General features: G+C 44.0%; 2 long non-coding RNA genes and 1 pseudogene across 2 annotated transcripts; 1 reads left to right on the top strand and 2 right to left on the bottom strand.

Moving 5' to 3' along the window:
• Positions 1-15,053: 15,053 nt before the first annotated feature.
• Positions 15,054-18,716, bottom strand: LOC114602447 (uncharacterized). The gene is made up of 3 exons (XR_003707913.2): positions 17,979-18,716; positions 17,547-17,695; positions 15,054-15,875 (listed from the first exon to the last, which is right to left on the bottom strand). It is a non-coding gene; the product is annotated as an uncharacterized LOC114602447 (long non-coding RNA).
• Positions 18,717-23,515: 4,799 nt separating this feature from the next.
• LOC114603211 (uncharacterized) lies at positions 23,516-27,199 on the top strand. Its single transcript, XR_003708072.2, has 3 exons — positions 23,516-24,252; positions 24,536-24,684; positions 26,362-27,199. It is a non-coding gene; the product is annotated as an uncharacterized LOC114603211 (long non-coding RNA).
• An 18,174-nt stretch (positions 27,200-45,373) lies between these two features.
• LOC144328301 (uncharacterized) lies at positions 45,374-52,607 on the bottom strand (annotated as a pseudogene).
• Positions 52,608-72,089: the final 19,482 nt, after the last annotated feature.

Raw genomic sequence — 72,089 nt, 5'->3', positions numbered from 1 at the left:
AAGGAAACAAACCAGGTATGATCTTCATGGAGGTAGCACATGGTCTGCTTGGCTGCTTAGTACAAAGGGAATTTTTCCACTGTATGTTTGCTTGCGTGTCTCCCTCCCCAGTGCAAGTGCTGGCTTAAGAATGACCACAACCTCTATGTCTCTTTCACCTCAAATTTAACACGGCTTTTGTTCTGTTTGCTCAGTAAAACTCTCCATTGGCAGAGTTTTAATTAATGGTGTGCCAAAACCCACCATCTGATTTCTAGAACCTGTTTCTTCCCCTGAGAAAGAGGCATCAATTCTCCTGCACACGAGAAATTCTTTAGAATTAATTCATAAGGACTTCATTTTTATGAACAACAGCATACCAGCAGATAAGCAATTTTTTATTACATAGTAGGCAGGTACTAGGGACGGGTGGCGCTGTGGCTTAAAGCCTCAGCACCTAGGACTTGCCGATCGAAAGGTCGGCGGTTCGAATCCCCGCGGCGGGGTGCGCTCCCGTCGCTCGGTCCCAGCGCCTGCCAACCTAGCAGTTCGAAAGCACCCCCGGGTGCAAGTAGATAAATAGGGACCGCTTGCGGGCAGGAAGGTAAACAGCGTTTCTGTGTGCTGCGCTGGCTCGCCACATGCAGCTTTGTCACGCTGGCCACGTGACCCGGTAGTGTCTCCGGACAGCGCTGGCCCCCGGCCTCTTGAGTGAGATGGGCGCACAACCCTAGAGTCAGTCAAGACTGGCCCGTACGGGCAGGGGTACCTTTACCTTTACCTAGGCAGGTACTGCCTTTCCCTGTACTGACAAGGGAAAAACAAGAGGATGTGTTGAGGGGTTTTGAGGATGAGCAGGAAGTTGGAGAGGCATTAGTTGGCAACACCTCTCTCTCCAGGCGAAAGGATTCCTCTCAGATGACCAGTGAACACCTTTTGCCATGTTAACAGATTTGCGCTTTGCTAGGCCATCCAGGCTGGTTTGCGTAAGGTAGCCCTGGGATTCCTTGTCTGACACAGTTCTGCAGTTTGTACTTTCATCCATATCCCAGTTCATCAAAATCCTACCATTTATCAGTTTCTAGGGTTTAGGGGGTTCCCCCCAAATCTATAGAAATATGTTCCTGAATATGCAGCATCCCCTGAATTGACGTGATGCTTTGCAAGGGTCACCAACCAACCTGAAAATACCTGGCCCAGAAGTATCCTGAGCAGTAAAGTCTAGCTGCTCATTCACCAAGGAATTGGTCCATTCTAGGGAGTCATAGAATCATAGAATCATAGACTTGGAATAGACCACAAGGGCCATTGAGTCCAACCCCCTGCCAAGCAGGAAACACCATCAGAGCACTCCTGACATATGGTTGTCAAGCCTCTGCTTAAAGACCTCCAAGAAGGAGACTCCACCACACTCCTTGGCAGCAAATCCCACTGTCAAACAGCTCTTACTGTCAGGAAGTTCTTCCTAATGTTTAGGTGGAATCTTCTTTCTTGTAGTTTGGATCCATTGCTCCGTGTCCGCTTCTCTGGAGCAGCAGAAAACAACCTTTCTCCCTCCTCTATATGACATCCTTTTATATATTTGAACATGGCTATCATATCACCCCTTAACCTCCTCTTCTCCAGGCTAAACATGCCCAGCTCCCTTAGCCGTTTCTCATGAGTCATCGTTTCCAGGCCTTTGACCATTTTGGTTGCCCTCCTCTGGACACGTTCCAGTTTGTCAGTGTCCTTCTTGAACTGTGGTGCCCAGAACTGGACACAGTACTCCAGGTGAGGTCTGACCAGAGCAGAATACAGTGGCACTATTACTTCCCTTGATCTAGATGCTATACTCCTATTGATGCAGCCCAGAATTGCATTGGCTCCACCCTGAAGCCCCCTTTCTCCCTGACAGCAAGGGAGCTATCCTTGTGGGAGTGGGACAAAGCTAGAACACTCCCGGAGGCCTCATCCACCAACCTCTCTGCCTCCCATTAATTACCTTGGCCTCAAGGGAAATAATGCAGAATAATAGCTAAAGGAGCTGAAAGCCAAGACCAAAAAGCCCAATGAAGAGATATATGAACCTTTTCCTCAATTTTGCCTTTTAGTCTGCTCTCATTTTAACTTGCTCCTCCCGTTATTTCCCTCCTTTGAATCCTTTCTTTCCCTTTGTCAAATAAAGCATTTTTCTTTCTTCCCTGCACTGCCCCTTACTCTATTTCCTGAATTGTCTGCATAGGTGCCAACTATGCAAGGTCCTGGATGCCTGGGCACCCACAAATTTTAAATGAAGGGGACACCCCCAATATTCTATTGCATGGTGTGTACATGGTCCACAGGGTGTGCAATTGATGTCAGCACGCTGCGGGACATGCCAACATCACGCACGCATGGACGCATGCCACAGTAACGTCACCTTGCCCCAGGCACCCACTGTTGTGGGGGAAGGCAACACACCTGATTGTCTCCATTTGTGCCTTCAATACTTCACCTTTAAGAAACTCCCTTCTCTTTTTCTGACTATCTGATCTCATTTCTGACTATCTGATCTCATCCAGAGCACATTTGAGACAAGCCTAGTTAGCTCAGTTGGCTAGAGCGTGGTGCTGGTAATGCCAAGGTTGCAGGTTCGATCCCCGTATATGAGACAGCTGCATATTCCTGCTTTGCAGTGGGTTGGACAAGATGATCCTCAGGGTTCCTTCCAACTCAACAATTCTGTGATTCTACTAAAAAATACATGGATAGAAATGCACCCTGTGTGTGCTCAGAAGGGCTCTTTTAAAGCCTGCAAAAGACATGGTGCCTCCAAGAGGTAGGTGCAGGGGGACTGATGTCTGGGGACCACAACCAGCAGGGAACCCACACTTGGAGCTTTCATGTTCTTTCTTTCAGAAGCCCATCTGTGTTCCCACTGGAAATGAAGTTATGAAGCAGAACCCCCACCACTCTAGTGCATTGTTCTCGTCCTCAAGTTGTAACCCTTTGAATAACCACAATCTGCCTTTTGTTTTTTACTAGCAAGAAGTACTGATCTTTCCTGGGGTGGGTTTGTCTGCAGTCAGGGGCTCCCTAGAAATGATCTTCTGCAATAAGTGTGGGTGGGTCTAAGAGGATTCCCTGACCCCAAATAACAAATGCAAAATGTAAGAACTGTTCAGTGAGGCTTAGGCAAGAAGAAGAAGAGTTTGAACTTTATGTCCCGCCTTTCACTCCCCTTAAGGAGTCTCAAAGCGGCTAACAATGTCCTTTCCCTTCCTCTCCCACAACAAACTCTCTGTGAGGTGAGTGAGGCTGAGAGACTTCATAGAAGTGTGACTAGCCCAAGGTCACCCAGCGGCTGCATGTGGAGGAGCGGGGAAGCGAACCCGGTTCACCAGATCACGAGGATCATTACAGCTAGCAGGATAGACCATTTCATGATGGCTCAGAATCAGGGTGTCTCCCTTTGGTCAGCAGAGAGGAATAGAAGTGAGGAAGAGTTGCCTCTTGTCTTGGCTCTGCCCGAGATGGTGCTCTCTGCTTTCTTTATATAACCCTTTTTAGGCTCTGTTGGGTGATAAGATCTATCTCTGGACCAAAACAAAGTGAAGCTTGGAAGAGCAACTAGCTTTTTATGATGGCATGGAGAACACTAAGCTCCTTGCCAGGGTTGTGTGGACTTCCTTCATTCTCCTTCCTGCTGGTTCATTCCGCTCTGGGTCTCACCCTTCCCAAATTTGACCATTCCTGATCCCACTGCTGAAATGGAATCACACGCCATTAAGAACATAAGAAGAACTCTGCAGCACCTGGCCAGAATCCCACCTAGTCCAACATCCTGTTCTCAAGACCAATGAGCAGGATCTGAGCACAAGAGCCCCCTCCCCTCCTGAGCTTTCCAGTAACCAGTATTGCTGCCTCCAACTGTGGTGGCAGAGCATAGCCACTTTTTCTAGTAGCCATCAATAGCCCTCTCTTCCTCCATGAATTTGTCTAAACCTCTTTTATATCAATCTACATTGGTGGTCGTCATTGTCTCTTACTGGAGCAAGTCCCATAGTTTCACTATGTGCCTCTTGGTGAAATACTTTCTTTTCTTGGTCCCAAATCTTTCAACTTGCCCGAGTTTGTGTTCCTTACTGCTCTCTACCTTTGGACCCTGGTTTGCTGTATAAACACAAGCTGAGGATCTAATATTGTATCTTTAAACAACTCCCAAGCATTTTGGAGTTATTTGACCCTCTTGAATTTGCCTTTCTGCCCTTTTCCCCAACCTCCTCATTTTAAGGAACTTAAGGTCAGAAAAATATCTGACCTTCTTTCCCCACCCATTTCATGAGGGAAACAGACCCCTTTAATCCACATTGATTGCCGAAAACCTAAATTTCCTGGGGTGTGCTTGAATCCATCTCACAAAACACTCTTCCACTCAGTCTGGAGAAGTCCTGCCTCTGAATGGAGGGATGGAATTGGATGGGGATGTGGGAGACTCTGTCCCGGCCCATGTTTGCAAGTGTGGGAGAGCAGGTTGAAGGGGGTATAGAGGTGTTTTTAGTGGGTGAGTATTTCAGTGACTATTCAGTGAGAAGAATCTTGTTCTACAGTTGTTGATGTTTCATGTCTTCTATATGCTGTAGTATTTGATTTATTTATTTGCCAGTCTTTGTAAACCGCATCAGAATCCCTTCTGATACAAAAAGAGGTATAAAAGTTCAGGGGGGGGGGGAGAGAATCATACCCACAAATCCTCACTAATCTGGCAGTTCAGATTGCAGGGTCAGGGGGCACTCTTGCTGCATTTCAAATATAACTAGTCAGGGGGGAAATGAATTAGCAACCCCCACCCTGCACTTAAGGATGGAGTTGCATGACCAACGTCTCATGCTGTTGGAGAACCAATGAGGTGGTGAGAAATGTTAGGTACCATGGGGAAATAATCCCCTGTGCCCAGAAGAGTCTTGGGAATGAAGTTGAATTGCTTGTACCTACAAATGAGGCATGGAATCTGCTGAGGTGGTCCTGTTCCCAACAGCAATGCAATTTATCAGATGAACCATAATGCAGGTAAAATTAGTGGTCAGGGTGAGCTTGGCCCGTTAGGGACAATCTGGGGCATTTATTACTAAAGTCATTGCAGCCTCATTAGGCCAAGAATGGTGCATGTTCCTTGGTATGTGGTGCAAAACGAACTGAACTTGTCCACGGCAAAGCAGGAATATGCAGCTGTCTCATATATGGGGATCGAACCTGCAACCTTGGCATTACCAGCACCATGCTCTAGCCAACTGAGCTAACTAGGCTTGTCTCATTTTTTTAAAAAAAGTTCTTTTTATTGAGTTTCATATACATAGCCAAAAAAGGAAAAAGTAAATAAAAAAACAAAACCAACATCTAAATTAATCATTACCTAAACAGAATTCCAAGAATAAAAAGAAAAAAGAAAAATAATAATAATAACAATGATAAACAATTTTCATTTCAATTATTAATCCTCTCCTTTGTTTCTTTATACCTTTCATGATCTAAGTCTCTCTTCACCCCCCTACCGACCTCCATCCCTCCTGCTTTCAGGCTTCTTAATATTCATGGTTTGGTTCTCCTGCAGTTTACACTTATGACTAGCTTATACATCGTGAGATTTACATCAAACCCGCTATAATCTTTAGGTTTCTATAGTTTCCTTCTATGTAGGTCATAAATTTGTTCCAGTCATTAATAAACTTTGCATTCTTTTGGTTCCTAATTTTTTGTGTCAATTTTGCTAGGTTAACGAATTCAAATAATTTTGTTTGCCACTCTCCAATTGACGGGGTGTTTTGACTCTTCCAATTTTGGGCAATTAACAATCTGGCCGCGGTCATAGCGTATTGAAATAAAACTTTATCCTCTTTCTTGATGTCATCTCCTACAATTCCTAGTAGGAATGCTTCCGGACGTTTAGGAAATGTATATTTAAATATTTTTTTTAACTCATTATATATGAGTTCCCAATATTTCTTCATTTCCTCACATGTCCACCACATGTGAAAGAAATTGCCCTCCTTTGTCTTACATTTCCAACAGTTCTTATTTCCTGTTTTGTACATTTTCCCCAGCTTTGCTGGGGTGATGTACCACCTATACATCATTTTTTCTAAGTTCTCTCTAAGCGTTACACATGCTGTAAATTTCATTCCGCTAGTCCATAATTTTGACCATTTATCATACTCAATATTATAGCCCAGATCCATTGCCCATCTTGTCATTACCCCTTTTATTTCTTCATATTTCGTATCCCACTCTAGTAGTATGTCGTACATTTTAGATAATAATTTATGTTTGCCTTCGATTATCTCTATCTGGAACTTCGATTTTTTCTCATTCATACCTGTTTTTTTATCCATTGTCCATATAGCGTTTATTTGGTGGTATTGTAGCCAGCCAGATAACTTGTCTTTTAAGTCTTCGTACGTTTTCATCTTCCATCCACTTTCTGATCTTATCAATACATCTTCGTATGTCAGCCTTTCTCCCTCCATATTAATCTTTTTTATTATTATCATATCCATTGGGGATAGCCACCATGGTGTTTTCCATTCTAAAAGTTTTTTATTTCTCTCCCACACTTCCAAGAGGGGCCCCCTAATAATGTGATTTGAAAAGCCCTTATGTATCCTTTCTTTATTTTGCCATAAGTAGGAATGCCAGCCAAACCTATTGTCCGTCCCTTCTAGGTCTAACAAATCAGTATTTTCTAGTGTGATCCAATCCTTAATCCAGCAGAGACTGGCAGCTTCATAATAAAGTTTCAAGTTAGGTACTGAGAAACCCCCTCTTTCCTTCCTATCCGTAAGAATCTTAAAACTAATTCTAGGTCTTTTACTCTGCCATATGAATTTGGAAAGGGTTCTTTGCCACTCCTTAAATAGTTTAGTACCTCTAATTACAGGAATATTTTGAAATAGGAATAACATTCTCGGAAGTAAATTCATTTTTATCGCTGCCATTCTTCCTCTCCACGATAGCTTCACTCTATTCCACACCTCTAAGTCTTAATTTCTTTCCATGTTGTAGTGTAGTTATCCTCAATCAGGTTTATATTTTTAGTGGACAGCCAGATTCCCAAGTATCTTATCTTTTTTGTCACTTTAATTCCATACGACCTCTCTAATTTATCATTTTCTTCCTTTCTCACATTCTTAGTCAACATTTTTGTCTTTAGTTTATTCAATTTGAAACCGGAAACCTTACCAAATTCCTCCAACATTTCCAAGGCAGCACCTACATTTATTTGCGGGTTTTCCAGAGAAAGCATTAGGTCGTCCGCGTACGCTTTTAATTTAAATTCTTTTGTTCCTATTCTGATCCCCCGTATTTCTGGTGTTGCTCTTATTTTATTTAGGATTATCTCTAATGCCATAATGAACAAGAGTGGTGACAGGGGGCATCCCTGTCTCGTTCCTTTTTCAATCCTGAAAGAATTTGTTAAATTGTTGTTTATAATCAATTTTGCAGACTGATTTGAGTATATTGCTTTTATTCCGTCCATGAACTCTCCCTCTACCCCCACTTTCTCCATGCTCTTCAATAGGAACTCCCAAGAGACATTATCGAACGCCTTCTCGGCATCTATAAAAATTAGGGCCGCGGGTATATCACTCTTGCTTTCTAGATATTCGATGATGTTAACCGTGTGTCTTATGTTATCTTTCAGGAACCTATTTGGAAGAAATCCTGCCTGGTCTTTATGTATTATGTTTGTTAAGCATTTTTTAAGCCTATTTGCCATCACCTCTGCAAAGATTTTATAATCATTATTTAATAATGATATAGGTCTATAATTTTTGATGTCCAATTTATCTGTGTCTGGCTTAGGGATCATTGTAATGTGGGCTTCTTTCCAGGTTTCTGGGACCTTTCCTCCTCTTAAGATATTGTTCATTATGTCTACTAAGACTGGCGTAAGTTGGCCTTCTAGTGTTTTATAGTATTTGGCCGGTAATCCATCCGGCCCTGGGGCCTTTCCTATTTTCAATTTCCTTATTGCACTTTGAATCTCCTCTGTTCTTATGGGGTTATTTAGTTGTATTCTCTCCTCGTCTGTTATGTTCTTTCCATTGTAGTTTTCTAAATATTTTTCTATTTGGGTTATGTTTCCCTTTTCTTTTTTATACAGCTTCTCATAAAACTTAAGAAAGTTTTCCTTTATTTCTTTTGGGTCCTCTATCAGTTGCTCCTTTATCTTTATTTTATTTATCACATTTTGTTTTTGTCTTTTACGTAGTTGCCAGGCTAATAATTTACCCGTCTTGTTGGCTGACTCAAAATATTTTTGTTTCATTAGTCTAATTTGCCATTCTATTTCTTGATTTGTCAGCGCTGAGTATTGAGACTGTAGCATTTTTATTGTTTGTGCAATTTGTTCATCTTTTGGGTTTCTTAATAATTTTTCTTCGGACTCCCCTATCTGTGTTAGAATTTCTTCCTTCTTTTGTTCTCTCACCTTCCTCCTATAGCTATTTTGTTGAATAAAAAACCCTCTTAACACCGCCTTACTGGCATCCCACACCATGTCTATTCCTGTCTCAGTGTTGAGGTTCAAATCAAAATAGTTTTTTAATGTGGCTTTGGATTTTTCTACCACTTCATCGTTTTCCAATAGGTATTCGTTCAATCTCCACCTAAACCCGCCTTGTGATTTAACTTTTATTACCAAAATTATCGAATTGTGGTCTGAAAATGTTCTGGGTTGAATTTCACATTTTATAGTTCTCACTGAGAGTTCTCTTGATACCCAGATTTGATCAATTCTGCCCCAGCTCTTATGTGGCTCGGGGAAAAAAGTAAATTGTTTCTCTAGGGCGTGTTTGTGTCTCCAGATGTCTATTAAATCCAGGCATTCCTCCAATTTATTAAATGATTTTGGTAGTTTTCCTTGGTTTTTTTTCTTCCCTTCTGATTGTCTGTCTAGTTCTGGTTTCCTTACTCCATTAAAGTCTCCTAGTAGTATCGTCTTGTTACATTCTAACTCTAATAATGTTTGTTCTAATTTTTTAAAAAATTCCAATTTATTTGAGTTCGGAGCATACACATTTATCACATTAAATTTTTCTCCCTGGAAGTTAATTTGTACTCCCAGGATTCTTCCTTCTTCGTCTTTACAAATCAATTTGGGTTCCCATTTTTCTTTCACGTATGTCACTACCCCTTTTTTCTTTTCATTTATACAGTTCGTGAACTCAACCCCTAACTTGTTTTGTGTTAGAATATGTTTATGTTTTTTGGTTACATGTGTCTCCTGTAAGCAGATTAAGTCTATATCTTTTCTCTTCAACACGTTTATTATTTTATTCCTTTTGGTTTTTTCATTCAGACCATTCACATTCCACGATAAAACTTTTAGGTTCATTATGTTAGTTCAACAACAGTTATTAATTTAAATTTGAGTAGTTTTGTTTTCTTCGTACCCTTCCCCTTCTTCTTCCTCCTCTTCCTCTACTATCTCCTCCTCTTCTTCTTCATCTACCTCTCCTTCTCTGGCCTTATCCTCTTGTTTTTTCCTTAAATCATTTTTCTTTCTAGTCTCCTCCACGCCTTCGTATCTCTCTTCTACTTTTCCTAGCTCTCTTTCATATCTGCGCAAGAATTTCCTCATTTCCTGAATCTCAACAATTCTGAATCTTTTGTCCTTATAATAAAAGGAGATCCCTTCTGGGAACTCCCATCTATATTGTATATTGTTCTTTTTTAAGGCACTTGCCAGCTGTCTATAGCTTTCCCTCTTGCGTAGAAATCTAGTTGGGATTTCTTTAAAAATGATAATTGGTTTACCATCAATCATTAATCTTTTCTGATAGCTTGTTTTTAGTATCAGATTCTTCATTTCTACCGAGTTAAAGATAACTAAACAATCTCCTGTCACTTTCTTTATTCTTAATTGTTTGGTCTTTGCTTTTATTCTAAAAGCATTTTCAACCGAATATGCTACTTCTTCTTCTTTCAAGTCCAACCATCTCGCAATTCCCGTTATCATTTTCTTTTTAATATTTTCATTTATTTCTTCCCCTACTCCCCTGAACTTCAGGTTTAGCTGTTTTTGTTTCATTTCGATCATCGCTAGATTATCCAAGACTTGGTCTTGGTTTCTGTTCAGTTCTCCTATATCATCTTTTATCCTTTCTGTCTCTTTTCTATGTTCTTTCATTTCTTTCTGCATTCTTTTATTTGTTTCTTCCAGGGTTTTCGACCTCACTGAGAGGTCTTTAATTTTATTTGACAGTTCTCCTACGACTCCCTCTATTTTTTTATCTATTGATTCATTTATCTCTTCCAGTTTTTTTCCCATATGTATCTCCCTTTGGTTAAATTCTTCTTTTATTTTCAACCATAAAATATCTAGATCTTTAATCTCCTCTTGCCGGGATGTTTTCCTTTCTGATGGTGTCCCTCCTATCTTTTTCCCGTTTCCCCCCGACATTTTGTTTTTTTAATAATATTAAGTTAAAGCTGTGATTATATTTTCCTCTCCCCTAGGGGGCGCACAATCTGAGCCTTATCCTGTTTGTTTTCAATCAATTACCCAGACTGTTTTTGGCCCAGTTCTTTAACCTCTACTGCAAGCCGTATTCTATAGTATAAGTTCTAGTCTACCTCACAGGTCAACCAATGTTATAATAAAACATGAAACATATAACATAAGCCTTAACCAATGATAAGGTCAATAAACAGCAGAATAGTTAAGTTAGTTAGTTTAGTCCAATTTTAAAGTCTTTCCTGGAGAGTAAATCAGGATTTAAACGTTGGTAGCCGTAGGGAAATTCTCATTAAACATAGGTGTGTGTGGTTATTCTGATATATTATGTGAGTGGGGCAGAGGATAAGCCCCCGCTCTAATATACAGTCTGTTACAATCCACCAGTAGAAGAGAGAGTAGGTCCTAACTCCAATATACCTTTTAATAGATTCCACTATATCCACGCCCCTCACTTAGAGAATGCAGTGTTTGCAGCTCTCACTGTGTGTTTTACCTTCCCAATTCTTTGTTCTTCAGCCACTTGCTGGCTCAATCCAGTCTTATAATGCAGTTAGATCTTTTAGTAAAGGGGGAGAGAGGATCCCAGAATCCCAACCTCCTCCAGCAGTCTGATTCAAACCATCTAAATTTGTCTTTTAAGCTCGTGGTATATTCTAATTTTCAACCAAAAAGTCAGAGAAGGAAAGCAGCTGGGTAGATCCACAAACGCAGTCCCAAATTGTCCTTTTAACTTTAATCCATATCTCCGTCCGTTTCTCTGTCTTTATCAATTCAGAGGGGAAGAAGGGGGAGTGGTTAAAACTCCAGAAGTTTCCACTGAAATGGAGGTGTATCTTAGTTCTAATTTAATGATTGTACAAACCACTCTTGATACACTCATTTTTAAAACTCCTCTCGCCATTCCATCATAAAGAAAAAGAAACCACAGAACTATTACCCCTTTATAAGCTTCTTTTTTGTATATCTTTGTCCTTATTCCCCTCCTTCCTTTACGCTCCGCTGTTGTTACTTTTCGCTTTTAAGCTGCTACTTTCTTACTTCCTCTCTATCCCGTTTTTCCCTTTGTTCTCCTTCTCAAATTTCAAATTTCAGAGTCTTTTCCTCCCAAAAGAGGTACAAAGTATGTAACAGTCAATAAATTGTCCTCTGGTTTTTTTGGTTTTCTTTGCCTCGTCTAAAAACTTGCCGAGGGCTTTCACTTTGCTCCTCTCTACAGCAGGTAATTATTCAGTTCCTCTCCTTGCTCTCGCGACTATATGTCCTGCGCCATTATACTCTGAAAGGCAGGTCGGGTTCCTTATTTAACTTCTGTTACTTTTCGAAGCCCCATTAGCGTTGTTTAAATTAAGTTTTTTATGTGCTTACGTTTTTTTCATAAGTTGGGGTTCCGCTCTGGAGTTTATGGAGATTTGTCGCTTTGCCAGTAGGAGCTAGAGGCATCGCTGCACGGGGTCCGCAGAGCTTACCATTCGCGTCTCTCAGTCCCGTCGTCTTCGAGTCTCTTTAAAAAAAACCCGAAAAAACTTTGGGACTCCACCTACGCCGCTTGGTAGCTTGTCCCCCAAGGTCGCCCGCCTTGAGGTTTTGGGGGGTCGCAGTGCCTTTGCGTCGCCCCCAAGCCCCCGTGAAGCTCAGAAAAGCTTGCTGCGGCTTTTCCGCGCTCCTTGCCGCTCGCGATCTCAAACCGGAAGTCGTCTAACTAGGCTTGTCTCAAATGTGCTCTGGATGAGATCAGATAGTCAGAAATACTAAAAGAGAAGGGAGTTTCTTAAAGGTGAAGTATTGAAGGCACAAATGGAGACAATCAGGTGTGTTGCCTTGCCCCCACAACAGTGGGTGCCTGGGGCAAGGTGACGTTACTGTGGCATGCGTCCGTGCGTGCGTGATGTTGGCATGTCCCGCAGCGTGCTGACATCAATTGCACACCCTGTGGACCATGTACACACCATGCAATAGAATATTGGGGGTGTCCCCTTCATTTAAAATTTGTGGGTGCCCAGGCATCCAGGACCTTGCATAGTTGGCACCTATGCAGACAATTCAGGAAATAGAGTAAGGGGCAGTGCAGGGAAGAAAGAAAAATGCTTTATTTGACAAAGGGAAAGAAAGGATTCAAAGGAGAGAAATAACGGGAGGAGCAAGTTAAAATGAGAGCAGACTAAAAGGCAAAATTGAGGAAAAGGTTCATATATCTCTTCATTGGGCTTTTTGGTCTTGGCTTTCAGCTCCTTTAGCTATTATTCTGCATTATTTCCCTTGAGGCCAAGGTAACTAATGGGAGGCAGAGAGGTTGGTGGATGAGGCCTCCGGGAGTGTTCTAGCTTTGTCCCACTCCCACAAGGATAGCTCCCTTGCTGTCAGGGAGAAAGGGGGCTTCAGGGTGGAGCCAATGCAATTCTGGGCTGCATCAATAGGAGTATAGCATCTAGATCAAGGGAAGTAATAGTGCCACTGTATTCTGCTCTGGTCAGACCTCACCTGGAGTACTGTGTCCAGTTCTGGGCACCACAGTTCAAGAAGGACACTGACAAACTGGAACGTGTCCAGAGGAGGGCAACCAAAATGGTCAAAGGCCTGGAAACGATGACTCATGAGGAACGGCTAAGGGAGCTGGGCATGTTTAGCCTGGAGAAGAGGAGGTTAAGGGGTGATATGATAGCCATGTTCAAATATATAAAAGGATGTCATATAGAGGAGGGAGAAAGGTTGTTTTCTGCTGCTCCAGAGAAGCGGACACGGAGCAATGGATCCAAACTACAAGAAAAAAGATTCCACCTAAACATTAGGAAGAACTTCCTGACAGTAAGAGCTGTTCGACAGTGGAATTTGCTGCCAAGGAGTGTGGTGGAGTCTCCTTCTTGGAGGTCTTTAAGCAGAGGCTTGACAACCATATGTCAGGAGTGCTCTGATGGTGTTTCCTGCTTGGCAGGGGGTTGGACTCAATGGCCCTTGTGGTCTATTCCAAGTCTATGATTCTATGATTCTATGACTCCCTAGAATGGACCAATTCCTTGGTGAATGAGCAGCTAGACTTTACTGCTCAGGATACTTCTGGGCCAGGTATTTTCAGGTTGGTTGGTGACCCTTGCAAAGCATCAGGTCAATTCAGGGGATGCTGCATATTCAGGAACATATTTCTATAGATTTGGGGGGAACCCCCTAAACCCTAGAAACTGATAAATGGTAGGATTTTGATGAACTGGGATATGGATGAAAGTACAAACTGCAGAACTGTGTCAGACAAGGAATCCCAGGGCTACCTTACGCAAACCAGCCTGGATGGCCTAGCAAAGCGCAAATCTGTTAACATGGCAAAAGGTGTTCACTGGTCATCTGAGAGGAATCCTTTCGCCTGGAGAGAGAGGTGTTGCCAACTAATGCCTCTCCAACTTCCTGCTCATCCTCAAAACCCCTCACTACATCCTCTTGTTTTTCCCTTGTCAGTACAGGGAAAGGCAGTACCTGCCTAGGAAAGGTAAAGGTACCCCTGCCCGTATGGGCCAGTCTTGACAGACTCTAGGGTTGTGCGCCCATCTCACTCAAGAGGCCGGGGCCAGCGCTGTCCGGAGACACTACCGGGTCACGTGGCCAGCGTGACAAAGCTGCATGTGGCGAGCCAGCGCAGCACACAGAAACGCAGTTTACCTTCCCGCCCGTAAGTGGTCCCTATTTATCTACTTGCACCCGGGGGTGCTTTCGAACTGCTAGGTTGGCAGGCGCTGGGACCGAGCGACGGGAGCGCACCCCGCCGCGGGGATTCGAACCGCCGACCTTTCAATCGGCAAGTCCTAGGCGCTGAGGCTTTAACCCACAGCGCCACCCGTCCCTAGTACCTGCCTACTATGTAATAAAAAATTGCTTATCTGCTGGTATGCTGTTCTTCATAAAAATGAAGTCCTTATGAATTAATTCTAAAGAATTTCTCGTGTGCAGGAGAATTGATGCCTCTTTCTCAGGGGAAGAAACAGGTTCTAGAAATCAGATGGTGGGTTTTGGCACACCATTAATTAAAACTCTGCCAATGGAGAGTTTTACTGAGCAAACAGAACAAAAGCCATGTTAAATTTGAGGAGAAAGAGACATAGAGGTTGTGGTCATTCTTAAGCCAGCACTTGCACTGGGGAGGGAGACACGCAAGGAAACATACAGTGGAAAAATTCCCTTTGTACTAAGCAGCCAAGCAGACCATGTGCTACCTCCATGAAGATCATACCTGGTTTGTTTCCTTTTTTATTCAACAAAATTTCAATAGCTCTTGATTGCAGTAAAACCTCTAAGGGTGTCTGTGTGTGTGTGTGTGTGTGTGTGTGTGTGTTTGTATTCATTAGAAACCAGTTGAAAAGAATTTTTAAAAAGCATTTAAAATGTCTGGATAGGCTGGCCTAAGGAATGCAATGCCTCCACCACCACCATCTCGGTTTACTGACTTTACTCATAACAGAGTTAACCCTTAAATTACACACTGAATGAACTCTGCTGCAAACCTCTGACATTTTCCGCAATCACACATCTCTCTGCCAGGCGAGCAGGAGGCATGATCACAATTCAAGGACAGAAATGACACATTTAAGAAAAAATATACAAAGGAGCGAAGTGCCGTGCAATGCCCTCTTTATTAATTATGTGAAAACAAAACATCAATCGAAGTTTTTTTTAAGATTTTCTCCTCTTGCCACAATAGATTGCTTATACTTTAGAAATTAAATTACTTTGCTTATACATTAGAAATCATACTTTAGATTGCTTATACTTTAGAAATTGCATTACACTTGTGTTATATGTGATTATAGCAAAGAGTGCCAAGGCCGAAAAGAAATGAAAACATCAAAGTTATTAATAGCCTTTTCCATCATTCTGGTAATCAATCAATACTTTGATCATTGGTTACACAACAGAAATTAAAACAAAGAATGTTTCATTATTTGCAGTTATATTAAGGATAGTTTCCTATGTAGGATTGTACAGTAAGGAGTGTGTAGATTGCTTGATGTCATACAGATTCTGTTAAGCTCCTTTTTCCACCACTATTGTAATGTGTAGGTTCAAGTTATGTGGTTATGGCTATGCATGTTCTTTCCCTGAAATGGGCTCCAATTCAACCCCTTCCAGAGCCTTTTGGGATGGGGGGCAGAGTGGACTTGTGCATGAAATCAAGACTTCCTGCCCAACCCCCAATCCCCCTCCCTAAAAACCTGGAGCTGAACCAAATCCATAAGCATCAAGGTCCTCAGATATGTTGGTGGGTGGGGTCCAAAGGAACTGATTTTTAGATCAATCTGGGATTCTGCATTCTGGCTTGAGGTGCCAAGAAGGAAGATCTGCAATGAGGACTACTCTGTTGCACTGGCTCCTTGTCTTATGTGGCTTCACTGAACGATGGCACGTTTTCCTGCATACCTGTCTGAAGCAGCAGACCCTATTTGTAGAAAGAAGAGAGGTTAAGGCCTCACTGCTGCAGAAGTGGCTTTCTACCCTCCCTACATTGATTTGCTTATCAGTAACTTTCCTTGAACATCTTTTCAATTTGCTTCAGGAAGGTCAGTGTGGTAGGTGGGGGGGGGGGGGCGGGGACTGCTCATCATTTTCCTTGGGCTGTATCTAATGCTATGGGCAGGAATGGGCTAATGCCTCAGGACGAATGAGGCACAGGACTCCATAACCTCAATCAACCTTCACCTCACCTGCCAGCTTCTTAATTACAACAGACCCAAGGGGTCAGTCAGCTCCCTTCCTCTCATCTTTTGCCCTTGCAGAACTCATCTCTGTAGAGGAAGGCTTCTGCCTGTAATTGGCTCTGGAACTACTTACCCATCGCCATGGGTCCAATAAATGAAATAGGCTCCCCCACCCCCACCCCTCAATCATATGCTGTTCAAATGATCATGAAATCATAGAACCGTACAGTTGGGACAGAATGGGTCATCTCGTCTAAACTCCTACAATGCAGGCATGTAGCAAGTCACTTGGAGATCTCTTTTTTTCCTAACAAGCAATGAATAAAATTAATTAAACTATCACCATCATGTGTGCTTTTCTCATAAGGTGACCCAAAGTGGAGTACATTAAAAGGAACCTGGAAGATCCAATTTAAAGTAAAAATACAGCTTCCCAGATCCCTCCCCACTGAAACAGGTCACAGTGCCACCCTTAAGAAGCCAAATGTTTCTGCCTGGCACCAAAAAACAGGTAAAGATTATGCCTCCTTCGGGAGAGCATTCCACACGGTGGTGGGGGAGAGTCATTCCTGAAAAAGCACAAAGAAGAGATCTCAGAATTTATTGAAGAAGCCAAACTGATTTTCACCAGGACTACGGATTATTTATTGGGAGTTCCAAAAAATAATACACAGGGGTTCAACATGTGGAGCCATATGTGACTCCTGCTATTCCTACTTAGAGCATGTCTGTTGGGTTTTTTCCAATGATAGTCAAAACCACTGCTAACCCTGTGCAGGTGCGGCCTTAGAGACCAAAAAACAGGTAAAGACGGCCAGACATGCCTCCTGGGGAGAGCATTCCACACATGGGGGTGGGGGAGAGACACTCCTGAGAAAGCCCAAGCAAGAGATCTCTTTTTTTTCTAGAAAAAGCCAAACTGATTTTCACCAGGACCATGGATAATTTATTGGGTGTTCCAAAAAAAATACATGTGGAGCCATACATGACTCCTGTTATTCCAACTTAGAATATGTCCATTGGGTTGTATCCAATGATAGTCAAAACCATAGCTAACCCTGTGCAGGTGTGGCCTTAGAGCAGTGTTTCCCAACCTTGTGCCTCCAGCTGTTTTTGGCCTACAATTCCCATCATCCCTTGCCACTGGTCTTGCTAGTCAGGGATGATGGGAGTTGTAGGCCAAAAACATCTGGAGCCACAAGGTTGGGAAACACTGCCTTAGAGTACTGAGCATGCTCAGAAGAGCTGCCTGGCCAATCAGGAAGTAAACCCGTTTAACGCAAATAGTTGGTTGAATAATGGCCATTTGCCCTGATAAAATAAAAATAAGATCACACAAACACACACACACACACACACACACACACACACAGACAGACACACACACACACAACATTTAGTGTTACACCTACTAATTTCTGTTTCCGTCCTTATCCATCTTGGGCTCATCTGCACCCATGCTGCCTGCACTGTTGGCTCCAGAGCCTCCCGATGCGCTCCTGCTGCTGCCCTTGGTGTTACCGGAGGACGTATGGCGCTTCAAGATGTGCTGGACATTGGCCTGGTAAAATTTAAAAATAGTTTACTTGTTTTCTCGTCTAGAGATTCTTCATCCCTTCCTCCATGTCCTTTGTTTTCTGCCCCTCGAATACCTTTTGAGGGGGCTCAGAGTCTGAATGCAGTTAAAAATAAATAAATGCTGGGCATTTCTCTTGGTAGGGCTAAGCCCTGGTTGCCCTCTTGGACCAGCCTCCACAGAAAGCACCATTACTCAAGACCTGGTGGTAGCTTCCAAGTGTCAAGACCTTCTCCCACCCACTGCTTTCAGTGTTAATTCTACTCACATCATCTAGGACGCCAGCCTGGTCCTCAATGTGGCTCTCCTCGTTAGCCAAAATTCTTGTAGCACAAACCAGGATCATTACAGCTAGCAGGATAGACCATTTCATGATGGCTCAGAATCAGGGTGTCTCCCTTTGGTCAGCAGAGAGGAATAGAAGTGAGGAAGAGTTGCCTCTTGTCTTGGCTCTGCTCGAGATGGTGCTCTCTGCTTTCTTTATATAACCCTTTTTAGGCTCTGTTGGGTGATAAGATCTATCTCTGGACCAAAACAAAGTGAAGCTTGGAAGAGCAACTAGCTTTTTATGATGGCATGGAGAACACTAAGCTCCTTGCCAGGGTTGAGTGGACTTCCTTCATTCTCCTTCCTTGACTGTTCTGCTGGTTCATTCCGCTCTGGGTCTCACCCTTCCCGCATTTGACCATTCCTGATCCCACTGCTGAAATGGAATCACGCACCATTAAGAACATAAGAAGAACTCTGCAGCACCAGGCCAGAATCCCACCTAGTCCAACATCCTGTTCTCAAGACCAAAGAGCAGGATCTGAGCACAAGAGCCCCCTCCCCTCCTGAGCTTTCCAGTAACCAGTATTGCTGCCTCCAACTGTGGTGGCAGAGCATAGCCACTTTTTCTAGTAGCCATCAATAGCCCTCTCTTCCTCCATGAATTTGTCTAAACCTCTTTTATATCAATCTACGTTGGTGGCCGTCATTGTCTCTTACTGGAGCAAGTCCCATAGTTTCACTATGTGCCTCTTGGTGAAATACTTTCTTTTATTGGCCCAAATCTTTCAACTTGCCCGAGTTTGTGTTCCTTACTGCTCTCTACCTTTGGACCCTGGTTTCCTGTATAAACACAAGTTGAGGATCTAATATTGTATCTTTAAACAATTCCCAAGCATTTTGGAGTTATTTGACCCTCTTGAATTTGCCTTTCTGCCCTTTTCCCCAACCTCCTCATTTTAAGGAACTTTCCCCTTTTTAAATCAGATGAAATCTGGTGATGGTGGTGGTGACCTGGCTTGCCAGTACAACATGTGAAAAGGATCTAGGGGTCTTGGTAGACAACAAGCGAAACATGAGCCAAGAGTGTGACGAAACAGCAAAAAAGAAGCTAATGCTATCCTAGGCTGCATCAACAGAAGTATAGTGTGCAGTTGAAGGGAAGTAATAGTACCATTTTATTCTGCCTTGGTCAGACCACACTTGAAGTATTGTGTCTTGTTATGGGTGCCACAGTTGAAGAAGAATATTGATGAGCTGGAATGTGTGCAGAGGAGGGTGACCAAGATAATCAAGGGTCTGGAAACCAAGCCATATGAGGAACTGTTGGGGGAGTTGGGTATGTTTAGCCTGGATAAGAGAATGACAGGAGATATGATAGCCATATGCTAGTGTCCAGTTCAGACAAGGGACACATGAGTCACCTGTAGCGCATTAGGAGCAAGGTGTGTCAGGTAGTGCTGAGCTTCCACGGGCAATGAAGGGATCTTGGAAAGGGGCTGGAAAAGAGCCCCAATGCAGGGCTTTGACACTCCAACCATCAGTTGATGACCTCCTGTTATATGGTGATTGACAGGTGGGCAGACCCACCACTTATTACATTTGGCCCACTGAGGAATGTGGAGAAAAATATCTGACCTTCTTTCCCCACCCATTTCATGAGGGAAACAGACCCCTTTAATCCACATTGATTGCCGAAAACCTAGATTTCCTGGGGTGTGCTTGAATCCATCCCACAAAACACTCTTCCACTCAGTCTGGAGAAGTCCTGCCTCTGAATGGAGGGATGGAATTGGATGGGGATGTGGGAGACTCTGTCCCTGCCCATGTTTGCAAGTGTGGGAGAGCAGGTTGAAGGGGGTATAGGGGTGTTTTTAGTGGGTGAGTATTTCAGTGACTATTCAGTGAGAAGAATCTTGTTCTATGGTTGTTGATGTTTCATGTCTTCTATATGCTGTAGTATTTGATTTATTTATTTGCCAGTCTTTGTAAACCGCATCAGAATCCCTCCTGATACAAAAAGAGGTATAAAAGTTCAGGGGGGGGGGAGAGAATCATACCCACAAATCCTCACTAATCTGGCAGTTCAGATTGCAGGGTCAGGGGGCACTCTTGCTGGATTTCAAATATAACTAGTCAGGGGGGAAATGAATTAGCAACCCCCACCCTGCACTTAAGGATACAGTTGCATGACCAACGTCTCATGCTGTTGGAGAACCAATGAGGTGGGAAACGTTAGGTACCATGGGGAAGTAACCCCCTGTGCCCGGAAGTCTTGGGAATGAATGAGGCATGGAATCTGCTGAGGAGGTCCTGTTCTAAAAAGCAATGCAATTTAACAGATGAAGCATAACGCAGGTAAAATTAATGGTCAGGGTGAACTTGGCCAGATGGGGACGATCTGGAGCGTTGATTACGAAAGTCATCGCAGCCTCATTAGGCCAAGAATGGTGCATGTTCCTTGTCATGTGGTGCTTAAATGAACTGGAAAGCGTGTCTGCTTTGTAGCAAAGAGAGGACATTCAGCAGAGCTCAGAACATATTTTCTTCTTCCTTATCATGAGACAGAGCAGCAGAGGCCATATTGAATGTGAGCATGTAGACAGTGGATCGGTAAGGACCTTGGAGTGAAGGAGGGCTCCTGCCCTTGACCCTCCCCTTTGCTCCTCTGCCTCTTTTGGGACATATGAAGAAGCCTGCTCAGTCAAAGACTCCACGTGGTGTAATATCCTTGTCTCAAGTGTAGCTATTTAAATACCAGCAAAAGCCAATGCAGCAGGGCATGGGGGCATCACTCATGGCCCCAATATTTACCCGTGAATGTCATGCAACAGTATTTATCAGACAGAGCAGCCTTTATCAGAGGGAGAAGGGAATAACCTTCCTTTCTTTCACACCCCCAGCAGAGAGAACTGTAAATGCAGAAGACTCTCAGTAGGAGGAGGAAATAGAAAGCTCCAAGATAGTTGCTGAGCAACCAGGAGGGTTGTTTGGAAGGCTCTTCTTTTGAGAGCATGGGGGGATCTCCTTCCCTCCCCTCAGACTAGGAGGTACAAAAGGGTTAAGGTGCAATGGAAGCAAGGAGTATGGAGATCGGAGAATTGGTGCACTTCCTGTTGCAGAGGAGGAGGAGATTTAGAGTGAACAACTCGTTCCTTTGAGAGAGTTTGGCACAATACCTCTCTCTCTGTGTTGTTGTAAATAAATGGCTAAAACCTGCCAGAGACTCATTACTTCTTATTGGAAGCTTTGTTGTCCGCCGGTAGACCTGACAGTTTGTTCACTCTCAAGTCTCTTCACATCCAGCGCCAGAGAAGCAAGCAAGGATGCCTGAGGGGCAAAGTACGTTGGCAGCAGCAGAGGCAGGGCCATGAGGAGGCCAGGAGCATCAAGGAGCCACATGTAGCCAGATGCAGGTACTATGTGCTCTCATTCAGTATAGCCTCTGCTCCTCTGTCTCATGATAAGGAAGAAGAAAATGTGTTCTGAGCTCTGTTTAATGCCCTTTCTTTACTACAAAGTGGACACACTTTCCAGTTCAGTTCGTTTTGCACCACATACCAAGGAACATGCACCATTCTTGGCCTAATGAGGCTGCAATGACTTTAGTAATAAATGCCCCAGATTGTCCCTAACGGGCCAAGCTCACCCTGACCATTAATTTTACCTGCGTTATGGTTCATCTGTTAAATTGCATTGCTGTTGGGAACAGGACCTCCTCAGCAGATGCATGCCTCATTTGTAGGTACAGCCAATTCAACTTTATTCCCAAGACTCTTCCGGGCACAGGGGATTATTTCCCCATGGTACCTAACATTTCTCACCACCACATTGGTTCTCCAACAGCATGAGACATTGGTCATGCAACTCCATCCTTAAGTGCAGGGTGGGGGTTGTTAATTCATTTCCCCATGTCTTGTAATATTTGAAATGCAGCAAGAGTGCCCCCTGACCCTGCAATCTGAACTGCTGGATTAGTGAGGATTCGTGGGTACGATTCTTCCCCCAGTACTTTTATACCACTTTTTGTATCAGGAGGGATTCTGATGCGGTTTACAAAGACTGCCAAATAAATACATCAAAAACTACAGTATATAGAAGACATGAAACATCAACAACCATAGAACAAGATTTTTTTCACTGAATAGTCACTGAAATACTCACCCACTAAAAACACCCCTATACCCGCTTCAACCTGCTCTCCCACACTTGCAAACACGGGCAGGGACACAGTATCCCACATCCCCATCCAATTCCATCCCTCCATTCAGAGGCAGAACTTCTCCAGACTGAGTGGAAGAGTGTTTTATGGGATGGATTCAAGCACATCCCAGGAAATTTAGGTTTTCTGCAATCAATGGGGATTAAAGGGGTCTGCTTCCCTCATGAAATGCAGTGGCGTAGCGTGGGGGGTGCAGGGGGGCCGGCCGCACCGGGCGCAACATCTGGGGGTTAGGGTTAGGGGGCGCAAATTACTTGCTGACAACCCACGCTACGCCACTGATGAAATGGGTGGGGGGAAAGGTCAGATACTTTTCTCCACAATCCCCGGTGGGCCAAATGTAATAAGTGGTGTGTCTGCCCACCTGTCAATCAACTTACAGTGTTACCTCGGGTTAAGAACTTAATTTGTTCTGGAGGTCTGTTCTTAACCTGAAACTGTTTTTAACCTGAGATACTACTTTGGCTAATGGGGCCTTCTGCTGCTGCCATGCCACCACACAATTTCTGTTCTCATCCTGAAGCAAAGTTCTTAACCCGAGGTACTATTTCTGGGTTAGCGAAGTCTGTAACCTGAAGCGTATGTAACCGGAAGTGTATGTAATGCAAGGTACCACTGCATATCAGAAGGTCATAAACTGATGGTTGGAGTGTCAAAGCCCTGCATTGGGGCTCTTTTCCAGTCCCTTTCCAAGATCCTATCATTGCAAATGGAGGCCCAGCACTACCTGACACACCTTGTACAGGTGACTCATGTGTCCCTTGTCTGCACTGGGCACTCCTCCCACTCACCTCCGTGTTCATCAATACTCTTCTTCAACTGTGGCACCCATAACAAGACACAATACTTCAAGTGTGGTCTGACCAAGGCAGAATAAAATGGTACTATTACTTCCCTTCAACTGCACACTATACTTCTGTTGATGCAGCCTAGGATAGCATTAGCTTCTTTTTTGCTGTTTCGTCACACTCTTGGCTCATGTTTCGCTTGTTGTCTACCAAGACCCCTAGATCCTTTTCACATGTTGTACTGGCAAGCCAGGTCACCACCACCATCAACAGATTTCATCTGATTTAAAAAGGGGAAAGTTCCTTAAAATGAGGAGGTTGGGGAAAAGGGCAGAAAGGCAAATTCAAGAGGGTCAAATAACTCCAAAATGCTTGGGAATTGTTTAAAGATACAATATTAGATCCTCAACTTGTGTTTATACAGCAAACCAGGGTCCAAAGGTAGAGAGCTGTAAGGAACACAAACTCGGGCAAGTTGAAAGATTTGGGCCAATAAAAGAAAGTATTTCACCAAGAGGCACATAGTGAAACTATGGGACTTGCTCCAGTAAGAGACAATGACGGCCACCAACGTAGATTGATATAAAAGAGGTTTAGACAAATTCATGGAGGAAGAGAGGGCTATTGATGGCTACTAGAAAAAGTGGCTATGCTCTGCCACCACAGTTGGAGGCAGCAATACTGGTTACTGGAAAGCTCAGGAGGGGAGGGGGCTCTTGTGCTCAGATCCTGCTCTTTGGTCTTGAGAACAGGATGTTGGACTAGGTGGGATTCTGGCCTGGTGCTGCAGAGTTCTTCTTATGTTCTTAATGGTGCGTGATTCCATTTCAGCAGTGGGATCAGGAATGGTCAAATGCGGGAAGGGTGAGACCCAGAGCGGAATGAACCAGCAGAACAGTCAAGGAAGGAGAATGAAGGAAGTCCACTCAACCCTGGCAAGGAGCTTAGTGTTCTCCATGCCATCATAAAAAGCTAGTTGCTCTTCCAAGCTTCACTTTGTTTTGGTCCAGAGATAGATCTTATCACCCAACAGAGCCTAAAAAGGGTTATATAAAGAAAGCAGAGAGACCATCTCGAGCAGAGCCAAGACAAGAGGCAACTCTTCCTCACTTCTATTCCTCTCTGCTGACCAAAGGGAGACACCCTGATTCTGAGCCATCATGAAATGGTCTATCCTGCTAGCTGTAATGATCCTGGTTTGTGCTACAAGAATTTTGGCTAACGAGGAGAGCCACATTGAGGACCAGGCTGGCGTCCTAGATGATGTGAGTAGAATTAACACTGAAAGCAGTGGGTGGGAGAAGGTCTTGACACTTGGAAGCTACCACCAGGTCTTGAGTAATGGTGCTTTCTGTGGAGGCTGGTCCAAGAGGGCAACCAGGGCTTAGCCCTACCAAGAGAAATGCCCAGCATTTATTTATTTTTAACTGCATTCAGACTCTGAGCCCCCTCAAAAGGTATTCGAGGGGCAGAAAACAAAGGACATGGAGGAAGGGATGAAGAATCTCTAGACGGGAAAACAAGTAAACTATTTTTAAATTTTACCAGGCCAATGTCCAGCACATCTTGAAGCGCCATACGTCCTCCGGTAACACCAAGGGCAGCAGCAGGAGCGCATCGGGAGGCTCTGGAGCCAACAGTGCAGGCAGCATGGGTGCAGATGAGCCCAAGATGGATAAGGACGGAAACAGAAATTAGTAGGTGTAACACTAAATGTTGTGTGTGTGTGTGTGTGTGTGTGTGTGTGTGTGTGTCTGTCTGTGTGTGTGTGTGTGTTTGTGTGATCTTGTTTTTATTTTATCAGGGCAAATGGCCATTATTCAACCAACTATTTGCGTTAAACGGGTTTACTTCCTGATTGGCCAGGCAGCTCTTCTGAGCATGCTCAGTACTCTAAGGCAGTGTTTCCCAACCTTGTGGCTCCAGATGTTTTTGGCCTACAACTCCCATCATCCCTGACTAGCAAGACCAGTGGCAAGGGATGATGGGAATTGTAGGCCAAAAACAGCTGGACGCACAAGGTTGGGAAACACTGCTCTAAGGCCACACCTGCACAGGGTTAGCTATGGTTTTGACTATCATTGGATACAACCCAATGGACATATTCTAAGTTGGAATAACAGGAGTCATGTATGGCTCCACATGTATTTTTTTTGGAACACCCAATAAATTATCCATGGTCCTGGTGAAAATCAGTTTGGCTTTTTCTAGAAAAAAAAAGAGATCTCTTGCTTGGGCTTTCTCAGGAGTGTCTCTCCCCCACCCCCATGTGTGGAATGCTCTCCCCAGGAGGCATGTCTGGCCGTCTTTACCTGTTTTTTGGTCTCTAAGGCCGCACCTGCACAGGGTTAGCAGTGGTTTTGACTATCATTGGAAAAAACCCAACAGACATGCTCTAAGTAGGAATAGCAGGAGTCACATATGGCTCCACATGTTGAACCCCTGTGTATTATTTTTTGGAACTCCCAATAAATAATCCGTAGTCCTGGTGAAAATCAGTTTGGCTTCTTCAATAAATTCTGAGATCTCTTCTTTGAGCTTTTTCAGGAGTGACTCTCCCCCACCACCGTGTGGAATGCTCTCCCGAAGGAGGCATAATCTTTACCTGTTTTTTGGTGCCAGGCAGAAACATTTGGCTTCTTAAGGGTGGCACTGTGACCTGTTTCAGTGGGGAGGGATCTGGGAAGCTGTATTTTTACTTTAAATTGGATCTTCCAGGTTCCTTTTAATGTACTCCACTTTGGGTCACCCTATGAGAAAAGCACACATGATGGTGATAGTTTAATTAATTTTATTCATTGCTTGTTAGGAAAAAAAGAGATCTCCAAGTGACTTGCTACATGCCTGCATTGTAGGAGTTTAGACGAGATGACCCATTCTGTCCCAACTGTACGGTTCTATGATTTCATGATCATTTGAACAGCATATGATTAAGGGGTGGGGGTGGGGGAGCCTATTTCATTTGTTGGACCCATGGCGATGGGTAAGTAGTTCCAGAGCCAATTACAGGCAGAAGCCTTCCTCTACAGAGATGAGTTCTGCAAGGGCAAAAGATGAGAGGAAGGGAGCTGACTGACCCCTTGGGTCTGTTGTAATTAAGAAGCTGGCAGGTGAGGTGAAGGTTGATTGAGGTTATGGAGTCCTGTGCCTCATTCGGTCTGAGGCTTTAGCCCATTCCTGCCCATAGCATTAGATACAGCCCAAGGAAAATGATGAGCAGTCCCCGCCCCCCGCCCCAATCTACCACACTGACCTTCCTGAAGCAAATTGAAAAGATGTTCAAGGAAAGTTACTGATAAGCAAATCAATGTAGGGAGGGTAGAAAGCCACTTCTGCAGCAGTGAGGCCTTAACCTCTCTTCTTTCTACAAATAGGGTCTGCTGCTTCAGACAGGTATGCAGGAAAACGTGCCATCGTTCAGTGAAGCCACATAAGACAAGGAGCCAGTGCAACAGAGTAGTCCTCATTGCAGATCTTCCTTCTTGGCACCTCAAGCCAGAATGCAGAATCCCAGATTGATCTAAAAATCAGTTCCTTTGGACCCCACCCACCAACATATCTGAGGACCTTGATGCTTATGGATTCGGTTCAGCTCCAGGTTTTTAGGGAGGGGGATTGGGGGTTGGGCAGGAAGTCTTGATTTCATGCACAAGTCCACTCTGCCCCCCATCCCAAAAGGCTCTGGAAGGGGTTGAATTGGAGCCCATTTCAGGGAAAGAACATACATAGCCGTAACCACATAACTTGAACCTACACATTACAATAGTGGTGGAAAGAGGAGCTTAACAGAATCTGTATGACATCAAGCAATCTACACACTCTTTACTGTACAATCCTACATAGGAAACTATCCTTAATATAACTGCAAATAATGAAACATTCTTTGTTTTAATTTCTGTTGTGTAACCAATGATCAAAGTATTGATTGATTGATTGATTGATTGATTACCAGAATGATGGAAAAGGCTATTAATAACTTTGATGTTTTCATTTCTTTTCGGCCTTGGCACTCTTTGCTATAATCACATATAACACAAGTGAAATGCAATTTCTAAAGTATAAGCAATCTAAAGTATGATTTCTAAAGTATAAGAAAAGTAATTTAATTTCTAAAGTATAAGCAATCTATTGTGGCAAGAGGAGAAAATCTTAAAAAAAACTTCAATTGATGTTTTGTTTTCACATAATTAATAAAGAGGGCATTGCACGGCACTTCGCTCCTTTGTATATTTTTTCTTAAATGTGTCATTTCTGTCCTTGAATTGTGATCATGCCTCCTGCTCGCCTGGCAGAGAGATGTGTGATTGCGGAAAATGTCAGAGGTTTGCAGCAGAGTTCATTCAGTGTGTAATTTAAGGGTTAACTCTGTTATGAGTAAAGTCAGTAAATCGAGATGGTGGTGGTGGAGGCATTGCATTCCTTAGGCCAGCCTATCCAGACATTTTAAATGCTTTTTAAAAATTCTTTTCAACTGGTTTCTAATGAATACAAACACACACACACACACACACACACACACACACACACACACACACACAAACACACACACACACAGACACCCTTAAAGGTTTTACTGCAATCAAGAGCTATTGAAATTTTGTTGAATAAAAAAGGAAACAAACCAGGTATAATCTTCATGGAGGTAGCACATGGTCTGCTTGGCTGCTTAGTACAAAGGGAATTTTTCCACTGTATGTTTGCTTGCGTGTCTCCCTCCCCAGTGCAAGTGCTGGCTTAAGAATGACCACAACCTCTATGTCTCTTTCTCCTCAAATTTAACACGGCTTTTGTTCTGTTTGCTCAGTAAAACTCTCCATTGGCAGAGTTTTAATTAATGGTGTGCCAAAACCCACCATCTGATTTCTAGAACCTGTTTCTTCCCCTGAGAAAGAGGCATCAATTCTCCTGCACACGAGAAATTCTTTAGAATTAATTCATAAGGACTTCATTTTTATGAACAACAGCATACCAGCAGATAAGCAATTTTTTATTACATAGTAGGCAGGTACTGCCTTTCCCTGTTCTGACAAGGGAAAAACAAGAGGATGTGTTGAGGGGTTTTGAGGATGAGCAGGAAGTTGGAGAGGCATTAGTTGGCAACACCTCTCTCTCCAGGCGAAAGGATTCCTCTCAGATGACCAGTGAACACCTTTTGCCATGTTAACAGATTTGCGCTTTGCTAGGCCATCCAGGCTGGTTTGCGTAAGGTAGCCCTGGGATTCCTTGTCTGACACAGTTCTGCAGTTTGTACTTTCATCCATATCCCAGTTCATCAAAATCCTACCATTTATCAGCTTCTAGGGTTTAGGGGGTTCCCCCCCCAAAATCTATAGAAATATGTTCCTGAATATGCAGCATCCCCTGAATTGACCTGATGCTTTGCAAGGGTCACCAACCAACCTGAAAATACCTGGCCCAGAAGTATCCTGAGCAGTAAAGTCTAGCTGCTCATTCACCAAGGAATTGGTCCATTCTAGGGAGTCATAGAATCATAGAATCATAGACTTGGAATAGACCACAAGGGCCATTGAGTCCAACCCCCTGCCAAGCAGGAAACACCATCAGAGCACTCCTGACATATGGTTGTCAAGCCTCTGCTTAAAGACCTCCAAGAAGGAGACTCCACCACACTCCTTGGCAGCAAATTCCACTGTCGAACAGCTCTTACTGTCAGGAAGTTCTTCCTAATGTTTAGGTGGAATCTTCTTTCTTGTAGTCTGGATCCATTGCTCCGTGTCCGCTTCTCTGGAGCAGCAGAAAACAACCTTTCTCCCTCCTCTATATGACATCCTTTTATATATTTGAACATGGCTATCATATCACCCCTTAACCTCCTCTTCTCCAGGCTAAACATGCCCAGCTCCCTTAGCCGTTCCTCATAAGGCATCGTTTCCAGGCCTTTGACCATTTTGGTTGCCCTCCTCTGGACACGTTCCAGTTTGTCAGTGTCCTTCTTGAACTGTGGTGCCCAGAACTGGACACACTACTCCAGGTGAGGTCTGACCAGAGCAGAATACAGTGGCACTATTACTTCCCTTGACCTAGATGCTATACTCCTATTGATGCAGCCCAGAATTGCATTGGCTCAACCCTGAAGCCCCCTTTCTCCCTGACAGCAAGGGAGCTATCCTTGTGGGAGTGGGACAAAGCTAGAACACTCCCGGAGGCCTCATCCACCAACCTCTCTGCCTCCCATTAGTTACCTTGGCCTCAAGGGAAATAATGCAGAATAATAGCTAAAGGAGCTGAAAGCCAAGACCAAAAAGCCAAATGAAGAGATATATGAACCTTTTCCTCAATTTTGCCTTTTAGTCTGCTCTCATTTTAACTTGCTCCTCCCGTTATTTCTCTCCTTTGAATCCTTTCTTTCCCTTTGTCAAATAAAGCATTTTTCTTTCTTCCCTGCACTGCCCCTTACTCTATTTCCTGAATTGTCTGCATAGGTGCCAACTATGCAAGGTCCTGGGTGCCTGGGCACCCACAAATTTTAAATGAAGGGGACACCCCCAATATTCTATTGCATGGTGTGTACATGGTCCACAGGGTGTGCAATTGATGTCAGCACGCTGCGGGACATGCCAACATCAGGCACGCATGGACGCATGCCACAGTAACGTCACCTTGCCCCAGGCACCCACTGTTGTGGGGGCAAGGCAACACACCTGATTGTCTCCATTTGTGCCTTCAAAACTTCACCTTTAAGAAACTCCCTTCTCTTTTAGTATTTCTGACTATCTGATCTCATCCAGAGCACATTTGAGACAAGCCTAGTTAGCTCAGTTGGCTAGAGCGTGGTGCTGGTAATGCCAAGGTTGCAGGTTCAATCCCCGTATATGAGACAGCTGCATATTCCTGCTTTGCAGTGGGTTGGACAAGATGATCGTCAGGGTTCCTTCCAACTCAACAATTCTGTGATTCTACTCAAAAATACATGGATAGAAACAGTGGCATAGCGTGGGGGGTGCAGGGGGGGCCGGCCGCACCGGGCGCAACATCTGGGGTTAGGGCAAATCCACAGGTTAGGGGGCGCAAATCCACGGGTTAGGGGGCGCAAATCCACAGGTTAGGGGGCGCAAATTACTTGCCTTGCCCCGGGTGCTGACAACCCACGCTACACCACTGGATAGAAATGCACCCTGTGTGTGCTCAGAAGGGCTCTTTTAAAGCCTGCAAAAGACATGGTGCCTCCAAGAGGTAGGTGCAGGGGGACTGATGTCTGGGGACCACAGCCAGCAGGGAACCCACACTTGGAGCTTTCATGTTCTTTCTTTCAGAAGCCCATCTGTGTTCCCACTGGAAATGAAGTTATGAAGCAGAACCCCCACCACTCTAGTGCATTGTTCTCGTCCTCAAGTTGTAACCCTTTGAATAACCTCAATCTGCCTTTTGTTTTTTACTAGCAAGAAGTACTGATCTTTCCTGGGGTGGGTTTGTCTGCAATCAGGGGCTCCCTAGAAATGATCTTCTGCAATAAGTGTGGGTGGGTCTAAGAGGATTCCCTGACCCCAAATAACAAATGCAAAATGTAACAACTGTTCAGTGAGGCTTAGGCAAGAAGAAGAAGAGTTTGAACTTTATATCCCGCCTCTCACTCCTCTTAAGGAGTCTCAAAGCGGCTAACAATGTCCTTTCCCTTCCTCTCCCACAACAAACACTCTGTGAAGTGAGTGAGGCTGAGAGACTTCATAGAAGTGTGACTAGCCCAAGGTCACCCAGCAGCTGCATGTGGAGGAGCAGGGAATCGAACCCGGTTCACCAGATTACGAGTCCACCGCTTTTAATCACTATACCAGAAGCTAAAGACTGGGCACTCAGTGAGAACTCACAGTATATTTAGATTAATGTAAAACTGTATACATGTCTAGTTTGAACTCTCTTTGTGGCTTTAACAAAGAGTGTGTGTCTGGGAGAAATTCAACAGGTTAGGCTTTTCTTCTAGGAGATTCCATTCTGGAGAAAAGCTTCACTACCAGGTATCAAACTATCAGTGTGTACATAAAAGGGTAGATCTTGGGGCCTGACAATGCACCTAAAAAGGGGACACAACTTTGAATATGACATGAGGCATATGCATTTTTATTTTTTTGCAGAGCTTTTTCCTCTTTTCAGAGTATGTTGGAAGGTGCAGTATGTGGGTGCGCCTCTGGATAAACATCTTGTAGGTTCACATTCAAGACACCAAATGACAGGCTTGAAGACCACAATTTATTTGCAATTGCTGAATTTTGACAGGTTCCTTGAGGCAACTGGGGTGACTGCCCATAAAATCAGGGTTCAGGGCTAATGGAAGACAGGGGTGGAGTGGAGGTCTCAAGCAGTGAAGGTGTGCCTTTGAGATCTTTTGGAGAACCTGCTGAGCATCTGGGTTGATTGCAATCTGCTTCTCAGTTTTCTTCAGCCATAGCCGCCTCTGCATCTGTGAGGAGAAAGTAGAGGGCATGTGATTCATTACTCTGAAAGATCAGCCCTCAGGAAGGCAGGAACCACACAATTAGAGAACTGAGAGGGACTTTGGAAGTCACTGAGTCCAGTCCCTTTCATTACAAGCATCCCCAACTTGTGGCTTTCTAAAAAAAGTAGGGGCATTCTTGCTCTCTCAATCCCAAACACAAATCTGTTGGGATTGGGTCCATTGTCCCCCTGTTTTTACCATAGGAATTGCCTCCTAACGTTCTACCAAAATCTACTTTCCTGCAACTTAAGCCACAAGACCCACTCCTCTCCTCTGGGGCAGCAAAGGATGATTCTTTGCCATCTTCCAATTGAGAGCCTTCCATGGATGTAAAGAGTGTTCTCCTCTCCTCTCCCCCTTCACTCTTCTATTCTCTAGGCTGAACCAACTATGTGTTGTATCCAATGTTAGTGCCAGTTCAAGTAGGCCCATTGAAATTAAAGAGCATGCCTAACATAGGTCCATTAATTCCAATGGCTCTAATCGGAATATAAATCAGTTGGATATGACTATAACCTTTCCTCTGAGGGCATGCTTCTCGGGTCTCTGCTCATCCTTATTGCCCTCCCCCCAACTCATCCTGAGTCCTCTATTGATTGCCTTCTCATCTTCCTAGAGCAGCATTCACCTTGTTTAATACTTGAGCAAATGATAGACATTCAGCAAGTCAGTAACTTCCCATCATGGATACTTCTTTGTTAGCAAAGTTACACCTGCTGAATTCTTGTCTGCTAGAATTAAAGGAACAGGAGCACCTGGCATGAACAGAACAGCCAAAACAGAAACCCATCTTGACCAGGAAGTTGCCATCCTAGGTGTTCTCTCTCACTGCCCAGATCACGTTTGAAAGGGCAATTCTGCTGAAGCCCATAGAAAGGGTTGAAGCGTGCAGTTGGCCTTAGTTGATGTTTAATGCCTGAAAAGCTTTTCCCTGCTCTCCCATGTGCCCTCAAGACAAGATGTTAGCGAACCATGATCAAGACCATAAATGGTGCGGATCTCATTTCTCAGTGAAGAAGGACTTTTAAATATTTCATAGGAGGAAAAGGTAAAGCTGCCAAAGCATAAAGGTAAAGGTACCCCTGCCCGTACGGGCCAGTCTTGACAGACTCTAGGGTTGTGCGCCCATCTCACTCAAGAGGCCGGGGGCCAGCGCTGTCCGGAGACACTTCCGGGTCACGTGGCCAGCGTGACATCGCTGCTCTGGCGAGCCAGAGCTGCACACGGAAACGCCGTTTACCTTCCCGCTAGTAAGCGGTCCCTATTTATCTACTTGCACCCGGGGGTGCTTTCGAACTGCTAGGTTGGCAGGCGCTGGGACCGAACAGCAGGAGCGCACCCCGCCGTGGGGATTCGAACCGCCGACCTTTCGATCGGCAAGCCCTAGGCGCTGAGGCTTTTACCCACAGCGCCACCCGCATCCCCTTGCCAAAGCATAGAGAGTATCCAAAAGGTTCATCATCTTTTTCCCCCATCCCCCAGAATCTTCCGGTCCATACCAACCTCTTTTGTTTACATAACCTCCTGTGGGTTTCCATTGTTCGTCGTAACAAATACATTCCATTTTTCCCGCACTAGAAATAGAAAGAGATGCAGCTTAAGATCTGAGTATGCATCTCCAACACATATTAAAAATGACCGAACAGCTTCCTCCACCGCAACAACCATGCCTCTGAATCCTGGAATGATTGTTTGGATATCAGCTGAAACAGCTATCCTTAAAAATTATTTAGGGGAATTCAAGGCACTCAGAAAACAATAATGCACTGTATCCCATCTTAGTCCTCCTCAGAGTAGACTGAATTTGCATCAATGGACATGACTAAATAGATTCCATGAATTTAAGCCCACTATTTATAGTGTGTGTCCTTTGAGGTAGACGTAGGCTTACAGTGAAGACGTCGTAGACCATTGATAAGCAGAAAATTGACATCCATCAATTTAGTTGGTTTGCAGGTGGTTTAGCCACAATCTTACATGGGTGCAGAGTGGTTGACTGTGCAATGGCACCAGCCTTCCTGAATGCACAAAGTGCCCGCCAGGTGTTTCACACTACAGCTCCAGCCAACTTGGCCAACAGTCAGAGGTGTTGTAGCATCCAAAGGGTCCCAGGTTAGGAGCATGGAGCACACTAATAACATTAATCATAATGATAATAATAGAGAATGGAGAATAGCTTCCTGCTTTCAGCACACCTATGTGATGAACATAGAGTATTCCCGGAGCTTCACAAATCCCCACTATCTGCCTTTCCTTAGCTTTTAAACCAGGGGAGCCTCTGTACCCTTTCCCTGCTGAGAAATTTCCAGAAGGCCAACTGGGTGCCCATTCTTGTGTCCCTGAACCTCCACCTTCTTTGAACTGCTCCTTGTGGGACTCTGACCTTCCTTTGTTTAGGATTTTATGATCTGCTACACACCAGTCTGCCATGCCTCTCCAGGTACAAAGATGTCCTCACCAAGCATCTGAAAGGATTTCCTTTCCCTTTTATACTTACGCATTTTGTGCACACCTCTGACGAGCGCAGCCTCCGGCCATTGCACAGCTCATGAGTGCCAGAACAGACACCAAGATCACAAGATTCTTCATGATGAATGGAGAGGGAACTGGCTTTGAATCAACTGAAAGGAGAAGCGGGAGGAACTTGCAATTATAATTTTAGTGAACTCCAGAAAACATACAGTAAGCACAAAGCAATAGAGTCCATGAGAGCAATATCTGCAACAACATTTAGAGTCATATTACAAAGGATAATATTACAAAACATCTGAGGAAGTGAATCAGAATCATAGAAATGTAGAGCTAGAAGGGACCCCGAGGATCATCCAATCCTCTGCAATGCAGGTATCTCAACATAGGCACACTTGACAGATGATTTAGAGTAAGACTTAGAGTACATCTCTGACATGAGCAAATGTTCCTGAGCAGCATGTAGGCTACTTAGGAATGCCCTCCACTGTGCAGCTGGACCCCGTGGAAGTTGTAGACAATGTCCATTCTTGTTCACGTAAGATGACCAACATGCTGTGTCAGATTTGTCTTTAGAAACTTACTCCTCAGTCCACCCAATTCGGATAAATTAATCTTTCTGAGAATGCCACGTCCCATGTTTTGTCCAGCCAGCCAACCTTTCATCGAAAATCCATTGGCTGTCTACCTCTAGTAGTGTCATTGCCCCCCCCCCAAAAAGAGCCTTCAGGCCAGAGGGGAAACATTAGGGAACCCACCCACCCACACCCCTTTTTATTCTTTTATACTTAGAGAGTTTCTCAGTATACTCCTAAACAGGCAGCATCCCCTGAACAGGCCTGATGCTGTGCAACAGTCACCAACTGACCTTAAAATACCTGGGCTGGATTGCCCCTCTTCATACCTGAGCTCCAGGAAGAGTCAAAGCAACGTCTTATCTGCCGAAGTAACACACTAAGGGGTTGGCAAAAAGGATATCCCTTGTTTCTGGAGAGAATCCCAATCCTAATTGCTGCTGAAAACAGGAAACATTAGGGAACCCACCCACCCACCCACCCCCCTTTTGAATGTTTTTATTAAAGATTGCCTTGGGTTAGTACATACATTGTTTCATAATTTTTTCTTTAGAGATCAATGATATTCTTTCTGAGACTTTAACGTATAAATTATAAGGTTGGGGGAGAAGAGCAGGGGGAAGAGACGGGGGGTTAGTGAACTTTCATTCTTTTACATAGTGCATGCACAAGGTTTTGGGTCAGCGCCACGTAGGTAGGTTCTCTTCCTTTTTTCATTTATTAGTTTTTGTTGGCACTGAGAGGCATTGGGGGGCCTAGGGCATGGTTGATGGCCCCCTTCTTTAAAGAAGAGACAGTGGTACCTTGGTTTAAGAACAGCTTAGTTTATGAATAACTTGGATTGGGAACGCTGCAAACCCAGAAGTAGGTGTTTTGGTTTGTGAACTTTCCCTTGGTTTAAGAACATGTTCCACATCTTGTTGAGTGTGTTCCATTTGTAAATTGAGTCCCCCGCTGCTATGGGAAAGCATGCCTTGGTTTAAGAATGCTTTGGTTTAAGAACGGACTTCTGGAAAGGATTAAGTTCATAAACCAAGGTACCACTGTACTCACCCTCTTCTGGTGAATTCTCAGACAGGCATGCAGACAGAAATTGACTTGGTGCTTCCCAAAGCAAAAGGGACCATCTAAAACTATTAATTCAAGAGTATCAATAAAAGCAAACTTTAAAAAAGCATACATAACATATTTAAATAGAAAGATGTTTAAATAATATACTGTTAACAACTCCTTTAAACACTATTATTTGTACATAAAGTTACATGATAAAAACATTTTCAGTATAGAAGAAAGGGCACTAATAAACACATTGAGCATTTGAAAAGTGCCGTAAAACCCAGCACTCCACTCAGGAGATTCTGGCCCAAATTTCCTCGTCCCTCAGAGCATTTTTGTCTGCAGTTTCTTTTTTCCAGGTATTTCTGGGGAACAGCCAGGACAGCACTGGCTTGAATCTAACTGCTGCAGGTCAAAAGAAAATGGGATTCTTACCAAGCTAGTGGTCTTTCACTCTTTCTCCAGGGATGGAAAGAAATTCGCTTTCAGAGAAGTCAAGAGATGTGTAGAGCAGAGGAACCCACCTTTGGCTGGTTTAAATAGCCAAATGATCAGTATCTTGATCTTAATCAAGAATAAGATGCTCATTGACATTTGGAACTCACACACTCGTTCCACCAGGGACAAGCCGTTACAGGGCACAGGGAGTTACTTCCCCAAAGCACTTCACATTTCTCATCGCCTTGTTGGTTCTCCAATGAGAAGAGATGTTAAGTCATGTAACTCTGTCCTTAAGTACAAGGTGGGGGTTAATATTCCCCCACCAATTTATGATAGTTCAAATGCGGCATGAGGCACCCCTGATCTGAAGTGGGAGATTAGTGGGGAAGTGTGAGGATGATGTCAGGAGGTTATCAGCTGGTGGTTGGGACTTCCAATCCTGCCTTGGGGAGTTTCCCCTGCCCCTTTCCAAAAGCCCTTTGCTTCTCATTGAAGCTCAGCACTTGGGGCTTCCAAAGGGCCACCGATCAGCTGATAGTTAGTGCTCCAGAGACCCCTTTTGCCCTCACCCAGGCACCTTTGCACTTGCCCATACCTGACCTCAGATAGGATGTCAGGTGATTGGGAAGCTTGCCCAGAATTGTCTGATGGGTGAAATGGGGAGGTCTGTTAGGCCTCCTTGAGGTTGAAGGTTCATCATCCTTGCCCTGGCACAATAATGTTTAGAAAAGAAACACATGTCAAAATACCCTGTAAAGTTTAACGTGAAGAAGTGGGAAAGAGGAAGATGTGGGAACACTCTGCAAAAAATATTAAGAAGGAATGCAGGATGAATGCTCCTTGTCATGTAACATCAACACAACATGCACATCAAATATGCTTAATAAAGGCCAGGTATGCCCAATCTCCATGTGAACTTTGTTGGAGGAAATTGGGAAGAAGCCTCACTGAATGTTTCACCTAGAGGAGACCTCCCATCAAATTGTGATTGACAGGTACCAAGGAGTCCATGTGGTGGCAAGAAGCTGTTTCCTCCAAGCCCTGCTTGTGGGCTTCCTGTAGGCATCTAACCGATCCCTGTTGGGAATCAGAGCCTGGACTGGTTGGAGCCATTGACGGATTAAGCAGTGCATTTTATGTCACTCAAGGCAAGTGAAGGGGAGCATGGAGGATAGCATAGATAAGCTGAAATATACATTCCAGTTTATCAATATTCTTCATTAACTGTGTTGCCCAGAACTAGACACCATGCAAGAGATCAACTTCATCGCCCTCCTCTGCACACATTCCAGCTTATCAATATTTTTCCTGAACTTCTTGAACTAAACACAGTGATCTAAGTGTGGTCTGAACAAGGAAAAATAGAGCTGTAGCACAAGATACTCTAGGATCAATCAAGCGCGCGTGCGTGTGTGTGTGTGTGTGTATCTCCAAATAGAAGCAAATAGATAATATCAAGTCAACATAAAACATCTCCCCTCCTCTCATAACAGAACAGGAGAGCAGGAGCATTAGGAGAGGATGATGGAAGCCAAATTGTCTTGGTGGTTTCCAATAGAGATTCTTATCTATGTGATTCAGGGGTCTCTAAAGTAAAGTCCCACTATATAGCGTTAAGGGATAATGACCTTTCTTCACCCCACAGCAAATAACAGTCTGTGGGTAATCTTTTCTAAGACTGCAATGTTACTAATGTTCTTATACCATGTTTGCAAGGATAGATTGTCCAAAAGTTCCTATTGTTGTACTACTGTTTGCCTGACAGCAGCCAGTAAGGATGCTAGAAGTTCCTTTGAATGGAAGCCCTTGTCTGAGTCCAGAAATAAAGGTAGTATTGATTGATCTAACAGATACCTGGTTATCATGTTGCACTGTTATATCAAAGCATCACTGTAAGCCAAAGACAGAATAGTAAATAAGGAGCTGTCCTCTTAAATTAAGATATATAATACATAATTCCCTCCATTGTTTCAAATCCAGGATTGTGATGCAGCACAAAAAATCTTCCAATGGCAATGGCTGTCTTAAATTTTTAATATCTGTAAGAAGACCTAATTCCCTCCATTGTTTCAGCACGTCCAGGAAATGAATATTCCTCTTAAATCCTATGTCAGACAGTGTGTCCGTGCCAGAGGCATGATTTTTAGTCTTAGCCACATACCCATTGATGAGGCTGTGGATTTTGTGTAGATAAGGACAGGACTGCAGGATGTGTTTCAGGGGCTGTGTGTCTATGCATTCAGGCTATGCTATCAGATCCTTCAAGTGTCCCAATTTAATTAGGACATCCTGAATTGACAGAAGCTGCTCTGGCTTCTGATCCCAATCCAGGATGCCCTGATTCTCCCAAAGACCGCTCTAAGCTGCGCTGCATCTCAAAATGCAGCATGGGCTGGAGCGATCTTCCTGGAGGCTGCTCTAGGCTATGGGAAAGGAAGAAGGCAGCAGCAGGGAGGAGGCGAGCGGCGGAGATGGGTGGTCGTGGTGGGGTGCCCTGAATTTTTCTCACAAAATGTTGAAGGGTGTATGCTAACAACAACCAAGAAATACATCAATGGGTCCAATATACATTCCTTTGGGGGGCTTTCATATTTGTGCACATTCATATTTGTGAGATGGGTGATGGAGAAGAAAATGATTGGGGAGCTGTGCATTATGCAATTCTGACATGGATATAGGAAACAGTCAGGACATAGGAAACAGTCAAGAAAGAGAACAGAAGACCACACAGCCTTGGCAAGGTGCGCCCTGTTCTCCACGTCAGCACAAGATGCCTAATTGCCTTCCCTAATGGCACTTGGTCTTAGTCCAGAAAGAGGTTGCATCACCCAATAGAGCTGAAGAAGGGCTATATAAAGAAAGCAGAGACCACCATCCTGGGCACAGCAGGGACCAAAGGCAACTCTTCCTTGCCTCTGTTCTTTTTGGCCAACTCAAGGAGGACACTCCAATTCTGACGCACCATGAAGTCGTGTCTCATCCTGCTAGCTGCAATGCTGCTGGTTTCGACGCTGAGTGGTTCAGATGGTGAAGATAAACTGGGCCGCGTAGTAAGTAATGTTAAATGTTTGTGGGTGTCTGTATGTGGGATGGTATGTGGGTGTGAATTGGCTCCTTGCTGTATAGGGCGAAGATGTGTTCTGTTGCTTGTTCTAAAATGAAACAAATGGGTTGTGAGTAGAAGATGAGAGCCTGGGTTGTTTCCAATGGTGGTCCTACTCAGAGCAGACCCATTGAAATTAATGGGTGTGACTAACAGGCCCAGGGGGGGACAACCCAAATTGTGCATGAGTTGAACTTAGTACAAAGTTCTGAAGTAAAAAGGAGGGGGAGGGAGGAGAAAATGCATTGTGTCTGATGTTGGTCCTACACATTAGAACATATGAAGAACCAATGACTCATCTAATCTAGCATCCTGTTCTTCCCATAAAGCAGGAGCCAAGCACAAGAGCAGTCTCCTGTTCTGCAGTTTCAATCAATTGGGTTAGGGCTGCCATATTCCCCAAAGTGAAAGTTGCCATGCGGAGTTCCCAGAAATTTTAGTCAATTTGGCGAAATCGACCCGGATGTCATTTTACCAGTCTGATTCCCTGGAAAACCTGGATATGTGGCAGTCCTAATTTGGATGCATTTCAGCCTCTGACTGTGGACGTAGAGCAGAGTCATCCTGACTAGTAGCCATCAGAGTAGACTCACTACAGTTAATGAGCATGGTTAACTTAGAACCTTTAATTTCCATGGATTTCCTCTGAGCAGGACTTAGTTAGATTGCAACTCTTTGTCTAATGCTTCAGTTACAAGAGCTGGTTAATTTGTAACTCAGAAATCCTGGTGGGGGGGGGGAATAAAGGGAGCCAAAGTATCATCTAGTCCTGTCCCCTTCAATGCAGGAATCACAGCTCCCAAATCCCTAGCAGATGGCCATCCAACCTCTGCTTAAAAACCTCCAAGGAAGGTGAGTCCACCACCTTCTGAGGTTGTCCATTCTATTCTCAAACAGCTCTGACTATTAGGAAGCTCTTCCTGGCGTTTAATTGGAATCTACTTTCTTGCCTTTGGAATCCACCGGTTCGAGTCCCACTCGCTGGAGCAGCAGAAAACAAGACTGCTCCTTCTTCCATGTGACATCCTGTCAAGAGGTCCATCCCACACAATGTCAGAATCAGGCCAGCACCCTCCAATTGGCAGGCGTCTCCTCTACGTCATTGTCCAGGAGATATTTCTGACCGACAAACATATCTACATGCCTCTAGCCACCATCCCAAACATACCAAACAGTCCATTGTTTATAGCCAGGCACTACGTTACAGCCGTATCTGTTCCAATTCTACAGACAGAGACTCTCACCTAAGAGATCTACAGCAAACCTTTTTAGAACTAAAATACCCAGCAGATGAAGTTAGACAACAGATCAACAGAGCCAGACTGATACCCAGAGAGAACTTGCTGCAAGACAGACCCAAAAAAGAAAATAACAGAACTCCTCTAGTCATCACATACAGCTCCCAAGTTAAAACAGTACAACGCATCATCAGAGATCTACAACCTCTCCTGGACAATGACAGTTCTCTTTCTCAAGCTCTGGGAGGAAGACCTTTCATTGCCTACAGACAGCCACCCAATCTCAAACAACTCCTAACCCACAATAATACTACAACCAGACTTAACACGGACACTGGCACCAGAGCCTGCAATAAACCCAGATGCCAACTTTGCTGCCACATCCACCCGGACAACACCATTACTGGCCCCAACAACATCACACATACCATCTCGGGACTATTTAATTGCTCATCGTCTAACATTGTGTATGCCATCAAATGCCAACAGTGTCCTTCAGCTCTCTATATTGGACAAACAGGCCAAACCTTACGCCAAAGAATAAACGGACATAAATCTGACATCAAGAATCACAAGACAGAGAAACCAGTAGGAGAACACTTCAATCTCCCAGGACATTCTATACAAGATCTCAAAGTAGCTGTTTTACTACAAAGGAATTTCAGAAATAGACTGGAAAGAGAAGCTGCTGAATTGCAAATCATTACCAAACTTAAAACCATGGAGACACCTGGCCTGAACAAAGGCATTGGATTCTTATCTCACTATACATGACAAAGCCATTTTTCACCTTCTCACCCCTTGCTTTTTCCTGTAAGACCTATTGCCGTCCTTAAGAGTTGTCAACAAGCTCATCGCAGCCATCTGCCAATCACCCATTCCCACCCCCCTCTGAGTAATACCCCTCCCCACCTTCTCACTATATAGAAGGATCTGGCAACTTCTGTTTCAGTGTATCTGAAGAAGTGTGCATGCACACGAAAGCTCATACCAAGAACTAACTTAGTTGGTCTTTAAGGTGCTACTGGAAGGAATTTTTTTTGTTTTGACTATGGCAGACCAACACGGCTACCCATCTGCAAATAGTAGTAAAGGTAAGGTAAAGGGACCCCTGACCATTAATAATAATATAATAATAATTTATTATTTATACCCCGCCCATCTGGCTGGGCTTCCCCAGACACTTTGGGCGGCTTCCAAAAAAAATTAGAATACTGTAATACATCAAACATTAAAAGCTTCCCTAAACAGTCATGGACGACTCTGGGGTTGCAGCGCTCATCTCATTTTATTGGCCTATGGAGCCGGTGTACAGCTTCCGGGTCATGTGGCCAGCATGACTAAGCCGCTTCTGGAAAACCAGAGCGGCATACGGAAACATCGTTTACCTTCCCACCGGAGAGGTACCTATTTATCTACGGTTGTACCTCAGGTTACATACGCTTCAGGTTACAGACTCTGCTAACCCAGAAATATTACCTTGGGTTAAGAACTTTGCTTCAGGATGAGAATAGAAATCATGCGGCGGCGGCAGCGCAGCGGCAGCAGGAGGCCCCATTAGCTAAAGTGGTATCTCAGGTTAAGAACAGTTTCAGGTTAAGAACGGACCTCCAGAACGAATTAAGTTTTTAACCCGAGGTACCACTGTACTTCTCCTAGCAGTTCGAAAGAATGTCAAAGTGCAAGTAGATAAATAGGTACCGCTCCGACGGGAAAGTAAACAGCGTTTCCGTGCGCTGCTCTGGTTCACCAGAAGCAACTTAGTCATGCTGGCCACATGACCCGGAAGCTGTACACCAGCTCCCTCGGCCAATAAAGCGAGATGAGCGCCGCAACCCCAGAGTCGGTCACAACTGGACCTAACGGTCAGGGGTCCCTTTACCTAAAAATGTTTTAACTAACAAGTAACATTGTAGTGGGAAGCGGGTGGCGCTTTGGGTTAAACCACAGAGCCTAGGACTTGCTGATCAGAAGGTCTTTGAATCCCCGTGATGGGGTGAGCTCCCATTGCTCAGTTCCTGCTCCTGCCCACCTAGCAGTTCGAAAGCACGTCAAAGTGCAAGTAGATAAATAGGTACCACTCCGGCGGGAAGGTAAACGGCGTTTCCGTGTGCTGCTCTGGTTCGCCAGAAGCAGCTTAGTCATGCTGGCCACATGACCCGGAAGCTGTACGCCGGCTCCTCGGCCAATAAAGCGAGATGAGCGTCGCAACCCCAGAGTCGGTCACAACTGGACCTAACGGTCAGGGGTCCCTTTACCTTTACCTAACATTGTAGAATGACATATCTACTATTGTTCTAATAGGCAAAATTAATGTTAAATAGGTCAGTGTAGATCCATCCTTGGATACATTTCTCTTCCTCTCCCTCTCTCTGACCAGGGCAATGACAAAAACGTCTTCAAGCGCAAAGTGGTCTATATGAAAGACAGGATAAAGTCTGCGGCCAAAGCAGAAATCCTAGGAAACGCTATCAGAAGCAGTTTATTTCCTGATGATGATGATGATGATGATGGTGAGGACCTAGACAACCTTATTATAGAAGTTAGAAGAAGTAATACTAAATGTACTCTCTCCCCCCCCCTCTCTCTGTGTGTGTGTGTGTGTGTGTGTGTGTGTGTGTGTGTTCGCAATCTTATTTTTATTTTATCAGGGCAAATGGCCACTATCCAGCCAAACTATTTGGGTTAAACGGGTTTCCTTCCTCATTGACCATGCAGCTCTTCTGAGCATGCTCAACGCTCTAAGGCCACACCTGCACACCGTTAGCTATCCTATGGGTATGATTATCAGTGAATACAACCCAACGGACAATCTCTGAGTAGGAATAGCAAGAGACATATATGGCTTCACATGTTTCACCCCCGTGTATTATTTTTTGGAACTCCCAATAAATCATCCATGGTCCTGGCGAAAATCAGTTTGGGTTCTTCAAATAAATTTTGAGATCTCTTGCTTGGGCTTTTTCAGGGGTGACTCTCCCCCACCCCCCTATGTGGAATGCTCTCCCCCAGGGAGGCATGTCTAACATAATCTTTACCTGTTTTTTTGGTGCCAGGCAAAGACGTTTGTCTTTTAAAGGGTGGCGCTGTGACCTGTTTCAGTGGGGAAGGATCTCAGAAGCTGTATTTTTAGTTTACATTGGATCTTCCAGATTGCTTTTAATGTACGGCACTATGGGTCACCCTGTGAGAAAAGCAAATAACACATGGCGGTGATGGTTAAATTTATTCATTGCTTGTTAGAGATCTCCAAGTGACTTGCTAAATGTCTGCATTGCAGGAGCTTAGACTAGATGACCCATTGTGTCCCAACTGTATGGTTCTCTATGACTCCATGAACATTGTAACAGTATATGATTAAAGGGTGGGGGTGCCCATTTCATTTGTTGGACCCATGGCCATGGGTAAGAAGCTCCAGAGCCAATCACCCTTCGTCTACACAGATGAGTTCTGCAAGGGCAAAAGATCAGAGGAAGGGAGCTGACTGGCAGTGCCACCTCTTGGGTCTGTTGTAATTAAGAAGCTGGCAGGTGAGGTGAAGGTTGATTGAGGTTATGGGGCACTGTGCCTCATTCGTCCTGAGGCTTTAGCCCATTCCTGCCCATGGCATTGGATACAGCCCAAGGAAAACAATGAACAGTCGTCCCCCCCCCCATCTACTACACTGACTTTCCCTAGACAAATCTAAAAGCAGTTCAGGGCAAGGAGGCCACTGACAGGCAAGTCAATGTAGGGAGGGCTTGAAAGCCACTACCGCAGGAATGAGGCCTTAATCTCTTTTCTTTCTACAAATAGAGCTTTTTGGTTTTTGATTACGAACCGTACCTCATTCGTCTACCCGATGCCAAAGTTCAGTGAAGCCACGTAATGGCCGATGCCAAAGTTCAGTGAAGCCACGACGAGCCTGTGCAGCAAAGCGGTCCTCATTGCAGATGTTCCTCCTCAGCACCACAAACCCAGAATGTAGAATCCCTGATTGAGCGAAAGATAAGTTCCTTTGGACCCCAACCCACCAATATATCTGAGGAGCATGATACTTATAAATTCAGTTCAGCTCCAGGTTTCTTTTGAGGGAGAGGTGGGCAGTAGTTCTTCATTTCACACTCAAATCCACACAGGAAACTGCAAATAATGAAGCATTCTTTGTTTTAATTTCTGTTGTGCAACCAATGATCAAAGTATTGATTAATTACCACAACAGTAAGAAAGGTTTTTAATAACTTTGATGTTTTCATTTCTTTTCCTCCTTGGCACTCTTTGCTATAACTGCATATAACACAAGTGTAATGCAAGTAATAAAACATGCTTTGTTTTAATTTCTAAAGTATAAGCAATCAATTGTGGCAAGACAAGAAAACTTTAAATAACTTCAATTGTTGTTTTATTTTTACATAATTAATAAAGAAGGCATTGCATCGCACATCGCTCTTTTGTCTATTTTTCCTTTAGTGTGTCATTTCTGTAAATTTTAATGCCCCCAGGAGAGGAGAGGAGATTATTTACAGAGGAAAAAAGTTGATAATGCTTAAATCACAATTAAACTAAAAGGTGAAACAGGACAATTTGAAACTTGTATTCCTGGGGGTGAGCAGAGCCTCACCAGGTCCCCTCTGAAACCCAGAGACAGACTTTGGATTCTGAAGGGACCACAGCCATGGAAATTTGCTACCCACCTCATAAAGAAATAAATATGTAACATCAGCAAAACAAATAAAAAGCATGATAAATCAGGTCACTAAGTTCTCCTGAACCTTCGAAGCACTTTTAATAAAACACAACTTATTTCAGTTCTCCTCCAGGATTTTTACTCACAATTTAGCCAGATGTGCAAGGATATCACAATCTAATGATCCCTGGCATGCAAACAGTCTGATAAGCAGTAATGAGTCTCTGTCAGCTTTTTGTACATTTAATTACAAGAAAGACGCATCCAGGGCTTCCCACCTCCTCTCAGCGAAGGAGTTGCTCAGCCTAAATCAGAATCCCACCCGCAACAGGAAGGATGCCAGAACCCTGCTTTTCTCCTCCTTCCCTTCCACAGTTCTCTGAGCCTCACCCATCTCCTGTGCCAGGACTGATTGGTTGGCCTATCTCTTCCCCAGAAAACACAGACTCCGGCTTATTTGATGGTTGCCTGGCAACGCTTTGGCCGGCTTCCAACTCTTCCACTCCTTGTGAACTAACGGCTTCTTCCCTGGGAAGGAGGGGTCCTGGGCTGTCCTGTCTGGAATCTAACAGTTCTCCATCATATGCCAAGTCAACCTCTTGTTCACTCAGCTCAAATTCTGAGTCTGAACCTTCTACTGCACCCTGGAGGGCCAAGTTCCTGACACACAAGATACTCTAGGATTGATCTAGCAGATGTTTTAAAATATAATATATATCATCATCAACAACAACAACCTTTATTACGGTCCAGAGACCCAACAAATCATTATAAAGCATTACACAATTCGTACAGCCTACCTCCAGGTTAAACAAGCATTTTGTTCAGAATATAAGGATCATTGGTTCTTGCAACCACCGATAAAAACTTTGCCACTGCTAATGTTCTAGCATTTGTCCAGTCTTCCAATAGGAACCCGACATAGTGAGCCTCTGATTTTCCCGGGAAAGGTACTAGAAAGGGTAATATCAGTTCAGCCCTGGCTTGCTCATATTTTGCACAGTACAACAAAATATGTTTTATGGAATCGATGTCTTGAGCACATGAGCAAAGTCTGTCCTGGTAGGGAACTCCTCTCAACTTGCCATCCAACACTGCAGAAGGAAAGACGTTTAGTTTACACAGCTGTATATGAAGCAAACAGAGAATATCAAGTCTGCATAAAACATTTCTCCTCCCCTCATAACAGAACAGGAGAGCAGGAGCATTAGCACCATATATACGGTAATCATACATAAATGAAAGACACACACAAAAATATGCACAGGTCCTGCTAAGTGAATGTTCAATACACAAACCATCTGGGATAGCTCAGTCCATGAGACTCTTAACCCAAGGATCATGGGTTCAAGCCTCACCTTAGGCAAAAAAATCCCTGCATTTCAGGGGGTTGGACTTGGACTAGAAGACTGACATGGTTCCTTCCAACTCTACAATTCAATAATTCTAGGAACCTTAAACATTTGGCTTCTCAAGAGTGGCATTGTGACCTGTTTCAGTGGGGAGGGATCTGGGAAGCTGTATTTTTTGTTTAAATTGGATCTTCCAGATTGTTTTTAATGTACACCTCTTTGGGTCACCCTGCGAGAAAAACAAATAAGACATGACAGTTGTGGTTTAATTAAATTTATTAATTGCTTGTTAGGGGAAAAAAGAGATCTCCAAGTGACTTGCTACATGCCTGCATTGCAGGAACTTAGACTAGATAACCCATTGGATCCCCACTGTACAGTTCTATGATTTCATGAACATTTTAAACAGCATGTGGTTAAGGTGTGTGTGTCTGTGTGTGTGGTGTCTATTTCATTTGTTGGACCCATGGCCATGAGTAAGTAGCTCCAGAGCCAATTGTAGGCAGAGCCCTTCCTCTACACAGATGCAAGGGCAAAAGATCGGAGGAAGGGAGAGGACTGGCAGTGCCATCCCTTGGGTCAGTTGAAATTAAGAAGCTGGCAGGTGAGGGTAAGGTTGATTGAGGTTATGGGGCACTGTGTCTCATTCGTCCTGAGGCATTAGCCCATTCCTGTCCATAGCTTTGGGTACAGCCCAAAGCAGTCCCTTCCCCTCATCTACTCCTCTGACCTTCGCAATGCAATTCAATTTTTTAAATCCTTTTTTATTATTTTGCACAATACTTAAATTATCATCATGTATACCATAAATGCAATCAAATTCTAAATAAAAAGAAAAAGGGAAATGGAAAGTGGGGAAAGGAAAAAAGGAAAGAAATGGGAAATGGGAAAAAATGAAAACAAAGCATTTTCATTTCATATTATGTCCATATTTCAGGATTATGCAAATCCCTTGACATCCTTCCATTCCCTCCCCTGGTTCTTTTGTAATTTTTTATATTATACATGTCTATAATTTTCTTATCATTAATTTTTCTGATTTTGTACAAGCGTTTTCTAAAACCCTACTATTGTATTTATTTTGTTACAATGCTTTAGTAAATATGCAATAAACATTTAGTAAATATGCAATAAACATTTTTTATAATTGTTGTCTTCTTGATTTCGTAGTCTTCCAGTTAATCTAGCCACTTCAGCATATTCCATTAATTTACGTTGCCTGTCTTCTTTAGTTGGGGCTTGTTCTTCTTTCCACTGTTGGGCTATCAATGTCCGTGCAGCTGTTGTTGCATACATAAACAAACTTTTGTGTTCTTTTGGTATATCCATTCCAATTATATCTATTAAGAAAGCTTCCGGGGGTTTTTACGAAGGTTATTTTTAACATTTTTTCCAACTCATAAATCATTTCCCCCAAATTTTTCATAATCTTACATTTACACTACATATGGAAGAATGAACCTTCTACTTCTTTACACTTCCAACACTTATTATCTTTTGTTTTGTACATTTTTGATAATTTAACTGGAGTTGAATACCATATATACATCATTTCACCATACATGCAGTAAATTTTATATCATTTTTCCATAGTCTTTTCCAGTCCTCCATTTGTATATTATGTCCCATGTCTTTTGCCCATTTTATCATTACACATTTGACCTCCTCATCCTTTGTTTCCCATTCCAACAAAATAATCTGCATTTTTTTATAGTAATTTATATTCACTATCTAGTATTTCTCTGTTGATTCTTTAAATTTCGTATGTAAATCCTTTCTTTTTATCATTTTAAAATATTTAATTTAATTGAAAATATTGTAGCCAGTCTGTTACCTTTTCTTTTAATCATTATATTCTTTTAATTTTAATTTATTGTCCAATTCCGTTAAAAGCTCTCAATATGTTACCCAATTGGATTTTATATTTACTTTTCTCAATGCTATTGCTTCCAGTGGCAAAAGCCACCATGGTGTTTTTTGTTTTAATAAATCTTTACATTTTCCCCAAACTTTGAAAATCCCCTTTCTCATTATATGATTCTGGAAGCTTCTACGTACCTTGGCCTTCTGACACCACAAGTATGCATGCCAACCAAATCTGTTGTCGTGTCCTTCTAAATCTAATAAGTCTACATTCTTCAATGTTATCCAATCCCATATCTAGCACAAACAGGAGGCTTCATAGTACAATTTTATATCTGGTAGCGAGAAGCCTCCTCTTTCTTTTAGATGTGTTAATAATTTATATTTTATTCTTGGCTTCTTGCCCCTCCAGATAAATCTTGTAATATCTCTCTGCCACTCTTTAAAACAGTTTACATTACTGATTACCAGGACTGATTAAAATAGAAATAACATTTTTGCCAATACATTCATCTTTATTGCTGCTATCCTACCTAATAGGGATAGATTCATAGATTCTAGTTTCTTTTTATTTCTTTCATATTTTTTCATAATTATATTTAAATATATTAATATTTTTGCTATTAACCATATTCCCAAATATTTCACTTTTTTATATATATTTATATCTGTCACCAGCTGTAACTTTTTTTTATCTTGTTCTAGCATATTTTTTTACTAGGAGCTTTGGTTTATTTTTATTTAATTTAAAGTCTGTTATCTGTCCAACGTTTTGTATTTTTTCTATTTCCTTTACTAATGAATTGGTTGGGTCTTCCACCGTGATCACTAAATCATCTGCAAATGCCTTTAATTTATATGACTTATTTCCTACCGTTATTCCTCTAATCTCATCATCTACTCTTATATCTCTCACCACTACTTCTAGAACTAAAATAAACAACAGGGGCAGCAAGGGGCATCCCTGTCTTGTTCCATTTAGTAATTTTACACTTTTCTGCAATTAGATTATTAATTATTAATCTTGCTTGTTGCTCTGAATATATGACTTCTATTCTTTTAAATATTTCTCCAAAATCCATTTCTTCCAGAACCTTTAACATAAAGGTACAGGAAATATTATCAAATGCTTTTTCTGCATCTACAAACATCAATGCCACCTGTTTCTCATTCCTTACTTCCAGGTACTCAATAATATCAATTACATTCTGACATAGGAAGAAAAATGGGGTCTCGTCAAGAAATTCAGCTTCTTAGGGAAGACTGGACCTTCGGAAAGAGCACATTTTTGAGGCTCAAACCGGTCGGGAAATAAACAGAGACCAGGCCAGGCTATACGGAAAGCAAAGCGGCTATAAGCCTGATCTTTATTTTAAAAAAACAGGACTGTTGGCAACAGTGTTCACACTCACATAACAGGTGACAGAGAGAAACCAGAACAAAAGGTGATTCTTACTATTATACCCTTTAATTTCTATACAGATTAATCACAAACAGAAGACGTCAGAAGAGGCACAGTGAGGGGATTAGAACAGGTAAGTGGTGTGTCGGAAGGGGGTAGAATCTTGTTAATGGTGGTGTCATTATTTGTGAATGTTGTAAACAAAAGGCTTGGGCTGGTTCCTGCTTCCCAGCAATACTCTTAATGGTCAGGTTTTTCCTTTATTTACAGGAAAACTGTGGAGCTGTCTGGGGCTTCTCGATAAGGAAATTGAAGACAGGGTTTGGGAGTTACTTATTTGTATGGGTGTGATGCCCTAGTCTACATTTCTTTATTTGAATAAAAACATCTAGACTTGTGTATTTGTGTGTGTTCATTGCAGACTCAGTAGATGGCACTGGATGGTAATCTGACAGTTTGTAAGCGGCAGGAAGCCAATTTTCCAATTCGGGTACAAAGTTTGATACAAAGTTATAAAAAACATAGTACATAACGATACAAATTTATATAAAAACATAAAAATCACTAAGCAGTTGGGAAATCGATACAGAGATTGAACTACGTTTAACTACACTCAAAGAGATAACATACACAAAAGTAGAAGTTTTAAAGATACAGCTACATAGAGTTACATAGCAGATGGTAAAGGCAATAGGCATAAGGGCATAGTTTGGTCTGTACATAAATTTATTTAGGGGTCACTGCTCTCGTAGTTGATTCTCTTATAACACATTCCTTATATTATCTTTCATTTGTCTTCCTGGTAGAAATCCTGTTTGATCTTGATTAATTATTTCTAATAATATATTTTTCATTCTATTAGCTAATATATTTGCATACAATTTATAATCAGCTCGGAGGAATATATTTGCATACAATTTCCTTCCAGCTCGGAAGAATCTGTCTACATCGGCAGGGAGTATCCGATTGAAGTGGTCCAATACTAGACCTGAGGACAGTCGAGGGGCCTCCAGTTCAGCTACTGTATCCAAATTGGCAGGGAGGTCATGGCGGAGCAGCAAGACTTTCTCCACAAAAAAGCTTGCAAATGCCTCACAGCTATGGGTCAAATTCATATTTAAATTTGGCAGTTCCTCTAGGGTTGTTAGAGACCTAATTATTCTAAAAAGTTGTGCCGAGCGAGAGCTAGTGGATGCAATGGAAGCTGAGAAGTAAAACTTCTTTGCAGCTTTCACTGCCATCTCATAGGCTTTCATAAGCATCCTATAAGATGTCCTTGAGGCTCTGTCACGAACACATCACCATTCTCATTCTAGCCATCTGAGGTCCTGCTTCATTTTCTGGAGCTCCTCAGTAAACCAGGGGGCCCGGTTTCGGTGGGGTCGCAGAGGGTGCTTAGGTGCAATCTCATTGATGGCCAACAAGAGCCGGTTATTCCAGTTCTTGACAAGCTCATCTAGTGAGCCACCAGGGGGAGCAGGGTCCCGCAAGGCCTGATGAAATCCATCAGGATCCACCAGCCTTCGCAGGCCAGACCAAATAGGCTCACCACCCAAGCGGGTTGGGGCGGGAAGTCAATCCTGGCCTTCAGAGCGTAGTGATTAGACCCTGGCACTTCCACAAGTGAGGACATGATCACATATATACCCGCAGCAAAAATCAAATCCAGCGTGTGGCCTGCTTGGTGTGTGGGACCCCAAAGAAACTGGGAGAGCCCTAATGTCACCATGGAAGACACCAGGTCCAGAACCCGTGAGGAGGGGGTGGCATCAGTATGGACGATGAAGTCCCCCAAAACCAGTAGGTTAGGGAACTCCAAGGCCCAGCCTGTCACCACATCCAACAGGCCTGACAGGGTGGCTGCTGGTGTGCTAGGTGGTTGGTACAGCAGCCAGACAGCCAAGCTCTCCTTGGTGCCCCACACTAGGCCAACACATTCAATGCCGGAGATTGATGGTGATGGCAGAGGCTGCCTGATGACTTGAGGGCCAAGGCACGAAGAGAAACCCCCCTGTTTAAGGTGAGGCCTTTGAGAGTTTCCCTTTCATCTGAGACCGACCCGCGGTGGGCCCTGCGATAAGCTTTGAAGGAGAATCTTATATTAGACTTAGTCCTGGTGGGAGTAGGACTTCAAAGGAATGGTCTGTGTTGCTTACCGGTAGTCTCCTTGTAGACCTAAATTGCCGGCCTGTGAGGGTGAAGGTGAAGACGCCGACTTCATATGAACAGGCAGTGAAATATACCCCCACTGCAAGTGCTGGTAGGCTAGAAGGAAATATTTATCACCTGAGTTGACGTTGAAATACTATCCCCCCTCTTCTCGATATCTGAATTAGGGGATATGGGAAACGGCTTAGAGATTCCGAGGAGATAGTCCCCATTCCGTTTCCGAGATCAAAGCAAACAAGGGTTGAACCATGTCACTTTAAAGAAGGGAGTAATCTACTGGATTGTTCCTACATGATAGAAACGCAGAACCGTTTCAACCCACTGATTGATTGTGCGTCAGCACTTAAAGACGAAGAGCGAATAATTCCACAAATAACAAGTGATGTGGCCAACAGTAAGAGTGTAGTCTCTCCTCAGAAGGAGGAACTGGTCCTTGGCACGGCCAATCATATGACATTTGAACAGTCCCATTTAATAAGCAAAACCTTGCACTGTATATTCAAAAGACTAGAGGATCTTTCGTCCCAGCTGCACAGCCTCCAACAAAAGCTAGTTACTACTTCCCCAGCATCAGCCGGTGTTAAGTCCCTTGAAGAGAGGAAGGGGACGAGGAGTTTGTCTGTAAATAGCAAATGTACTGACAAATTTAAATACAACCTTAACCTTCAATTAGGTCATCAATCCTTGATCTTAACACCAAGGAAAGTGAGCCTAACTATACAAAATGGGGACCCAAGATGGAGAACTCTGGGTGGTGCCAAGGAACTCCTAAAGATGCTTTTAAATATGGAGGCAACACAAATTGACCTCTGTGCAGTCCTCCCTCTTGTCCATCATCATAAATCCCAGAGAGTCCTGCTTGCGTTCCAATCCACAAAAATTCCCACTATCATACTACGAAAGAAAGCATTTTTGTTTCGCTGTGGGATAGCACCAATGAGAGCCTTTATAGACCCTACGCCTAAACCCCTATTGTTGGAGGCAATAACCAAAGAGAGCTCAAAATCTGCTAAACCCGATCCACCAGTGGACACCGGAGTGGGTGTTCTACCCCAGGAGAAGAGCTATGTGGACTCCACTCCCCTAGCAAAGAACAATGACCATCCGGAAAGTGGCCTGACACCACCAGAAGAGATCGAACTCACTGCCTCCTTTGCAGATTTACCAGTGGTGGAACAAAAAGAAATTATTAAAAGACTGGAATCGCTTAAAACCCAACTTATTAGGAAGCTCAGCACCAGAATACTCACGTACAGCGAATATGACTCCCTAGAAGAACCAGATCATATGGTTCTCTCAATATCTAATGCTAAATGTATGTCGGCAATGGAGGATAAGATACAACCCCAAGAAGCAACTACCAGTCCTTCCCTCCAAGCAGAACAATCCTCTGTGCTCTGTGTTACATGACCATCGAAAAACATACCTGAAGAAAGCAGCACACAACAGGAAAAATCCCCTTCTACACATTCATCGATGCCAGACCTGGAACCTTCTTATAGCACTGACCAATCAAGAGAAGAGATGCCTTTGCCAACCTTCCCAAATAGCCCTCTCGCCCAGCCTTATCCCTCTTTGCGGAGTATTATGGATTCAACAGCAAGACCAGTGACGGAACTGATTGAAGACCCAACAGGCCACATAAATCAAGTAGCCCAAAAGACCATTAGCAGGCTACAGAGAGACCAAACTTCTGACGAGATAGCTGGTCCACCCCGGGTGGCCCACCAAACTCTTTTGGAAAAGGGGTCCGCCCCTGTTCAAGGTCCTACTCCTAGTAGATCGAGTGGCCAAGTTCAACAGTCAGATGACCTTGTAAATCCCACTCAGCCTTTACGAGAGGTTTTTCATCAGAGGAAGATAACTGATTTCTTTACTGGCTCTCCTCTTCCCGTATTAAAGTTGAGCCAATTTTCCGAATGACAGTCAATTGGAGGAACGGGGAAACCCCAGCCTTGAATATTAAGTTGGAACATTGCTGGATGGAAAAGTAAAAAATTAGATCCAGAATTCCAAAAATATATTAATTCCTTTCTTATCATACTATTACAAGAAACTTGGGTGGAGGAGGAAATTGAGTTAAATGGCTTTGAATTTATATGTCTGCCTGCTAGCCCGTCAACGAATGGTGGCCGCCCTAAAGGTGGCCTTACAATTGGTATCTCCCTTAAACTTCGGGCTAAACTTTCACTAGTGCATGCATTTCCGCCTTATGCTATTACCGGACTGATCTCTGGTGGAAACTTCTCTTTATTGGTTACAAATGTCTATATCCCTCCGGGAGGGTTAGCAGCTGAGCTTACTTCTAGATGGGAATCCCTAGAGGATTTTTTACTTTCCTGTTATCTTAAATATCCCAATGTCCCCTCCATTACTGGAGGCGATTTTAACGCTCGGATAGCCTCAAATCGGGAGGCTCTTAAAAAGTGTAAGTGGTGGATTGACCCCGGCGCTCAAACTTATTTATTTTTTTTATAACATATTTATTGAAATTTTCAAGAAATCCAAAAAAAAGAAAAGAAAAAAGAAAACATTTTACATTTAAACCTTACTTTCAATAACATCTTTCCAAGACTTCCCCACACCTCCCCTTCTTGTATTCCATTTCCATTTGTTTAGTTCAACAAGTTCTTATCCCAAATTTTTGACCTTATTGTATTTAGCCCATTATTCAATTTAGTTCATTTTATATAGCCACTTTCCCTTTATAATCCACAGTCTTTAAACATTAAAATCTTTTTCTAAGGTCGACCCCAATTCCCTTCCACGAATTCCCCTTTTTTATACTCATAACTGTTAGGATATTTCCGTTCCACCTTAAGAGAGAGCAGGCTTGTGAGTCACAGAGTCTGCGTATTTCCTGTTACAGGATGTTTATGTTTGCTGTTTCCTTTCGATTTCAGTCGGTCGGAGTCACTGACTCAGAACGGTCATGTTTTTCCTTTGTTCTGTTCAACGCTAAATAAAGTCTGTAAATTATGCTCTTCTGCGGTGCAAGCTTTCTGGCTGTGGTTTCTGCTGATAAACAGTGTGCACAAGCCTGGAATGTGGCAATCTATTTCTGAGGCTTCGTGTCGCTAACTGCTGGATCCGCCTGGCTACGGGAGATCGATGGACGTCCGGCAGCCGGCTTGGGGCCATGATGGACAATATCTCCCTGGCAGTTTCCCAACAACAAGGTTATGGGCCCAGATTCACGGCACTTACAGGAGAGTAAGACAACTGCGTCAGACTGCTAAGGTATGTGAAAAGCGAAAGCAGAGGCTTTTCTGTGGGCCCCGGCAAGAGCTTTTGATGTCCGGCAAGGCTTAATTGGCCTGGGAGCCGAGCCAAAAGGCATCGTGATTAATGAGCTGCCACGATAAGGAGTCTTTGAAGGCATAAAGGCTCACGGCTCAAGTAAAAGCTGGAATGGAGTTTTTCCACGCTTTTGAAGCTTCAGAGGCCACTGAGTGCCCAAAGTTAAATCGGCACAATTATCAGACCTGGGCAAAATGGTGTGAGAGTTTGCTGCGTCAGTATGGAGTCTGGCATACTGTGTCTCAAGCCCCCCCAGATCCTCTGACAGAGAAATGGGAGGCCCAGAATTCGAGGGCCATTGACATAATAGTCTTATCCGTCTCTCTGGAGGAAATTGCTACGCTTGCTGGCAACGTGACGGCACGTATGATGTGGAATGCTTTGAAGATAGCCCACATGCCAGTCATCCCAGCTCAGAGTTTGAATGCCCAGAGTTTGACTGCATCGGAGGTCCTGGCTGTTTCCCAGAATGCGAGTGAATGCAGGGATGCTGAGGGCACCGGTTGCAAGCTGCAGGGGGAGCAGACTGTGATGTCATCCCAGGCAGCATTCCAGCCTCCAGGGGGAGCCAAGGAGACGGCAGCTGAGAGCTCTGTTTCTCATGGGAACCAAGGTCATACTCAGAGGTTTTGTCCAAAGACTGGAAATAAACAAAAGAAAAAGCCTGCAGGTGGCCCGAAGCACAAGGGGGGTGGAAAGCCCGTGCCAGGGAAAAACAAGGCTTTGTTAGCTGGCACTGCTTCACCAAAGGCTAAAGGCAAGTCTCATGGCCAGGAGCAGGGGGGCAAGCTGCAAAAGCCCACGCCGGTGGAAAACAAGGTTTTGCTTGCTGCAAAGACTGCTCCAAAGGCTAAAGCCAGGTTTATTGTGGACTCTGGTGCGAGCCGCCATCTTTCAAAGGATAAGCACCTGTTTATCTCCTTCTCGCCTCAAGAAGGAGAGATCCACCTGGCTGATGGAAGGACGTTGCAAATTGCAGGAGAAGGGACTGTGAAACTTGCAAGTTTGCATACAACCATCAGTAATGTACTGTATGTTCCTGGAGCTGCGGACAATTTGCTTAGCGTCCCACAGCTGACTGGGCGTGGCTTTGAGATATCCTTCAAGAGGAGCGTCTGTGTCATCAGAAAAGGCAAAGAGGACATTTTGCATGCAAAGTTTATAGATGGTTTATTCTGTATAACTTATGATGACAATGCTGTTGTGTCTAATGCTGATTCTTGTTGTGTTGCACAAACTAACAAGGTTCTTCATGCAGGATGCATTCATGATGCACATCGAAGATTTTGTCACATGTCTTGGCAGGCGCTGGCCAAGATGCCTGGATTGGTTGAAGGTTTGAACATCAAACCTTGTAAGTATCACATGAAATGTGTATCTTGTGCAGAGAACAAGGTGAAGGTTGCTCCAAAAGGCAAAGAGTCTAGCAGGCAGGCTTCCAAACCCTACCAGCTAGTTCACGCAGACCTGGTTGGTCCTCTTGCGCCCTCTTTGGGAGGAGCAAGGTTCTTCATGGTTCTAATTGATTCTTTTTCTAGGTACATTCATGTGTTTATGCTCGAGCAGAAATCGCAAGCGTTTCCTAGGTTCAAAGCATTCTGTGCTTGGCTGGAGAATGCTCACGGTAAACGTATCGGCTGTCTGTTTACCGATCGCGGCGGGGAGTTCACTTCTCAGCAGTTTGAAGCTTTCCTGACTGAGAAGGGAATCCAGCATGACATGTCAACGCCTAGATCGCCATGGATGAATGGGCTTGCGGAGCGAGCAAATCAAACGTTGCTGCAAGGAATGAAAACCTTGTTGCATGATGCCAACCTCCCTGATAAGTTTTGGGGGGAAGCTCTGTCGACGGTAGTATATACCGTTAATCACAGACTGTCATCACCTATTGGTTGTACTCCGTATGAGAAGATGTTTGGCAAGAAACCCAACACCAAACACATGAGAATTTTTGGTTCTGACATGTGGGTACGCACCCCACAAACCAACAAGCTTGGGAAGCGTGGGGCACATGGTTTGTTCATGGGGTACGAAAAAGGTGCATACAGGGTATGGATGACTGACTCTAAATCCATAAAGTTCACAAGGAGTGTTGAGTACAATCCTAAGTGAGGGGGAAATGTGGGAATTTTCCAGAGTTACCCAGAGGAGGATGAAGGTGATGTGAAGAAAGCAGATCATGCTGAGAAAGCTGAGGAAACTGAGGATGAGGATGATGATGATGATGATGATGATGATCAGAGTTCGGATTCCAGTTCATTGGGCGGCGCTGCTGCTGATGTCAGTGAGAGTGATGACACAGCAGACTACAAGAGTGCAAAGGCCTCAGTCAGACCATCTGATGCGTCTGACAATGAACTGGAAGAACCACTGTTCACCATTGGTCATTTTTCTCCTAAGAAAGAGGAGATGAGTCCAGAAGACTTGCGTCTAGTACGTAGGTCTGAAAGGGCGACCAAAGGCAGACCTCCAAAGAGATTTGCTGATGAGTTTGCTAAGACTGCAACTGCTGTTCTTAGTAGCTCAGAGAAGGTGTGGGAACCTTCAAGCTTCAAAGAGGTTCAGGAGTTGACCTCTAAAGATGCTGAGCCTTGGCTTAATGCCATGAAGGCTGAAGTTGATTCCTTGAACAGGAACCAAACTTGGGAGCTGGTACCGGTAGTCCCAGGTATGAGACTGGTTGGCAGCAAATGGGTCTTCAAGGCCAAGACAGACCAGAATGGCAAGGTTGTCAGACACAAAGCCAGATTGGTTGCCAGAGGTTTTTCACAGGTACCAGGACAGGATTATCACGAGACCTACTCACCCACAGTCAAATATGAGAGCATTCGGCTGATGCTCAAGATCGCTGCGGAGGAGAAACTGCATGTTTCCCATCATGACATTAATACAGCTTTTTTGTACGGGATTTTGAACAAGGAGCTGTTTATGCTTCCACCTGACGGGATGCAGATACAGAAGGGAATGGTCTGTAAACTGCGGAAATCCTTATATGGTCTCAAGCAGAGTGCTAGGTGTTGGAACACAAAACTCACTGAAACGTTGCTTTCTCTAGGTTTTCACCAGGGCAAAGCTGATCCATGTGTGTTTGTCAAGGAGGAGGCAAAACAAACTGTATTGTTTATGTTTTGTTGATGATCTTCTGATGTTTTGGAAGAATCAGGCTTTCTATCAAAGCACCCTAGCTCAGCTGAAGGAGCACTTTGACATGAAGGATCTTGGTGAGGTATCCAACTATCTTTCTCTGCAGGTGGAGAAGGACCAAGCAGGTAATTTTCTGGTACACCAAACACAGAAAATTGCTGATGTATTAACCAGGTTGAATTTGGTTGATGCAAACCCAGCAGACACACCGATGGTGACAGGTTACCAGGTAGACAGTACTGCTGAAGCGTTTTCTGATACAACGCTGTACAGATGCGTTCTAGGCAAGCTGAATTTCATTGCCAGATGTTCAAGACCTGACATAGCTGTAAGCTGTAATCTGCTTAGCAGACATGCCAACAATCCTACGATTCAGGATTGGAAAGCTCTGAAGCGCATAGCCCGCTATTTGAAAGGGACTATGCACTACAGGCTGAGGTTCACCAGTCAGAAGACTGAAGGTCTTGAAATCTTTGCAGATGCAAGTTTTGGAAGTGACACCACAGATGGTACAAGCACTTCTGGAGTATGCTACTTGTACAACCACTGCCTGTTTGACTGGTTGTGCAAGAAGCAAACAACAGTGAGCCTAAGTTCCTGTGAAGCAGAACTCAATGCTCTGTCATTTTCACTCATGGATTGTGAATGGTTGATGCAACTGTTTAAGGACATAGGGGTTTCTGTGAAATGTCCTATACAAGTGTACCAAGACAATAGATCATGTTTGGCTTTGCTGAACTCAGAAAGTTGCAAGCAGAGAACCAAATACTTGCAGATTAAGCTACATCGTGCAAGAGAGTGTATTCAGAAAGGACTGATTCGGGTGTCCTACATGGCAGGAAATGAAATTCCTGCTGATCTGTTGTCTAAGGTTGTTAACAAAGAACAACTTAAGGTTTACACACAGAGGTTGCAATTGGGTGAACCACAGGTACTACAGGTTACACGGAAAGGGGGAGGATGTTAGGATATTTCCGTTCCACCTTAAGAGAGAGCAGGCTTGTGAGTCACAGAGTCTGCGTATTTCCTGTTACAGGATGTTTATGTTTGCTGTTTCCTTTCGATTTCAGTCGGTCGGAGTCACTGACTCAGAACGGTCATGTTTTTCCTTTGTTCTGTTCAACGCTAAATAAAGTCTGTAAATTATGCTCTTCTGCGGTGCAAGCTTTCTGGCTGTGGTTTCTGCTGATAAACAGTGTGCACAAGCCTGGAATGTGGCAATCTATTTCTGAGGCTTCGTGTCGCTAACTGCTGGATCTGCCTGGCTACGGGAGATCGATGGACGTCCGGCAGCCGGCTTGGGGCCATGATGGACAATATCTCCCTGGCAGTTTCCCAACAATAACAAGACAAAATAAAGAAAGAAGAAAAATTCAAAATATAATTGTACACCCTTTGGATTCCCAAACTCCAACCCCCCTTTCCCGGTTTCGATCCCCAATGTCCATCAGTCTATCTGCTATCAGCCTGGAGACCTCACATCCGAGGCCCTTAATTCTCTCTCAGTTCCTCTTTGCCGGTTTTTTTGGTAGTCCTTTATATCAAGCACCAAATCTCGGAGAAGCTGTCTCGAAAATGTCCATTTTTCTTCCATCCAGACCTCTATATTTAAAAGTGGAGCTCAAATCTTGTTTCTTAATCCTTTTAAGTCTGAATGTCCCAAATGCTCCAACTTCCATCTTGATCAAATTTGTAATCCATAGGTCTTCAGATCTCCACATCAGGAGATCTTTCCAATCTTCATTGTCCAATTCAAACCAAATTCTCATGATCCAATTCTTGTTTTCCTTTATGTCCTTCCTAACAGGCCTTTGGCCTTCCTTGATCTTCTGTGGCGATGTGACTCCTCCTTCATTCCCTTCCAGATCTTCATGTATCTCTTGTTCCCTTTCATCACATTTCTCAGGTTTCTTTTCCTGCTCAGCTGCAAAAACATCTGGTTCCGCTACAGGGACAAAAACTTGAGTCAAGTCCCTTCCATTTTCAATAGATTTGTTTACAGTCTCCTTCAGTGTAGAGACCCCTGTAGTCAAAATATTGCTTTGTTCTTGAAGCTTTCCCAGGAGATAAAAAGTCCTGTTCAGCTCAATGAGTATTTTTCCACTTACAGCCATTCTTGTAATGTCCCAAAACCCCCTCTAGAGGGATTATGGTTACTTAGTATCCTTCCAGTTCCAACCCAAAAGTCAAACTAACTTGTTATTCCTTGTTTTCAACAATTTATATCCAAATTGTATCAAATCTAGCCAGCAAAGGCATCAGAAACAATGTTCTCTTTTTATTCCCCAACTTTGACAGCTACTTTGACAGCTGTCAAAATCTTCTGTATCTCTTCACCAGGCTCTCTCACGGATCACTCCAGGTTCCCGGGGGGTTGCACTTCAGCTCTCAAAATCAACTCTTATCCTCCAGCAAAATTACTTGTACTTTCCAATCGTGAAATTAATAACTTTTATCCAGTAAAGAAAAGAATATTCTCTCAACCTTAGTTGTCTAGTCCTTGCTTTAAGTTGTTTACAAGGCGGGGAGACGGACTTCCTCTTTGCGCCTTCCCCGATCGTGCCAAATTCAAAAAAGAAAATTTTCCTTTTAAGTCCAATTTCCATATTACTCACGGGTTGTTGCTTTTAATCCAAATGTTCAAAGGAAGAAGTCAGCGCTCTCCGTCCATGGCATGCGGCTTCACTCAGCAGGGGAAGCAGAGGACTCTCAGCACCGCGCCGCTCCCCGTCCCCCGTTCCGCAGCCTTTAAAAAGGCTCCTTCGCGGGTCGGGGGGTGCAAATGGTGCCCACCGAGTCACCACGTCCACAGGCTTCCGCGTCCGTGGTTTTTAAGGGTCCCCGCATCGCCGGCGCGGCAGGACCCGACCCCTGCTGAGCTGATTCCCTCCGGAGCTCGGAGGGAATCCGCCATTAGGCGATGGCGCTAACCCGGAAGTCTCCCTGGCGCTCAAACTTATGATCTAGTACACACCCCCACTAGAATATCAAAGGATGTAAAAGTCAATAAGGTGGGAGTGATGCTTTACCAGATGACTCTACGCCTTAATTTAATTATATTAAATGGCAGGTGTCCTCCAGACATACCAGGAGAGTTCACCCACCTGGGGTTAAAATCAAACAGTGTTCTCGACTATGTATTGGTTTCCCAGGATCTATTTTTGAATGTCACCTCTTTTAAAATTGATAATGCCCAATTTAGTGACCATCTTCCCCTGATAACCAAGTTATGTGTCGACTGGCAGTTGCTCGACCGCTCCCACCCAATCCCGGTGACTGTGGAGTCGGCCACTAAAATAAAGGGGACTAGATGGTCCCCTGCCCTCGCTCATAGATATACGGATTTTATCAGAGAAAATTTTTCTGATGATCAGCCGGACGTAGGAATAGTCCCGCGTGATCCTATTACCTGTATGAATTTTTTTTCTTGCCTGATAGAAGTTTTAACTCGCTTTTTTACTTCTCCAACCTATGGAGTTAAAAACGATTATTTTAAATTTGGCGCCCCTTGGTTCAACTCTGCTTGCAAACTAGCCAGACTCCATCTAGATACAATATATAATGACTATAAACTTTCCGGCGCTCTGGCCTTACCTCCATCTTATTCCCTGGCTAAAAAAGCATACAAACAGGCCCAGAAATCGGCCAAACGGGAATGGCACTTAAATCGTTGGCAGACTATAATTTCTGCCTCAAAATCTCATAATTCCCAGAAATTTTGGTCCTTAATAAAGGGAAGAAACACGAAATATCCCTTAACGGTGATCCCGGTCCCTACATGGGAGCAGTTCCTGAGAAAAAATTTCTCAGTGGCAGAAGCTCCGGCAATCATTGGAGACCTTCTAATCCCCTTCCCGTCTGGCCCAATACCGACCCTGCTGAAATCCTAGAATTGATAGCTGAGCTGAAAACTGGTAAGGCCCCTGGGCCAGATTTGGTCCCTGTTGAGGCTATAAAGCTTCATTCTGCATGGTGGGCAGGGATTTTAGCTAAAACGTTTGACGCAATAAATGCCACGGGCTTAATACCAGGAATGTGGAAGGAGGCCATTATAATTCCTATCTACAAAAAAGGCCCTCCCGGTGACCCAGGGAATTATCGGAATATCAGTCTGCTATCGTCCATTGGGAAAATATATGCCCATTTTTTTGCTGGCAAGGTTGATGAAGTGGTCAGTTGAGGCTGACCTGATTGGACATGAGCAAGCTGGATTTAGATTAAACCGATCCACAACAGACCAGGCAATTATTCTCTATCACTTAGCCCGGAAATACTCGACACCTCGACGGGGCCAACTTTGCGCAGCTTTCATAGATTTGAAAGCTGCGTTTGATAGTATTCCGAGGAAATTACTATGGGATAAACTTGCCTGTTGGGGAATAGATAGAAGGCTCCTGTGGCTCATCTCCCAACTTCATGCCGGGTCCGTGGCCAGGGTGAGATTATCCCCTGCTGGAGACCTGACTAACCCAGTGCCAGTAAATAAGGGTGTACGCCAGGGTTGTATTTTAGCGCCGCTTCTTTTTAACTTATTTATCAGTGATATGAGGAACCCATTAGCCGTCTCACAAAAATTTATCCACACCCCTCGTATAGCAGACTACCATTGTCCTTTACTTCTCTACCAGATGATGCAGTACTACTCTCTTACTCCAGAGTGGGTTTAAGGAGGGCACTAAAGATTTTTGCGGCATATTGTCATTCTAATCATCTGTCTATCAACCACACCAAGTCCAAAGTACTGATATTTTCAAGGAGTCGAAAACTTTATTCATGGAAACTGAAGGGCACGAAAATCGAACAAGTACATAAATTTAAATATTTAGGAATTTATTTTCAATATAATTTAGGGTGGAAAGCGCACGTTGAATATCTTCAAAACAAGACAAAAGCCCTATCACACTCCCTCCTCCGTTTTTTCTACTCTGAGGGGGCCTTATTCATCCCTGCGGCCTTGAAAGTGTATAGCATCAAAGTGATGGCCACAATGGCCTATGCTGCACCCTTATGGGCTGCCTTTGCAAACCTCTCACCTTTAGAGTCACTTCAAAGCCAATTCTTACGCCGACTTCTAAAATTACCAACATGCGTAAGTAATGCGGCTATTCGCTTAGAAATGAAGATCCCCTCGGTGGAGTTAGTTATATGGAGAAGAGTTTTGATTTATTGGATATCCCTATGGCGTAAACTCCCGAACCACTATCTCATTCAATGCATGTGGCGAGATGACTTCACAAATTTGTGGTCAGGAAAAATCCATGCCAAATTGCTGTCCTATGAGATCTCACCCACTGAATTGCTCAAACTGGATCTAAATGTGGCAAAAAGGTGTATAAATCAAAGGCTGGATGACGCGGAGCTATACCAAAATTTCGTAGCTGGTGGTGGAGCCTGCTCGCCGTTAAATTTCGGCATAACCCCTATCTACCGAGCTCCGTCCTACTTAACATCGCTTATGGCTGCGTCTCACCAATATGCCTTTATTAGAGCTAGGTTCAATGTCTTTCCAACAAACGTGCTGAGACATAGATTCACTAAGGGCCAAGTCCCTTCAATGTGTGCTTGTGAAATGAAAACATCTGAATCTCTACATCATGTTATGTTTATCTGCCCTTTGTACAGTTCAGCCCGTGCTAGTATACTAAACCCCATAATCCAGCCTATGGCTGACAAACCAGTAGACCTACAGCTTGCCTGGGTTCTTCAAGATGTGGATCCTTATATTACCCTACAGGTTGCTAAATTCCTAACAGCCGTCCTCTCGTACAAGAGACGGAATGGAATGTTAGCTGATTATTGATAGTTATGAGAATTTTCTATAATGACATCAGATATTGATTTTAATGTAGTGCCAAAAAATTTTAATCTTAATCTTAAACTTTTCTTATGAATGGCTAATATCTGTCCTTGTGAGTTGTGAACTGTGTTATACTACTTGTGGTTTGTACGAGTCCGCTGTTTTATTTGATTTGTTTTGTTGTGTTGTGTTTCATGATGGGCGTAAAGCCGAATAAACATTTTGCTGGTTGCTGGATGGTGATGGCAGAGCCCTGAAAGAGCAATCCTTCCGGATTAACAACGCTACCCGTCCCCCCATCCCTGACCCACAGTCCACGACAGGTGGAGGACGGAGAAACCCAGGGGTGCTATCTCATGCAGTGTGACTACTTTGCCTTCAAGCACCCAGGCCTCCATCACACAAGCCAGGTCAACCCCAAGTGAGATTAAAAAAAGTCTCTCATGGTGGCGGTTTTATTGCCTCTAGACCGGGCATTGCACAATACCAGTGATGGAGGTGGATAATCCCTGCTCACCCTACCCTTGTCCCTTGGGATGGGGCATAGATTGGAAGGGGTTTGAGCATCAACACATCTCAAAATCCTTTGCCTGTAGTATCTACCCCCACCACCATACCTCCCTTGCCCTTCAACAGTGGTGATCCCAAACCCCACGTTTGCCTCCTCTATAAAGGAATGATATCCCCTCACTAACAAGTTGTCCCTGGACCAGGTCTCCTGAATCAGAAGGGTACAATGTTGAGATACAAAATCCGCAGGACAAACATCCCCAATAGGTGCAGCCCATGCCGCCGCACCCCAGGCAAGGAGGGTGGCCCCACAGTGGCCCACTAGCTGTCAATTCCTCCCTCCCTCATGGGATGGCTGAGGGGCTGTTAACTGCAGCTGCAGCAACTGCAGCTAGCAGCTGCCTCTGTAGCAGAGACCTCCGAATTCCAAAAAAAGACAGCAGTGGATGAGTTCGCAAAACAACAACAACACACAAGCTAGGGGTGCTGAGAGGAGATGAAGGCAGTGCTGAGGGGTTTGTGGAAAAGGGTGGCTCTATGTTCCAGAGGGGGAATTACGAGCCAAGGTCTGAGTCTGGCATTTCAGGCTGCATAGGATGCTATACCAGGTGATGAGGCAGTTTTGGTGGCTGAGGGTGAAAGAGGAGACAAAGGAGTATGTACGAGCCTGTTAGTGGGTGAAGAGGCCCAGGGAAGCACCTGCAAGATTTCTCCAACAACTACCGACCCCACATGGACCATGGGAGACAATAGCTATGGATTTCATCACTGATCTACCAGAGTCACAGCGGCAGACAGTGATGTGGCTGGTGGTAGACCTGTTCTCAAAGATGGCACACTTGGTGCCATGCAAGAAGCTGCCAATAGCACAGGAGACAGCACAGCTCTTTGTGGATCATGTGTTCAAACTGCAAGGATTACCCTTGAGGGTAATCTCAGATTGACGAGCTCAGTTTACCTGGCAATTTTGGAAGAAGGTCGTTCAGCTGCCCGAGGCAGAGGTGTGCCTCACCTTGGCAAGGCACCCACAGACAAACAGGGAATCAGAAAGGACGAATGCCATGTTGTAGCAGTACTTCAGGTGCTATGTGAATTATCAAAAAGATGACTGGGTGTCCAAGTTACCCGTGGCGGAGTTTGTGTACAACAATGCCCTTCATGCGTCTTGGCAGCAAACTCGCTTTTTGCCAGTCGCAGGTGCCTTTCCATCACAGGTAGACAGTCTTTCAGTGCAAGCTGTGGAAGAGTTAGTTGAAAAGATGGCAGCTATGCAGAGTTGGTTAAAGGAGCAATTGGACTTGACTAAAGATTCATACAAGAAAGGGGCAGATAAGCATAGCAACCAGGTAGAGAGATAAAGGTGTGGTTGTCCACAAGAGATTTGCCCCAGAAAGGTAGATGCAGGCAGTTGGATCCTCAGCATGCAGGGCCCTTTGAAGTAATAGAAAAGATCAATCTGGTGACGTTCCAGCTTAGGTTACCAGCTTCCATGAAAATACACCCTGTGTTCCACAGAGCACTATCTTTTTTTTTTAAAGATATTTATTGAAATTTTCAAAAAATACAGGGGGGAAAAGAAAAAAGAAAAAAAATTAAAAACACTCAACGTTTACAATCCTTATTTTCAATATCCTATTTCCATGACTTCCCCACGCCTCCCCTTCTTGTATTCGAATTCCAATTATTAGTTCAACAAGTTCTTGTCCCAAATTTTTAACCTTATTATATTTAGTTCATTATTATATTTAGTTCATTTTATATAACCAATTTTAACTTATAAACATCAGTCTTTGTACATCAGTACTTATTCTTAAAATCTTTTTCTAAGGTCGACCCCAATTCCCTTCCACGAATTCCCCATTTTTATATTGGTAACAAAACAGAATAAAAAGAATCAGAATATAATTTTACACCCTTTGGATTCCCAAACCCCATCCCCCCTTTCCCGGTTTCGATCCCCAACAAATGTCCATCAGTCTATCTGCTATCAGCCTGGAGACCTCATGTCTGAGGCTCTTAATTCTCTCTCAGTTCCTCTCTGCCGGTTTTTTTGATAGTCCTTTATATTAAACACCAAGTCTCGGAGAAGCTCTGTCCCAATAATGTCCATGTTTCTTCCAGCCAGACCTCCATATTTAAAAGTGGAGCTCAAATCTTGTTTCTTAATCCTTTTAAGTCCAAATGTCCCAAAAGCTCCAGCTTCCACCTTGATCAAATTTGTGATCCATAGGTTTTCAGATCTCCACATAAGAAGATCCCTCCATTCTTCATTCTCCAATTCAAACCAGATTTTCATCATCCAGTTCTTATTTTCCTTTGTATCCATTTTGACAGGCCTCTGGCTCTCCTTTGTCATTTGCAGCATTACAGCTCCTCCTTCATTTCCCTCCTGATCAGCATGTATCTCTTTCTCCACTTTCTCAAATTTCTCAGATTTCTTTTCTTGTTCAGCTGCATAGACTTTTTGAGTCAAGTCCTTTCCATATTCAGTGAGTTTATTTACTGTTACATTCAGGGTTGTAACACTTGTAGCCAAAACATCGCTTTGACCTTGTAACTTTCCCAAGAGAAAAAAAACCTTATCCAGTTCAGCCTGTATTTTTCCACCTGCAGCCATTCTTGTAATGTCCCTGAACCCCGTCTAGAGGGATTCTGGTTACTTAGTATTCCTTCCAATTCCAACCCAAAAGTCAAGTTAACTTGTTTCAGTTCTTCTTTGTTTTCAACAATTTATAACCAAATTGTAACAAATATAACCAGCAAAGACAACAGAAACAAAGCTCTCCCCCCCCCCCAGCTTTGACAGCTAGTTTGAGCTGTCAAAATCTTCTATATCTCCTCAACAGGCTCTCTCACGAATCACTCCCGGGTCCCGGGGGGGGGGGAATGGAACTTCAGTTCTCAAAAATTAACTCTTATCCTCCAGCAAGATTGCTTGTACTGCCAAAACGTGGAATTAATAACTTTTATCCACTAAGGAAGAAGATGTTCTCTCTACCTTAGTTATCTAGTCCTTGCTTTAAGTTGTTTACAAGGCGGGGAGACGGACTTCCTCTTTGCGCCTTCCCCGATCGTGCCAAATCCAAACAAAAATTTTTCCTTTTATAAATCCAATTTCCGTATTACTCACGGGTTGTTACTTTTAGTCCAAATGTTCAAAGGAAGAAGTCAGTGCTCTCCAACCATGGCATGCGGCTTCACTCCGTAGGAGAAGCAGTCGACTCTCAGCACCGCGCCGCTCCCCGTCCCCCGTTCCGAAGCCTTTAAAAAGGCTCCTTCACGGGTCGGGGGGAGCAAATGGTGCCCGCCGAGTCACCAGGTCCACAGGCTTCAGCGCCTGTGGTTTCTGAGGGTCCCCGCGTCGCCGCCGCGGCAGGACCCGTCTCCTATAGAGCCGATTCCCTCCGGAGCTCGGAGGGAATCCGCCATTAGACGATGGCGCTAACCCGGAAGTCACAGAGCACTGTTATCACCAGAACTTTCTGCACACCTTTACCAGAACCCTAGGGAAGCTGTAGTGGTGGAGGGAGAAGAGGAGTTCAAAGTGGTGCAGATTTTGGACTCTTGCTGGAGGAGGAGGAAGCTTACAGTATCTGATAGATTGGAAGGGTTATGGACCAGGAGATAGATCCTGGGAATTTGCAGAGCACATCCATGCTCCAGAACTATAGAGAGAATTTCACCACAGCCACCCCAACAAACCTAGACCCAGAGGGTAGAGGGGGGGAGAAGAGGAGGAGGAGAGTTATGTAGGGGGTGGTTCTGTCAGGAACATGGCTCAGCCGAGCACAGGGTAACAGGCAGAGTTGAGCCAAGTGAGAGAGAGACCTTTCTGCAACCGAAAGTTGGCTGTTAGAGATGGGAAGGGAGAACTCAAGCCCCTCTTCATGAAGAAGTCACTGACACAGATAGCTCTTAAGCAGGGGGAGAGTTAGGAGGCAGTCAGAGTGTTACTAGGCAACCAGAAGAGAGGCAGAAGACAGAGACTGTGTCTTGTGGAAGTAGGGAGGGGAAAGTCCAACCTCTCACTCCTCGTTCTCGGAAACTGGACAAGGACAAAGTGCAATGGAAAGTCAAGAGGTGAAGGGTGGGAATCTGCTGTCCTTCCTTCTGTGAGGGGGCGGAGATTCAGACTGACCAACTCCTTTAATGAGAGGAGGCTAGAAGCCATGCTCTGGATGTGTTTTTGTAAATAAAAGTACCATAAAACTGCCGGAGTGTCATTAATTTTTATCGATGGTTGTTTGCCTGCCTGAGATCAGTACACCTGTGATTCTCCAGCTGATCAAAAACTATGGAAGTATAGCCAGAGATAAGAGTGAGTTTTTTCTTGGTATGAATTGTCATGTGCATGCATGAAGAAGTGGACATGCACACAAAAGCTCATACCAAGAACAAACTTAGTTTGTCACTAAGCTGATACAGGACATTTTGTTTGTTTGTTTGTTTGTTTTTATATATATAATTACATATACCCATTGAACTTGATGAGGCTGTGGATTTTATGTAGATAAGCGCAGGACTGCAGGATGTGTTTCAGGGGCTATGTGTCTATTATTGCTGTACTACTGTTTACCTGACAGCTTCCAGTAAAAATGCCAGAAGTTCCTTAGAATGGAAGCTCTTGTCTGAGCCCTGAAATAAAGGTAGTATGGATTGATCTGATAGATACCTACTTATCATGTTGCATTGTTATATCAAAGCATCATTGTAAGCCAAAGACAGAATAGCAAATAAGGAGCTGTCCTCTTAAATTAAGATATATAATACATAATTCCCCCCCCCCATTGTTTCAAATCCAGGATTGTGATGCAGCACAACAAATCTTCCAATGGCAATGGCATTGAAGACCTAATTGCCTCCATTGTTTCAGCATGTCCAGGAAACAAATATGCCTCTTAAATCATATGTCAGACAGTGTATCCATGCCAGAGGTAAAACTTCATTTGCAGTCTTATCCACATACTCACTGAACTCAATGAGAGTGTGGATTTTGTGTAGCTAAGCACAGGACTGCAGGATGTGTTTCAGGGGCTGTGTGTCTAGGCATTCAGGCTATGCTACCAGATCCTTCAAAGGTCCCAATTTAATCAGGATATCCTGAATTGACAGAAGCTGCTCCGGCTTCTGATCCCACTCCGGGATGTCCTGATTTCCCCAGAGGCCACTCTGAGCGGTGCTGCATCTCAAAATGCAGCACGAGCTGGAGCGATCTTCCTGGAGGCTGCTCTAGGCTATGGGAAAGGAAGATGTCAGCAGCAGGGAGGCGGCAAGCGACGGAGATGGGTGGTTAATGGGTCCAATATACATGGTATGCCCCACAGAGAAACTTATGGTCTTCAAATAAAAACATCTTGAAGGTCCCAGGCCACAGAGAAGTTAGGCTGGCCTCAACTAGAGCCAGGGCTTTTTCGGCTGTGGCTCCGATCTGGTGGAACACTATGTCACAAGAGACCAGGGCCCTGCGGGACTTGACATCTTTCCGCAGGGCCTGCAAGACAGAGCTGTTCCACCAGGCCTTTGGCCAGGGCACAGCCTGACTCCCTCCCTCGGCAATCTTCGCGGAGCTCTGGCCCAATGGTTGCCAGTGGCTTGAATTAATTAATTTTATAATGAATGATTTTAGAATGTTGTTTATGCTGTACTTTTGTACTGTTTTATTGTTGTTAGCCGCCCTGAGCCCGGCTTCGGCTGGGGAGGGCGGGATATAAATAAAAATTTATTATTATTATTATTCCTTTGGGGGCTTTCTCCAATGTGCACATTCATATTTGAGAGTTGGACGAGGAAGAAGAAAATGACTGGGGAGCTGTGCATCATGAAATTCTGACATGGATATAGGATATAGGACAGTCAGGATATAGGAAACAAAGGAACAGTCAAGAAAGAGAACAGAAGACCACACAGCCTTGGCAAGGTGCACCCTGTTCTCCACGTCAGCACAAGATGCCTAATTGCCTTCCCTAATGGCACTTGGTCTTAGTCCAGAAAGAGGTAGCATCACCCAACAGAGTTGAAGAAGGACTATATAAAGATAGCAGAGAGCACCATCCTGGGCACAGCAGGGACCAAAGGCAACTCTTCCTCGCCTCTATTCTTTTGTGGAGGACACTCCAGTTCTGACGCATCATGAAGTCGTGTCTCATTCTGCTAGCTGCAATGCTGCTGATTTCGACTCTGAGCGGTTTGGATGGTGAAGATAAACTGGGCCGCGTAGTAAGTAATGTTAAATGTTTGTGGGTGTCTGTATGTGGGATGGTATGTGGGTGTGAATTGGCTCCTTGCTGTATAGGGCGAAGATGTGTTCTGTTGCTTGTTCTAAAACGAAACAAATGAGTTGTGAGTAGAAGATGAGAGCCTGGGTTGTTTCCAATGGTGGTCCTACTCAGAGCAGACCCATTGTAATGAATGGGCACAACTAACAGGCCCAGGGGGGAAACACCCCCAATTGAGCATGAGTTGAACTTTGTACAAAGTTCCGAAGCAAAATGGAGATGGGGGGGGGGGAGAAAATGCATTGTGTCTGATGTTGGTCCTACACATAAGAACATATGAAGAACCAATGACCCATCTGGTCTAGCATCCTGTTCTTCTCAAAAAGTAGGAGCCAAACACAAGAGCAGTCTCCTCTCCTGCAGTTTCCATCAATTGGGTTAGGGCTGCCATATTCCCAAAAGTGAAAGTTGCCATGTGTGTTTTCCCAGACATTTTGCCAATTTGGTGAAAACCCGCCCAGGTGTCATTTTGACAGTCCGATTCCTGGGAAAACACAGTCATATGGCAGTCCTAACTTGGATGCATTTCTGCCCCTGACTCTGGAAGCAGAGCAGAGTCATCCTAACTAGTATCAGAGTAGACCCACTGCAGTTAATGAGCATGGTTAACATGCTCGTTCTTCCATGTGACATCCTGTCAAGAGGTCCATCCCACACAATGTCAGAATCAGGCCAACACCCTCCAATTGGCAGGCGTCTCCTCTATTGTCATTTCTGTACCCGCTACAGATGTTCTACTTTTGACAAACCTTCTAAAAGCTTTGTCTCTCTTGGATTTTCCATTGCTTTCATGGGTGTGCTATTGTTCCTTTAAAAATGCTTTTATGTTTAATATATAGATATGGTATTAGACTGTAAGTTACTTTGGGATGTGCTTCGTTAATAATAGTAGTAGCAACAATGAAAAAAAAACAACCCACTTCTCCCCAGATTTCTCCTTCTCCTGATCTTCCCAATCCAATGCTAAAGAGGATTGAGGGGATGGCACATCAATATGGGAAAGGTCCAAGAGGCACCTACTCCAGGTGATAAACCTAACCTGCCTCCTTCTTCCTACAGATCAGGGCTACTTGCAAAACATTGACCCAGCAGATCCCAGTTGGGCACAACCCCCCCCCCAACTCCTGCTGGGACCCTAGTCATCCTCCTTGAAGCAAACATGGAGCATGGGGCATTCCATGATGCCAACTGTCAATCAACTGACAGGAGGTTATCAGTATGATGGTTGGAGCATCAAAGCCCTGCCTTTGCATGCTTTTCCACTCCCTGCAAGGAAGGAGGCTTCATCAC

The sequence above is a fragment of the Podarcis muralis genome, chromosome 7 (assembly GCF_964188315.1).
Source record: "Podarcis muralis chromosome 7, rPodMur119.hap1.1, whole genome shotgun sequence".
In the NCBI taxonomy this organism is placed as follows: Eukaryota; Metazoa; Chordata; class Lepidosauria; order Squamata; family Lacertidae; genus Podarcis; species Podarcis muralis.
Note: the sequence above shows the minus strand (reverse complement) of the source record. Positions and strands in the feature narration are given on the sequence as shown.